This window comes from Rhamphochromis sp. 'chilingali' (assembly GCF_963969265.1).
Source record: "Rhamphochromis sp. 'chilingali' genome assembly, chromosome: 19".
NCBI lineage: Eukaryota > Metazoa > Chordata > Actinopteri > Cichliformes > Cichlidae > Rhamphochromis > Rhamphochromis sp. 'chilingali'.
The window spans coordinates 13,364,208-13,434,532 of NC_137946.1; the positions used below are offsets into that span (position 1 = coordinate 13,364,208).

The 70,325-nt window shown below is 42.4% G+C and overlaps 3 protein-coding genes and 1 long non-coding RNA gene across 5 annotated transcripts; 2 read left to right on the forward strand and 2 right to left on the reverse strand.

The window, feature by feature from the left end:
• Positions 1–281: 281 nt before the first annotated feature.
• On the reverse strand, positions 282–43,805 carry ltbp3 (latent transforming growth factor beta binding protein 3). 2 transcript variants are annotated; one of them, XM_080866350.1, is made up of 29 exons: positions 42,734–43,805; positions 25,183–25,455; positions 24,937–25,100; positions 24,741–24,846; positions 22,497–22,583; positions 20,376–20,492; positions 20,083–20,235; positions 18,284–18,382; positions 18,171–18,184; positions 18,019–18,085; positions 17,762–17,839; positions 16,731–16,859; positions 14,697–14,828; positions 14,487–14,615; positions 14,204–14,323; positions 12,769–12,891; positions 12,501–12,623; positions 12,199–12,318; positions 11,844–11,972; positions 11,439–11,609; positions 11,243–11,323; positions 10,864–10,992; positions 10,612–10,749; positions 10,383–10,523; positions 5,488–5,616; positions 1,901–2,059; positions 1,729–1,818; positions 1,471–1,599; positions 282–1,287 (listed from the first exon to the last, which is right to left on the reverse strand). In XM_080866350.1, exons 1-29 carry the CDS (start codon positions 42,969–42,971, stop codon positions 1,136–1,138), a joined length of 3,720 nt encoding a protein of 1,239 aa, XP_080722476.1. In that variant the 5' UTR covers positions 42,972–43,805; the 3' UTR covers positions 282–1,135. The 2 variants fall into 2 exon arrangements, with proteins under 2 accessions (XP_080722476.1, XP_080722477.1); XM_080866351.1 differs by lacking the exon at positions 5,488–5,616.
• On the forward strand, positions 34,374–39,726 carry LOC308386652. The gene is made up of 3 exons (XR_013969832.1): positions 34,374–37,416; positions 37,662–38,076; positions 39,221–39,726. It is a non-coding gene; the product is annotated as an uncharacterized lncRNA (long non-coding RNA).
• A 4,394-nt stretch (positions 43,806–48,199) lies between the features above and the next one.
• On the reverse strand, positions 48,200–53,216 carry LOC308387338 (uncharacterized protein). The gene is made up of 2 exons (XM_080867297.1): positions 52,089–53,216; positions 48,200–52,009 (listed from the first exon to the last, which is right to left on the reverse strand). The coding sequence occupies exons 1-2, from the start codon at positions 52,795–52,797 to the stop codon at positions 51,057–51,059; spliced, it is 1,662 nt and encodes a 553-aa protein (XP_080723423.1). The 5' UTR covers positions 52,798–53,216; the 3' UTR covers positions 48,200–51,056.
• Positions 53,217–57,261: 4,045 nt separating this feature from the next.
• On the forward strand, positions 57,262–60,085 carry LOC308386926 (LRRN4 C-terminal-like protein). The gene is made up of 2 exons (XM_080866759.1): positions 57,262–57,416; positions 58,158–60,085. Exon 2 carries the CDS (start codon positions 58,171–58,173, stop codon positions 58,885–58,887), a length of 717 nt encoding a protein of 238 aa, XP_080722885.1. The 5' UTR covers positions 57,262–57,416; positions 58,158–58,170; the 3' UTR covers positions 58,888–60,085.
• Positions 60,086–70,325: the final 10,240 nt, after the last annotated feature.

Here is a 70,325-nt window from a genome sequence, read left to right on the forward strand (position 1 = left end):
AAAAGCACATGAACATAAATCTAATGGAAGATCTTGGGAGACTCTGCCATCCACTGGGTTTATTTGCTTTCTAGGCGTGCTTGAAAGGCAACACTGAATCATCCACAGTCCGATCCGGCATATTTCTGAACATGACTGTGGGAGAACTTTGTGCCTCCCTGCCTGAATGTGTCTGTCTGAACTTAAAGCATTGCTGTTTTCCACATATCTTCATATGTGTGGAAAAAAACATATTTCCCTCAAACAGAAGAAAAACAAATGCATGAAAGGGTGTCATTTTTTTAATCAAATTCTTCTTATCACAACAGCATCTTTGGCTTTCTAAATACTTTAATGCAGTGTTTAATGGCAATAGGTGTTAAACTTGCTTGATTTCTTTTTCAGAATAAGCTATATTTCGCGAATATTTCCACTATATTTATTGCTAAGTGCGTGAAATGTTTTTATCAAGCTTAAGTCCACTTAGGTGCACATGTCAAATTATACAAAAACCTCAGGTTTCTCATATTTTACATAAACAAATAAAGAAGGGGAGGACAGGGACCAATCCACGAAACAAACTGTACAAAAAAAACAATGTCAACAACGTGTGGCAAAGAAATAAAATCCAGATGACTAAAACATGAAAGAATGTGGATGCAACTGGGAATGTAAATGGGAATACCACAAGGCACTGCTACAATATACAACTACTGAATAGGTTAAAGACAATTATAATACCATAGAAATGTCTGAAACTCATTTCCTCATTGTTTGAATCAAAAATTCAAAAGAAGATAAAAGCAACTGGGAGGTCACAAAATGCACAATTTAAACTACAAAAACAGTTCAAAATAAAAAAATAATTACAAAATACTTTTAGCGCACAAATAAACAAACATATTCCTTGTCTGTGTTGCAGATCTTTTAAAATGTGGACTGGCCAATGAAAAAGGGGCTGACAATGATATGTTTTGTACATTTTATATTGTTATGACGTGGCTCCCGATGACAACATGTTTGTATGTTTACTGCGTTCACACAGTCCCATGTATGTACCATGAGAGAGGAGTGTAAGAGCTGCACGTGCTGGTTTGTTTGTGCACGCCGCGTAGATGGGGAGAGACGTAGCGGCACGCAGAGCAACGCACAAAGGTTACCGAGTTCTGCGACGGATGCACACGTTTGGCCTACGCGTGTGCACAAAGCCTTGCTTGCACAAGCACTTGTACGAGCCAGAAGTGTTCACACAGCGAGCGTTCTTGCATGGACTAACACGGACATCTGGTTCTGCACACTCGTCAATGTCTGGAACAAAGAAAAACAAGTATTCATTAGTGACAATGAGCCATAAAACAGAAATCCAAACATTACTTGACAGAACAAAGTTATAATCTGCACATTGGCTGCTGTACATACACTAATAAGAGAATCTAGGACTCTAAAAGAATATGTGTATTTGCATTTTTGTAGTGTATATGTAGGACAGACCTATACAGCGAGCACGCGAGTAGTCTAGCCTAAAGCCTGGGTTACATTCACACATAGTGCCCAGGTAGGAACGGACACAGCGGCCATGTCCGCAGCTGCATTCGTCGGAATCTTCTTCTGAACTGTCACCTTTTCACAAAAAGAACCAGGGGAAAAGAGAAAATAGGGGCAGAAAGAGGTAAATAAATAAGCCTTGTCTGAGGGCAGGAATGTTTCAGCTATCACTGATTTTTAACAAAAACTGTCATTGAGTGTTACCCGGGTTGTAGTTGGGAAAAGCTGCCTGCAAATCCTGTTCCCCGTCTGACTCCGTCTCAAGATGCATCCCACACAGATGGCTGAACATTGCTGGGTAAAACAGATAAAATTCTTGTTAATTCAATAAATGGATTAAGTCCTAAAGAGGTCTGGTAAATTTTCAGTAGCTCACCTGAGTTTCTGGGAGGGCAGCTGTTACACTCGGGCCCCCAGCCACGACCGAAGTGACAGCAGCACTCTGAATACGTCACCACCCGGTTCTGGGGCTCGCTGCAGATCCAGCCCTCCTCAATTCGCGTGAAGCACACATCCTTGTGAGCTGCAGTCCGATCTAGAGATGGAAAAAAGGATAAAAAACAAGTCATGAAATTTTAACTGATCTCAGTGTTCAAGTGTATTTAATAAGAGAAGGTAAAGAATACTAATCTTAATATATAATATTTGAAAAAAGTCAGATTGGTTCACATTGCAAATTACACCTAAAAACAGTAAATGTACATTTTTATTTGTACTACAAAGTAAGCACACAAATACTATTTTTTTACAAGCTTGTAATATCTGGGAGTAACAAGCATCAGGCGCCCATTCAGACATGTATATCCATCTACACCATATGGACAAAAGTATCGGGCCACCCACACACTTAGGCTACGTTCACACTGCAGGTCTTAATGCTCGATTCCGATTTTTATGTCTGCTTGTTCACACTACAAATAAAATGTGACAGCAAACGCGCTCTAGTGTGAACCCTCAAAGCGGCCACATGCGCAAAAGAAGACGTCACACACAACGCGCTCTGTTTAGACTTGAACCAAACAGTATTGTTTGACTGACGGCCCTTAATATAAAGACTTGTTTCGGACTTTACGTTTCCCAATTTTGCTTTAAGTTATAAAGTTATTTTGTTATTTACATATGGCCTAATAATTATCCTTATTGCTGTTTTAGAGAGGAGCGGTGCTTCAAAGGATAGTTGCAGATTTCTGTCAGAATCTGCAGATTATATAGTACAAATGAAATGTTCATGTTTCTCCAACGTTGTCTTCCCAACAGTTTCACTGACATCTACATGGGATGGCCAGGAAGCGTTCGCGATGTCTTATCGGGCGCTTCTCCGGCGCTGATAATTGGCATCTGACGGATTTAATGCAACATGACCGTTCAAACAGCAGTCGCTTTCTAAAACATCAGATATGTATCGGATTCAGTACCACATACGAAAGTGACCCAGATCGGATTTGAAAATATCGGATTTGTGCCGTTCACACTGTCATACCATGATCGGATATGGGTCGCATAGGGTCAAAAAAGTCGGATTTGATGCGCTTTCGCCTGCAGTGTGAACGTAGCCTAAACCTACAGGAGCTGCTCAGCCATGAAAACCCGGGCCATGAAGCTCCCAGCACACAGTTTTTGTGCTGTTGTTAAGGCGGAGGAAGTTAGGAACTCTGCAGTTATTCAGTCAGCAGGGTGTTGGTGACATTTACACACAATGTGCCTCAGCACTCGGCCACACCGCTTTGACTTTACATGGTCTGCCACTTTGTGGCTGAGTTGCTTTTGGTTCCTAAACTCTTTCACTTCATAATAATACCGCTACTGTTGATCATGGGATCATGTAAAAGGGACTTTTTGTGTCATCACAGTGGCATCCTTGTAGTACAATGCTTAAATTCAGGGCGATATTTAGGGAAACCCATTGTTTTGTTTGTAAAGGCAGACTGCTTCTCTCTTAAGAGAAGTAAGAGGTGTGGCCAAATACAATTGCCCATACACAGTCAAATGAAAATAAGACTGCATGGAGTCCTGTGAAAAACTAAATACACCCCATGATTCAAACTTGTAAAACAACTTTCGGCCCACTCTTCTTTATGACATTGCTTTAATTAACTGAAATGTGTAAGCATTTGTTTATGCACAACTCTCTTAACGTACCGCTACAGCATTTAAATCAGGTTGAGGTCTGGACTGGGCCACTGCAACTCCTTATTTCTTTTCTCTTTATAAAAAAAAATTGCTTGTGTAGTTTTTATCATTTTCCCCTACATGACCCAGATTCAGCCAAGATTTAGAGATTGCCTCACATTTGACTCTAAAATACTCTGCAATGATTTCACGGCCAACTCAATGAGTGAAGGTGCAGGCCCTGTGTCCGCAAAACAAGCCCAAATCATCACCCCATCCACCACCTTGCTTGATGCTTGATTTGAAGTGTTTGTGCATATGCTGTGTTTCATTTTAATCAAACGTGGTGCTGTGCATTCTGGTCACAGTTCCTGTCGTCTTGTGGTTTGTTAAAATGCAAGTTTGCAAATCTAAACTAAATCTAAATCTTTTTAAAGAGAACAAGAAATGCTTGTTTATTCTTTCTCTGATTGTGCTTGTCATTGACTTTAACATTACCATGGTAACTGAGCATGTTGTCTGAGTTGAGGCTCTTGACTTCTTGTATTTTCTCTGGGCTGTCTGACATTGTGATGAATTTGCTAAGATGTCCACTCCTGGGAAGATTGTGGCATTATGTTAACAAAGACCTGAATCCTTCTGGCCAGCAAACATCCAAAACCTCTGCTTTAATAGAGGTGCTCACATTTGCTGATGATCAGTTAATCAAGTGGATTTATTTAGAAGCACCTGGCTGCTACTTACCCTCTTAATACATGTGGAAGGGTGTACTTAGTTTTTCATTGGACTGCAAAGAGTCTTTTTGTATGACTGTAGTGTACGTCTCAAACTACATTTGGAGGATGGAGACCTGATCACGCTATATACTTCAAACAGATTCAGTTATTCTGTTCAATTATTCATAACGTCTTATATCTAGGGATACGTGATAAGCATTGAGTTACCAAAACCATAAAAACACCAACAATTGTTGCTTTTACTAAGTTATTCATATGTGCAGGATACTGACAGGCTGACAAATAACAATTCCTGCAGTGTCTCTGTTTGTAGTGACAAATGATGGATGTACAAGTGTAAGACGCTAATACGATGAGATGAGAAGGCTAAAATATATTATAGTTCTGCAGAATTATTGAGAGTGGGTTGTCAGCCTTTCATGCACTGTGTTTAATAGGAAACAACACTCTTGTTGTTTGCCAGACAAAAAAGACAAACGGCTGAAGTTTAGCTTCATTAGGCAAAAACCGAATAGTTACAGATCGTTTGCTTTTGGATCTGTTTGTTCTCAGCCTCTACATTCTTGGAAATAAAGTATTATAATGTTTACTTTTAATGTTTGTCACACTTAAAAAGTGCAGCGGTGTTAATTGCAAATATTAAATGACTCCATTGGCATTGAAAACTAATGCTGTGAATCGTGTATCGTGCAGGCCTTTCTCCAGCAAATGAGAAGCTTTCAGATGCTGACTAATTCTGTAACCTAATAAATGCAATTTTCATCCACAATTTAAAAAACCCAAAACAAAAAGGATGCACATGTTTCTTTGTTGTTGTTGTTTTTTTTATTTAAAAATGCAGACGGAGTTGCGCAAATTATATGGTTACTGTCACACACTCTGGCATTGTTTGTGTGCCTAAATAAGTATATTCACCATATTTTTCATAACTACACAAAGAACAGGAAACTTTTTCTCTATAAATTGGGTAAAATGCCAGATAGAGCCAGTAAAGGCCAGATGGGACACAAATTGGAGGAATTACAGTCGGGAATTACATAAGCGGCAGATGACGAGGTAAGCCAAAGCTCATTTTGAGTGGTCAGGTTCAGGTGAGCTGACGCTGCTTTGTACCCACCGTCATAGACGCACTGTTTCAGCGCTGCACTGAAGGTGAGGGGAGGGTCACAAAAGCAGTGAAAGGAGCCGGGCGTGTTCTCACACCTCCCGTTCTTACAGTACGAGGGGTCCTGGCACTCATTCACATCTGCAAAGGGCACCACAGACACTGGTTACAGTAGGAACATCTGCTTGGGGCCGGCTATTAATTCCAAAAGAAAAAAAAAACACATTACGATATTCAGAATAATTCAGTCTGGCAACTAGTATTTTTTCCACTTATTTCCTAGAAGATGTGAAAAATACATTTCCTGCAGATGTTGCTTTTTGTTAAGGCTGATGTGAGCTCTTTTTGTAAGGGTAAGGTTTATGTCTTAGTTACCCTGTATGTCATATTTGCTACCTGTTTACATTTTTATCATAAATACTAAACATGAGGTTTTTTGTGATAAAATTTAGCCATGCACAGTACAACACCTAGAACTCCTCTGATGTATCAGAAAGTTTAAAATAGGAGGCTCGGTTCCAGCTACATTTCAGTCTGCCAATAAATTTAAAGACACTTTAAAAGTAAGAATGTACTGTTATGCACAGTGGCTGAACTAGTTCTTTGATCACCTGCTGTATTTGTAAGTTTGCTCACTTAATAAATGAACAGTGTCTAATTTTGATGGTAGTTTAATTTCAATAGAGAGAGAAGGAATATCAACCAAAAAGCCAGAAAAAACACATTACATAAAAGTTAAAAACGGATCATTGAGTGAAATAGGTATTTGTTCCTCAAGCAAAACATGACTTAGTTCTTGAAGGAGTAGCACTGTTGTCAAGTTTCTTGTAGTTGGTCACCAGGTCTGCACGCATCTCAGGAGGGATTTTGGCCTGCTTCACTTTACAGAAACTTTCTGAATCCTTCAGGTTTCTTGGCTGTCACTTAACTTCAAAGCTTCAACTCCCAGCAATGAGTTTCTATAAGATTGACATCTGGAGACTAGCTAGGCCACTCCATATGCTTCTTCTTTAGCCAATCCTTTGCTGTTTTGGTGGTATGCTTTGGGTCGCTGTTGTGCTGGAAGACCCATCCGTGACCCATCTTCAGTCTTCTGGCTGAGTGAAGGAGGTTCTTGTCCAAGATTTTAATTTATACGGCCTCTCAACGTAGTAAAATCGTCCTGGATCCTTAACAGAAAAACAGCCCAAGGCATAATGTTTCCAACTCCTTGCTTGAGTGTGGGAATGCATCTCCCAAGGCTTCTCTGAATCATTTAAGCTGTTCACTGGCAAACAGCTTGTTTATGTGGCTTCTTGAGCAGAGGGACCTTTTGGGCGCTGCTAGATTTCAGTCCATTAAAGCACGCTGGTGGTGTTTTTGGTAACTGTGTTCCCAACTGCCTTCAGATAAAGAACCAGCTCCTCCCGTGTAGTTTTGGGCTGATTCACCACCTTTCTCCTCATCATCCTCACTGTATGAAGCAAGATCTTTTACGGAGCTCCAGACCGAGGCTGACTGATGGTCATTTTAGATTTCTTCCATTTGAATAATGAATAATAACACTAAGAGCTGGCAGCTTCACACCAAGCTTCTTACTGATGGTCTTGTCGTCCGTTCCATCCCTGATGTCCTTTGACAGCTCTTTTGTCTTACCGATGGTAGTGGAGAGGTTTGATTGGAAGAAACTGATTTTGTGGACACGTGTGTTTTATACACATAACGAGTTGAGATCAGGAGTATCTGTAATTGATTGACTGATTGCAATCTGTGTGTACCATAAAAATTAGAGACTGTTCATTTCTTTCTAAGTAAGGAAACTTATAATAATTATTTTCCCCACTGTAGGCCATTTACCTGGATTGGAGTTCTGCTTATTATTACTTTAAATCTCTGTTCTTTTCCTTGAAGCTTGAATTTAACAAAATATGGTGGGACTACTGTAGACTAGAACCTACATAATAGGGTTTTACCAAATACTTAGATGTCATTCTTAAAATAGAGACCTAATCACAGTGGATTTTCACAGTTTTCAGTTTCATACGCTTGATTTCTATTTTCAGTACAGAAGTACCAAGGATTTTGTGAAAAGCATACAGTTACAAACTATTTTACACAGGCCTTATGCTTTCCAAAATTAACATTTTATGACAAGAGCATATGTAGAAGTAAGTTTATTTTAGACTCATCAGTATCCATCCACCTGTTCCTGAGTAATTTATTTATGTCGTGGTTGTAGTGGTAACAGGCAGACCCAAACCATTTATACTTCGTACTCTCATGAGTCCGGGTCCTGTTATCTAAGAAGCTTTCTCTATTTTTGCAACTCTAGCATGTCAGCCACAAAAAACTGAGGTGGACTTTCCAGGAGCTGCTAGAGCCTTGTTTTGATGACATGATGCAATGGATTGGTCTTGGTAGAGTTCTTTTAATTTTAGGGATTTTGACTGCTTGTATCCTGCTTGAGGTTTATGACCACTGGTGGGACTTAAATTGACAATTCATGTGCATGTAGCATTTTAGTTTTGTTGCTAACATGAGAGCTGGTCAGCTTTATAGGAGCCGATGTCCCGAACCACAGGTCAGTGCCAAGATTCTTAATATGATCCTGTGTTACCTGAACTCCTCCACTATGAGCTATTGCTTCCCATGTCACCTGTAAGGTGTAATCCTCCATTCTGTGGGACAGAACCGATCTGAAATTTGAGGCAACCATCTATGTCCCAACTGTACCTTATTCAGCAGCAAAGTGCCTCTGTGAACTTCATCTGCACATCTGCAATGGTGCGTCATTGCTGCAACATGAGACACACTCCAAACCCACAGTTTGGTTGTGTGCATAAATATAGTATAACAGATAAAACAAGGATACACATGGTGTTGAGAGCCCACTTTAAAAGACTGACCACATTTACACAGGAATTCTGGCAGTATGTTCATCGTACTGCCCCCCTAAAGTCATTCTTCACTGCTGAATTTCAATACGACTTTTTTACTTCATTTGCTTTGCAATTGTAATTCTAACTGCAAGTCCTCAGCCTTTGGTCATAATGGGAAAAAAAGCAATTTTCCTGTATAACACAGATTTTTCCACCATGATATTAGCAAAATTACACTCCATGGGACAGTTAGGCCTATCTGGTAGCTGATGCAGCTCAGCACTGAGTGATGACCAGATGAAAGCCCAGTTATTTTTTCCATCCACAACATTAACTTCAAGATTTATGAAACAGCTACATGATAAGTCATTCTTTTCCAGCGTTGTGTAACACCAGGAACTCAAAACCTTCTTTTTTCCAGTATAGAAAACAAAGCGACTACTTCAAAAATCTCATCAACATGCAGATTTCTCCTTAACAAATGTAATATTTGTTCAATGTTTGACACTGATGAGCCACAGATCCAAGCAGCAATCACACTGGACATCACAAAGACAACCGCTGACTGGAGTTATCTAGATTAGAGAACATGTAAGCATTATTAAAGCCAAACCTAATACTTGTAGAGGAAAAGGAGGCTATTTTTAACAACTCTGTCTGTTACAGCACTGGACTGAGACTGAGTCTACAGTCTAAATATAACATTTTTCCATCACAAGCACAACTTCACAGGTTGTTGTGAAATTCACAACTGATTTACGTGGACAGCACAAGCACAAGGTTTCAATCTTTATATGCTTTAGCTCTGTTGACTTGATAAAACATCGCTCTCATTATATCACCATTGCTACATGTAAAAAAACAAAACACAGTCAGACAACTTACAGTATTGTGCAAAAGTCTTGAGTCTCATAACATTATATATTTTTCTAGAAAAATGGGAAATGGTTGTAGCTAATTATTGAAGCGTGTGTTAACATAACTGTAGAGTTGGCCACCTTTATTCTTCAGCATAGCCTGAACCCTCTTAGAAGAGCTTTCTTGTAATTTCTTCTCCTTACCTCCAGCGAACACAGTGATGATGATTTGAATCATAAATTTTAAATTTGGATTTATTATTCAATCAGTCTGGCTTCTTGATAGAACTGAGACTGATTCTGATGAGGCTTCACTCAGATGAGCCATATGCATCACTGTGCCAAGTCTTTGCTGGATTTTTCCCCCCATATTTATTAAGGCCGTGAGGTTCAGATAACGTTCATCTGCTATAGACGAGACAGAAAAACTTGTCAAGTTTCTTCAAATATTTTAAGGACACAGTGCACACCATGCCAAAATACATCAAATCTTTGGCCAATAGCTCTTTAAGGATCATCTGGCTGGTGCAAAAATACAGGTTCCTGGTAATAAAGTAAATAAATATTTAAACCAATTTAAAATTGGTTCTGTAAACACAACAGTGGTAGATCCCTTGAGTTGGGTGCCTTTTTATGCTTGATCAGTGTTAAATGGCTTAACAAATAAAAGAAACACTTCTCTGAAAATGGACAGGTGCAAGGACTGGATTGAAAATAAGTGAAAAAGCAGCTGATTAGCCAAGAAAAACTTTGAAAGACCTCCTAAAAGGTCACTACGAGAAAGGTCTGACTCCTTGCAAACAAAGCATAAAGAAAGGAGGGGTGAGTCAAGACTTTTGCACAGTATTGTGTGTTTGAAATGACACATTTATTACAGCAGCAGAATATATTTGTTTTGCACCTAGGCTCCAAGACCATCACTCCCTACAAATATAATATACAAAACTTGGGGAGTGAAGCGTAAATATAACCCCCCCAAAGGCTTTCAAAGTGTATTATTGATATATGATGTGAGGAGAGAGTGGGGTTTGATATGTGCATGATGCAGTGCAGCTGCAGTAACCAGCTTAAAATGGCTCACAGACGTTATTCATTTTAACCAGGCACAGAAATATTTTGTCTTACATAAAACACTTACGTAACATATAACACTGATCACTGGTCTCTCCCACTGCAGGGAGTCTGCACTCACCAGCCTGCTCCTCAGGAGTCACACAGCTGTTGCGGTCAGTGGCCAGGGTCCAGGGTGGAGAGCAGATGCAGTAATAGGAGCCCGGGGTGTCCACGCAGCGGCCGTTTTTACAGTTTTCTGGGTTCTCACACTCATTCACATCTGCGCAAAAAACCCAAAACAAACAGTGTTCAGGATTATTCCTATAGTATCCTGATAAATGCAGTTTAAGCTGGGCGAAGATACTAACCTGCTACTGTTACCATTACGCACTTTTTCCTGTTGGAGTCTGGGACCCAGGGTTGATTGCAGTTGCAGTAGAAGGACCCTTCAGTGTTGATGCACCGGCCATTAGTACACATAGACTCATCGTGACATTCGTTCACATCTGGGGAAGAACAAGAAAAGAATCCATCAAACATCTTTTAGAAAGAACCTAAAAATCTCTGTTTTGATTTTTCAAAATGAACCTTTAATACATATTTTTATGGGAGGGATTTACCAATGCACTCAAGGAGGTTGCTATCGTAGTAGAAGCCCTGTTGACAGTAGCACTCGTAGCCTGGAAGCGTGTTCTCACAGCGACCCTTCTTACAGATTTCTTCAGCAAACAAGGAACACTCGTCAATATCTGTGGACAAGGAGAGAAAGATTGCTTCCTGAGCGGCAGATTCACAGCTGATTCTCAGAGGGATTAACTGACAACTGTGACTAACAGCAAACATTAGAAACTGTCAGCTTCTTTGGACATGGATGAAACAAAGGCTCTGCAGCTGATTAAAGTGGAGCTCAGATTGTTTTAACATCACAGAATGGATTAAGCACTGTGTAATTCTGGTGTGCAGTATGTGATCTTGGCTCTGACTTTACACAATACCTACCCTGGTAGGCCGGGAGGTTGTACTGGAGACTCTCTTCATAGTAGAGACCCTGCCCATTTGGACAAAGGTCGTGGAACTCGGCTGGGTTGGAGAAGTAAAAGTTGAATTCACAGTACATGATGTAATTTCCACGTGTTTACTGAACACAAATATAAGTTGACTTGCTTTTTGTGTACATGGTAAGGTTCACATTTACCTGAATGGGAGACAGGACAGGGATAGATCTCACAGTGATCTCCCCATCCCACTCCGATGGAGCAGCAGCACTCCTGCTTGGTGACATTGGTGGCCAGGACGCTATCGCAGAAAACGGTGTCATCAAGGTTCAGGTAGCACTCTTTCTTCTCATCCATCACCACTCGAACAGCTGCAGCATGAGGAGGGTTTAGTGTGGATTTCCAGCGACTTCACTGGGCTACAAACGGCCTTGGGTTTAACTCGGTTCAATTTTATTTATAAAGCACCGAATCACCACAAATCACCTCAAGTTAGACCCTACTATAATGCAAAGCCCAGATGCCCTTTCTTTTTGACCTTAACAGCTCATACATATACAGAATATGATGATTTATGTCTTCTGAGGAAATCAGAGCAGACTTACGCTCACAGTAGTGTCTATCCTCTGAGAGGATGTAACCGTGATTGCAGACACACTCGTACGAGCCCGGTTTGTTCCCACAAAAGCCGTGGGGCTGGCAGAGACTTCTGTCCAAGGCGCATTCATCAATGTCTGAAAGAGAAATCAGACGGGCTGCTCTAAATATGGGAATTCATACAACACCTGAGTTGTGAGTAAGGAAAAAGTGTGCTGTTTGTGCATTAAATGATTCACAAAAATGATGACCTTTCAAAATTTTAAATAAAGGGCCAAACGTGGTGTTCAATCCAATTCACAACATTATCATTTATTACACACAATCCTGTTTTCTGGTTAAAACATGACGTGACCGACTGACCTTGGCATTCCCTGCCTCCGACCAGTTTGTACCCCTGCTGGCACTCGCAGTGGTATGTACCCATCTTGTTGATACAGCGGCCCCCATGACAGCTTGATGGATTTTTACACTCGTTGATATCTGACGGGAAGGAAACAAAAACAGCGCCAGAATGTGAAGCATGTGATGGGAAGCTGGAGCTCTGTTCTTTCCTCGAACTGGTCAAGGCTTCACTGAACTTTTTTTTATGTGCTCTTAATAAAAGCAGGTGGTTAAAAGATTGCATTTCACTGTCAGCGCTATCTGAGTGTATGGTTTCATGCCTTCACAGTGGCTGCCCTCTTGTGTGCGCTGGTATCCTGGGTAGCATTGGCATTTGAAGGAGCCGTCAGTATTGATGCAGTGGCCGTTAGCGCACAGCCGAATGTCCGCACACTCATCGATGTCTGCGTGGGAGAAATCATTTCAGTGAACCCAGCTGGTGCAAACACACCTTCTTTTATTGACAACTCCTCATTAAAATGCGCTTGTGGGGATGAGGTTGCTCAGTTTTAAGACAGGCTTGCTCCAGGTGACAAAAGCATTACTTACCAGTGCAAGCTTTGCTGTCTACAGATGGGAGGAAGCCCTCGTTGCACAGGCAGCGGTAGGTACCAGCCAGGTTCTCACAGTGACCGTTAGGGCAGATGCCAGGCTTCTGACACTCATTAATATCTGGTGAAACGTGGGAGAGATCCAAACAACTTAGTGTGATGCAGTAGCCACAGATCGCTGCTGCTTCTTTGGATTCTTGCTGAGTTTACCTGCGTATTATCTTGATGTTTGGGTTTGACAAGACTTGATAACCGTTCCTGTCACTCTACTACAAATTCCTGCTACTGGAAGTATTTGCCACTTATTTTGGGGGATTTGACATGTGATTTATGTTCAAGTTCTATATTTAGTCCTTTGACTATGATATCATTTCCTAGTGCTTCAGAGCTTTGTTTCCTACGCTGCTAGTTACCTTTCCTGTCCATTCTCTCCTAGCCTCATCTCAGGGTGTTTTGGCTTTTAGCTCTCCTTTGGGAAGTCAGCCCTGTTTCCATGTCAAGTTTGGATGTTTGAGTCTGTGTCTCGGTGTTATTTATTTCCTGTTTTATTTTGACAATCTCTTGTCTCCTGTGTTTTGTGTTTAGTTCTACTTCCCTCAGCTCGTCCTCGGCCCTCACCCCTCATTATCTCGTGTGTATTTATTCTTTGTTTTGTATTCCCTCGTGGTAGTGTGTTCCTTTGCCCTGTATCTCCTGTGTTTTACTTTAAGAATCAAGTTCCTGCCCAGTAGCTGTTTTTGGATTTGTTTTCCTGTGGACTTCCAGCAGTAAAGCTGTGCTTTTGAGTTCATTCCTGGTTTCCAGAGCCCTGCATTTGGGTCCTAATCCTGTCTGCCTCACTGCTGAATCCTGTTGTATGACTTCTTGTCTTATTTTGTGAGTCTCTTGTGCCTTGTTCTTAGTTCTACTTCCTGTGTCTTTGATTAGTTTCCCAGGTGCTGTCACTTCCCCTAATTGCCTTCTGTGTGTTGTGTATTTACTGCCTCAGTCCACTTTTGCTCCCAGTCATGTCATACTGTTTCGATCCAATTATTTTGTTCTTGAGCATAACTCAGCTGTCATAAGACAGGTCACCAGAGAGAGAGACATTCATGCTTAAATTCACAGTTACAGCCAATTTCGATTTATCATTTAATCTAAGTGCATGTGCTTGGACTGTAGGAGCACCGACGCAGACACAGGGAGGAAAATAAAGCCAAATAAATGTCTTGCTTTTTGTTTTTAAACTCTTCTCTTGCATCCTGCATTTAGGTCCTTAGTGTGCACACTCCAAACCTTAACCTTGATTTATTCCATAAATTACAAGGCGGCAAATGAATGTCACGCTTTTTTTTGTGTCTCAATCTCAGCAGGTTTTGGTTTTCTTAAAGTTTTAGTGTAATGATAAAAGGCCACTAGTGATCAGTTTTGCTGTATGGCAGAGCTGCACTTACCATAGCAGATGCCAGCACGGGCTTCATGACCAGGCAAGCAGGGGACACACTCGTAGGAGCCTGGCGTGTTCTCACATTGCTCATTGGGGCAAGTGTCGGGATTCAAACACTCATTTATGTCTGAAAAAGATGTGGAGAAGCTTACACACCGTCTAGCTGTGCACATATTAACAAGTAGAGCACGGACGCATGCATATTGTAGCAACACACATAGTAGGTGCTGTGTCAGTGGGAGGCCTGTGCTCTAGTATGCACAGTGTCACAATGACCTGTGTTTTTTTACCTTCACAGGCTGGACTACGGTGTGACTTGCTCCTAAAACCGCTGTGACATTCACATTTATAAGAGCCTGGTAGGTTCACACAACGACCCCCGATACCACAGATGTCCTGGTTAAAGCACTCATCCACATCTGCAACACAGAGAGGTCAGAGTCAGTGCAGCGATATAGAAAAAAATCATTTTAATATTGGAAAGGCTCAGCTTAACTTACCTACACACTTAAGTCTACCATGCTGCACCATGTGTTTGTAGCCTGGGCGACAGATGCATTTGTATGCTCCCTCTGTGTTGACACAATAGCCTCTGCCATGGCCGCACGGCTCTGACTCACATTCGTTATCATCTAGACAACAGGAGTGAGAGAATGAGTCAAGTGAAAGCAGTATTTAATACAGACAGACAGCAAAGGCTCATAAAGCTTAAGGGACAGATGGCTGGAGTTTTTCACCACGAATGAATGTCAGTCGTTTGGCGAGATCAAGTGGCTTTTACTCAGGAAATTAAAAGCATAGTGGCTAAAAATATGAGTTTTTCATCATAGAAATTATAAACATACCCGTTTCCTTAAGAAAGCATAAATTATTTCTATTTGCACACAATAATAGAATTATTTCAGAAAATATAAATTACCAAGGTGAATAATATAGCTAAACCTTTTATTGCAATGATAAGCTTTATCTTTTTAATAAAGAAAGTTAAAATTGATGTTAACTGGAGAAAACGTTGTGCCAAAAACCAAAGAAATCAGACTGAAAGAAAAAGAATTGTTGATGCTCACAAAGCAGGAGATGTATATGTAAAGTTATCAAATGTCAAGAACTGGGTTGAGAAGCATCATCTGTAAATTCAAAGAGAGACACACAGTACCGAACAAGCGTGACAGAGATAGGAAGTGAAAGATTTCAAAGCCTCTAAAGAAAACTAGTGAGAGTTTCAAAGACCCAACTTCAAAGACACGTGAGTGACTCAGCCAAATCAGAAACCAGAACTGTGGGGAGGAACGGACTATGAGGCATCAGAGCAAGAAAAACTCCACTTCTGCAGAAGAGACACCTTTAAGCCAGACAGTATGCTAAGGACAACCTGGAGAAAGATTATCCATACTGGAAGCACCGTCCGTACAGTGTAACATAGTGGTGGGAGTATTATGATGTGGGGATGCTTTAGTGTGTCTGGAACTGGGAATCTTGTTGAGGTGGAAAGAATCACGAAATAAGAAACCTCGAGCTGTGTCTTCGCTTTGGTGGTCCAACAAAACAACAACATATGTGACCCCAGGCTGTTAGCCCTGACTTGAATCCCATTGAGAATCTGTGGGGTGAACTAAAGGAGACCATCAAATCTGGAGGATCAAATCTAGAGATTTGCTAAAGAAGAATGGGCTGAGAGCGCCAAGGAGACGCACGTGAGACTTGCTGAAAAGTACAGAAAATGGCTGCACCCAGCAAAAAGATACATGACAGACTATTAGCATCATGGGAGCTAATAGTTACAGGTGTAAACATAGCTGTTCAGTGTGAATAGGCCTGCACCATGAAATTTGAGTTCAAATCCAATTCAATACAGCTGCTATTTCTGCTATAACAGGAAATAACGTAAAATATTTCTGTTATGTGTCTATTTTTACACTTGAAACAGCTCAAGGCACTGCTCATCAGGAAAACACATGCAATCAGTGAAATACGCCTCAGATAGCAGAAATGCTTCCAGGGCACAAATAAGTTCTTACTGTGGTTTGGGATGTGTCATTTTGCCATTCAGTGTTTTATGCCTTTAAACACATTTGAAATTGAAGTTGGTTCCATTTTAGCTGAAATTCTAACACTGCTGATGACTTTAATAATGTCAAAAGTCACAAAACATTAATGACAAGCAGACTTTAACACATCTTTGTCTCACCGGGAAACCTTTGATTTCTGGTTTGGAGAGTATTTCTGTATTTAGTCGTATGTTGTCATAGTGATGAAGATGCTCAGTGTATTTTGTGTTTAATCTATTTGCAGGTATTTTGTAATTTGCAATGTGTTGAGCTCTTGCAGCCACTGTAATGTTTCTCAAAAAGAGATTTTTGTTGCCGTTGTTGTTTTTTTTACATAATATTTAACATAATAATTTTTATTCTCTAAAAGCTGTGCCTTTCCATTCCTATATGAGAAATATTGCTTGAAAAAAAAATCACACACTCATATGTGAGGTGAGAAACTACTCTCTGCTGGCTCCTCCTGTCTCTACCATTGTCTCTTACCCTCACAGATGTTCCTCTGCGGGTTGAAATGGTAGCCAGGATGGCAGTGACAGATGTGCCCGGTCAGGCTGTTCTCACATTCTCCATGACCACAAATGTTTCTGCTCAGCCTGCATTCATCTGTCGGTGCTTCAAGGAGGAAACAAAGAACGACATCATATATATATACATGCATATATATGGATACATAGATGCAGAAAGCTGAAAATGTCCATGCCGTGCCTACATTTTTCTGTCACTGGCTTTGTTTGCATTCTAGCAGACACTGAAATGCGTCAGACTTTTTCCAAATTAAAGCCAGTGACAAAGCTGAATAGAAAACCACCAACTGAAGCTGCCATGAAAGAGAAATTACACTCAAGGAAGACTCTAAAAAAAGTCACACATCTGCATAGAAGACAGACCAGATGAAAGCAGCAGAAGCACAAAAGCTGAGCCCTGTGAGTGCTTTGGATTCCTGCTATCATTCAGCACATTTTTTTTCTTTTTCATTTCATGGAAATGGAGTGTGACTCTTACCTGCTAACCTGCTCTTAAATACCAGCACACTTCACCTCCATAGAACCGAGAGACTGTAAACACGGCCTTGAGGCTGGTTCATGCTTCATGGTTGAATGCATGTGACATGCACGGTGCCCCAAAGCATCAGGTAATCACTAAAGCCAAGCATGCGTCAGATCAGATTGGCTTACTTGACTTATTCCCCCCCCCCCCCCCCCCCCTTTTTTTTGTTGGATTGTTTTAGCCTTTAAAGTGGAGTGCTAAAACAACGCACAATAAAAAAATAATTTAAAAAAATGGAGTGCATCACATGACAAATGCTGTTCACCACACGGAGAAAGTCAACATGTCATTTGTGAGAAACAAGCGCCCATCAGGGGATCTTCTCTTACTGGGGAATGTGGAGAGCTGGATTTTTCTACCTTTGTGGTGCATGAAACATGAGCCAGCATTTATATTCAGAACCCTTTAAGAGATTAATAGAAAGAGATTTTTTTAAGCTGGTTTGACGGCTTGTGTTTGAGACTCACGGAAGACTTTTGTTTGTGTTTCGAAGGGGTCATTGCCGGGGGTCATTCGGATGATTGTCGGCGGGGTGGGTTTAATAACTGTGGAGAAATGAAGTGGGCAGACTTCAGGAGGATGTATGACATGTTCAAGTCCTGATGTTTGATCATTCTTCACAGCATTCAGTCTACAATGTCTACAGATGTTCCCTGCAGTGTGCATTTAGTGAATGAATTTTCATATGTATGACTCATGCAGGCGACCCTCGAGGTGCGCTTACCAGGCACACGAGGACGGGTGGTACTGGTGGGGACCTGGTGCGCAGTTGTCGTTGTCTCTGCATGAATCTGATTGGAAGAGACGATCTGATTTTTAAACGGCAACAGCGATTGCTTTTTATTGCTGTATTAAAATGTAGAAACTATATCTTACCCTCTTGGTGTGCTCTGAAAGAAACGGCAATAAAGGGAAATTTAAGCTCTCAATTCACATGATTCATATAAAGATTTTTCTAAAAATTGCAAAGAGATTCTTTGTGCACTTACCTTGGTTTTCATGGTCGCTGGGGACGGTGATTTGCACCGTCTCTCTTATGTTTTGCAAAAAGTAGCCTTTCCCAGCAGGGCAGAGTTTTTTGAAGGCCACTGAATGCCGTCGGGAGGAAAAAAGAGGAGAGGACTTAAATGTTGCTTTAATTCTCACACCCTGTAAAATAGGTTCAGCCAACTAATAGTAAGTTTGGAGAATCACTCCGTTGATATGTTTAAGTACAACCAAAAAACTGCATTTTGGACTCCAACCCCGCAAAGAGAAATAGTTTAAAAAGCATATGGAAATCCCAAAATGCAGATTTTGTAACTTTAAGAGAAAAAGAAACTACACTGCTTAAAAATAATTGATCTGGTCAGTTGAGTAACAGAGGGGGTGAATGATGGTAATGAAATTAATACCAGGTGCACTCAAAGGGCAACAATGAGACAACCCCAAAAAAGCTGACATTTTCCCCATCAGCAGGACCGGTATCAAGTGCTTAGTGGAAGGAGGGACAGGATGAGTACTGCTAGGGTCACAAAATGACCTCCAGCAGGTCACTGGTGTGAATGTCTCTGACCAAACAATCAGAAACAGACTTCATGAGGGTGGCCTTAAGGCCTGATGTGCTTTATTGGGCCTTGTGCTCCCTGCCTGGCATGGTGAAGTCCTATTGACACAGAGGGACACACACAAATCTACAGGCCTGACTGCCATTAGGCATCAGGATGACATCCTTGGACCCATTTTCAGACCCAATACTCCTCATGCGGAGTACGCAGGCAGTTCCTGGAGGATGAATCATTAGATACTAATCACAAGGCCCCAACACTCGCCTCACCTAAATCCAATAAAACAACTCTATTTCAGTTTATCTGGCACCAACACTTTGTACTGTCCAAGAGCTCAGTGATGACCTGATCCAGATCTAGCAGAGATTCCACCGGGACACCGTCTGTCCTCCCATTAGGAGCGTGCCCAGATGTTGTCAGGCATGTCAACACATGGGGGCCATACAAACTACCATTCTGAGCTGCTGCAGTGAAATCTCAGCAGAGCCTTCTGGATCAGCCTACTGCATAATTTTTCACCTTTTTTCAGGGATCTTTGAATTCAGCCTTTTGCAGGTCAATCATTTTTATTTCATCATCAAATGCTGTGTCATCCTTTCATTCCTAACACGTCGCCTGGTCCATATCAGTATAGATATCCAGCATGAGTGTATTTCCCCACTGAGCTCTTGTATGTTTTCATAGTTTGACTTTAATTTGTTTGGAGCAATGTATGAATGTTTATCTTTTTAAATTAAATTATGAAAAGAAAATTAAGTATATTCTACTTAGTTCACTTAATGGCCAAACAGTTCAAAATATCCTGCTTTTTTTTTTCTTATTCTATTCATCCCATCAGACTGAGGAGAGCAGAAACTGTTTACATCTGAGAAGCTGTAACGATTTATTTTGTGCAACTATTTTAACTAATTATCAAACACGGCAGCAAACTGTATCTTCAAGCATGGGCAACAAAATGGAAAGCTCGAACGCTTTCTTTTGTTATTATTATTTCTATTTCAAACTTTCATGTCATCAAGAATGAAGAGCTGAGCTGCATAATGACCTGGAAAAATCTCTACAATATATCTAGCTAAATGAAAATAATGATTATTTATTTAAAGAGGAATTCTCTGTTGATCATAAATAAGTAACTTTGTTTCTAGACTATGCTGGTGTGCAGCGAGTGGACTGATGTCCCCGTGACAAAAACGAACACGACGCTCGACGTGGCAGGAAGTAAAACCCGTAAACTGACTCACCTGTGCCCTCCTCAGGACATCTTTCACAGTTTCGGCCCCAGGCTTTGCCCACTGTGCAGCAGCATACCACCTGGGTGTGGGGGGTCGGCAGCGGGTAATTGCAGCTCCTGTCGTTGGATGCTATCCGGAAGCACTGACCCAGAGGGGGATACTCTAACACAGGAGAAAAGTGTTGTGGCAATCTATCCCGACAGTACATTGCACGTTTGGAACGATTGTTTCATGTCTTGTGCTTTGTGGCTGTGCAATACAAAGCAGAGAAAAGAAGAAAGCCAGAGAGGGTTTATATTCACCAACACATCGATTTCTCTCCAAGACAAAACCAGATTTGCATGAACACTTGAAGCTGCCCAGTGTGTTCAAACAGTCTCCGTTCTGACAGACGCCCTGCATGGAGCACTCGTTGATATCTTCAGGGTCAAGAAAAGATAAGATTAAAATTAAAATGGCAGAAACAACTCCTAAACTTGGCTTTAAACTGTTCTTTTCCTTGTTATAAGCTACTCCTGGATTCTGTAAAAAAGTATTTGGCCCCTTCCTGAATTTTAAATTTGTTTTTGCACATTTACGTAAATGTTTCACCTCATTGAGCAAATTTTAATATTAAACAAGGACAACCTGAGTAAACCCAAAATGTAGTTTTTAAATTATGTTACCTACTTGGATCTGTGTGAAAAAGTAATTGACCCCAAAAGAACAGCAAGAACTGCAGTCAGGTGTTTGTGGTGACTGGCAAAGAGTCTTTCACGGGCCACACTGAAGGCCCGAACGGCCAGGTTGAAGTCATGCCAAAGCATCTCAATGGAACTTTGATTAGGCGGGTCCAAAACCTTTACGGTGGACTTGCTGGTCTTCGAGCAACTTAAAGAAGTCCAGATGCTTTATCTTTAATTGTTTTTGAAATATTCATGTTCAAATATTGGCTCAGATTTTAATGTGTGAAAAAATGGTTTGAGAGTGGGTCAATGGAACACTTTGCAAATTAAAAAAAGAGAGCAAAATTACCCTGAAAAACATTTAATATATAAAGGAAAAAATTCACTGACCTTATTACATGAAACTGTGTGTGATCAAACTGTGGGCCATAAAATGTTTACGCAAATTTGAGATGACGCTCAAGCAAGAAATGTTCTAAATAAATGGCTGGTTTGACATGGAGTGACCCAAATTTGAGATGGGCCTTTGTGCTCTTTGTGGTCAGCAGTGGTTTTCTCCTTGGACTCTCACACGGCTGCCTTTTTTGTCCAGTCTCTTTCTTATTGTTGAAACATGAACTCTGACCTTGACAGATGGAAAGTGATGCCTGAAGATCCTCTTGGATGAGTCGTCGCTGCGCTCTTGGAGTAATTTTTGTCAGCTGGCCACTGCTGGGAAGCTTCACTACTGTACCAAGATTTCTCCATTTACGGATAATGGCTCTCACCGTGGTTCATTAGAGTCCCAAAGTCCCTCATTACTGAGGGGAATTACTTTTTCACAAAGGGTTTGGATAACTTAACTAAGGTCATATTTTAAAAACTGCATTTTCTATTTACCCAGGTTATCTTTGTCAAATATTAACTAGAGATGGCACGATACCACTTTTTTATGTCCGATACCGATATCATAAATTTGGATATCTGCTGATACCGAAATGAATCCGATATAGTGTTTTTTAATCAATAAAACTGTTTTTTAATATCTTGCTGCATTTTGTATAAGTTCATACTCAAGTTTAAATAAACAACAACACTGAAGCTATTCTGTTATACCGGTATGTAAAATATACACTGCACCCAAAATATTTCATAATTCAGCAATACTGATCAGTCTAATAAACTTAAACCTACTCCATCCTTCCTATTCTGGTACTGTTATCAAGCTTAAACGTGCTGCTGGTTTCCTCTTTCTGGTACAAAGTGGGCCAAAAATAAAGAAGAGAGACAGACTCGCGACAGAAAAGCCGATCAGCTGATCATTAATCAGTTTCATGATTGAAGTAGCAGCAAGAAGAGGCACTTGCTCCATATATTGGTTGTTAAGCTTAACGTGGGAATGCTTTACAAACATTCAGAGATGAACTTAAACACTTGCTTTACTTCTCTCTGGGATCACTTCCTCGGAAATGAAATGCTGGTTTGGTAGCGAGGCTACAAATACACACAGCCGCTCTATCACATGATGCACACTGCTCCGAAGTGCTACGGTTATGAGCTGAGTTACACCGTGTCGCAAGTTTTGTGAGGTGCTTTTTTGATATTTAATGGATCGGATTACATTTTTTATTTCTCTCCGATATCCGATCCAGTAATTTACGTCAGTATCGGACCGATACCGATACGTAATATCGGATCGGTCCATCTCTAATATTAACACTTATTGTTTAAAGTAAGAATTCAGGGAGGAGGAAAATACTTTTCACGGCTCTAGTTTACCTTTACAGTGAGTGCTGTTGAATCTTTTATAGCCTTGGGGACAAGTAGAGCCATAGTCTTCCACAATGTTCTGTTTGACTGATGCATCTGAGGAAAGACACAGCAGAGCACACAGGTAAAGGTATATGAAAAGCAGATAGTTTGACATCAAATTATACAAAATGTTTAGGCACCCACCAGGTAAATGCACCGCAGTTGCAATTTTTTATACCTCAAATAATACAACAGCCCTTTACAACTAATCAAGCAGCTGTGAAACTCCCACATCACCTGTACCTCAGGTATTCTCGTCTAAATCTCATCAGTAAATCTTATATAAGGCTTTAGTGTCTCCCTACTGTTGCTACAGATCTGCAAACTGTTTTGCAACCCAGCTCCACCCCTGCCTCTCCTTTCATGCTGTGTCTGACAATCAATACTGTATCCTTTGTAATGCCTGTTCTGTTCTGCCCAGTGATCTGGCTGCTGTTCTACACACCTCCAGCTTTCCACACAAGCAGGTAGAACAGGAGGAAGTTCCTACACTACCTATAGCTTACTGCAGGTGGAAATGAGAGCTTTCTTTTGAATGTAGTGGCCCCGGTTATCTGTTCATGCAACACTTTTTCACGTCCCTCCCAAACTCTTTTCTGAACAAAACCGCTTCCATGACTTTTTGAACGACTGTCACACAATCAAAGCCTTCAAGCAAAGCGTGAGAAAAGTGAGAATAGTTTTGTAATTATTGTAGAGGTGTGGGAGTTGAATTCTTGATAGGAAAAAACACAGAAGTCCTAGTTTAAACATCAGTAATTGGGGAAAAGCACCTTTTTACTGCGAGCTAAGTGACAGGGCTGTCTCCCAGTGTCTGTGGAGGCTCTCTGCAGGTCTCCCACAGTCCAAAGACACGGCAGTCCAGAAACATGAGTTTGGACTGTGGAAGTGGTGTTTCTAAATCACCCATAGGCGTGAATGAGTGCATGAATGAGTGTCTGTCTTTTTGTGTTAACCCCTTTTGACAGACCACCTATCTGGAGGGTACCACACCTCTCACCCAATGACAGCTGAGATAGACTCCAGACTGAAGGGGATGGTTAAAAACTATTGCCTGCAATTCAGTTCAATTCAGTTTAATTTATATAGTGATAAATGTCAACAACAGTTGCATCAAGGAGTTTTATGTTGTAAGGTAGGGAGCCTACAATAATACAGACAAATACCCAAACTTGAGCAACTGTCATCAAGAGCAAAACTGTACGTTTATGTCTCAGTAATTGCTACTTCTCATTTTTTATGTATTTGTCTAATTGTGTGGTTATACAGATCAATGTTCCTTTAATACTTTTTAGTTTAAGTTCCATTTTTGGGTCTGGACAAACCTTCCCTTTCTTTTTGTTTTCTTTTCTAATCATAGTTGTTTGAAGTCTTGGGGTGGTAGCTTGCAAGAGAACTGCCTTAAATTTTCTTTCATGAGACCTGAAATAATAAACCACGGTATTCTCCTCCTCCTTCTTACTGTTCAACTTTCCATCAGGGAGTAAAAACATGCAAAGCTGTTTTATGACAGAGCCGTGGAAACACTGCACATTGTGAAATCACAATGGAAACAGAGGCAACACCGCAGCTTACCTTTACCTTTATCATCTCATTGAAAAAGAAAAAAAAAGATTAAAAATACAACCAGGTGTAACATAACAGATAGCACTTTTTGCAAAAACAGCTTTTAAAAGACTAACCAGGATCAGGTTTTGTCAAAGGCCACATTGTCTGAAGCCAGAACTGAGAGAGGGAATAATAGCGGAGTGGAAAAAGCACGAGTAGCCAAGATTTTCATGAAATTTGATCTTCTGCAGCGTGATGACAGCGCTGAACTGGGCAGGCCCATAGGAACATGCTTAACTAGAGGGTTATTTTCCACATTCTCTTTTTCTGTCTCACTGTCTGTGTGTAATTCTCATAATTTCTTCCGTTTCCCCCACCTTACCGCTAACTTTCATGTAGACGTTCAGACACTCGTTTTTTTAATAGAGGTACAAAGTGATTGTTTTAATCCAGGGCCATAATTTCAGAAGGTGGAAGGTATAAATTGGTGGGAATGCTTCACATTTTTGGCTCAATAAACAGTAATTTTATTCCCGGGAACACACAAGATGCTGATTTTTTTTAAAAAAAATCTTAATACTGTAGATAAAGATGAAAGCTAGAAACCCTAGATGTGTGACATTTACAAAGCTGGTAAAAAAGGACATTTCTTGAGGTACTCACTTGGTAATTTGGGGCACTGATAACATTTGTTTTGTCCCCATGAATTCCCCACACTCCCACAGCAATCCTCCTGATTGGTCAGAACAGGAAGCGGGGTGCTGTTGCACTAAAAGACCAATATTGAGAAATATTAACAATGGGAAAACAAGGAACGCATCTATATTTCAAGTTCAAAACTTCTTACAACTGAACTCACGGCTTGTTTGGGCGTGGTCTCTTGAAAGCAGCGCCCCTTTGGTTTGCGCCTCACCAGGACCTGGCGTGTCCCCGTTTTGTGAGGAGGTTTGATATCCGTTGAGTCGAGTGAGTGAATGATTACGGAGGTGTCTGGCGTGTGGTGAACACGTACATTAAACTGCACTGGAAGAGAAAAATCAGATATGAAAGGAAAGGGAAGAAGAGATATTACAATGTGAGAAGTGCTGAGGCAGACGATAGGTACCTTCTGAGGAGTGATGCCCCGGCTGTGATAAGGGGACGTTGAAGATTGACATTGACGACGTGTGTGTAAACTGGCTGCGGCTTATGCTTGACTCCACAAATTTCTGGCCGTCTGGCTTTAAAGCTACGGGGTACACAGGCTGCTCGTTGCCTCGCGCTGCCTGGGCTTGCTGGAGAGGAAACTGGCAGAGTCGACCGGTGAAGCCGGGAGGGCACAGGCAGTGCTTCCTCGAGCTGCATACTCCTCCATTCAAACACGTCAAGGGACACACAACTGCAGAGAGGAAAAGGCAACAGGCGCAGTCTTAGAAATATAAGTTAATAAAGCATGAATTCATTGATTCACTAAAATACAAGTATTTCATACTTTGAAATCCATCAATATGTATTCATGAGTTTTGTCAGACTGAAAGTGCTGATTTAGGATCCCCTGAGTCAGAGGCAGACTTTTATATGATCTTTCATAGAGTGATGTGAACAGCCTTATGATTCAGTAATGTACAGCATAAGTATGGAAGACAGACCAACGGGTTTGCAGCATAAGCAGGGCAGCGTAAAATCTTCACTTTGAACCGTGCCACTATAAAAAAAATGAATGAGTCCCTGAAGCCAGTCGGCCTGAGCAAGAAAGCAGGTAAAGTCATTGATCTGTATAACGGCTTCACTGTGGCATATGGGAAAGATCTTGAAGTTCGTGGGAAAGCGGCTGGCCTTAAAGGCATATACAGTACTCACTGCAGGTTTATTAGGTTCCCCGCTGTGTTTATTTAATTGCAAAGTTGTTGAAATTCCCACAATAAGAACAATCGCAGGAAAGAGATAAGAGAGAGAGAGAGAGAGAGAGAGAGCAGGACTGTAAGAAAACAGCAAGCAGTGATGAATCCACAGAGAAAGATAAAACCCAAACAAGCTAGTGAAGTGGGAGTGAAAGCTTAGTCATGAAGGCCATCTCGTTATTGTGCTTCGATCCATGTTAGGTCTTTGTAACATCCCAAATGTTTGTGATACCTGAGCGTCAGTAAGACTTCCAAACACATGCACTGCAATTATGAATTAACATCATAAGCTACACGTATACTTAAGAGCAAATCAAGACAGTTATTATTAAATGTGCTGCAATTACATCACACAGCAAAAAATACTCACTGGACACTTCATTAGGCACAGCAGTTCGACTGCTCATTAGTGCAACTTGTTTAATCTTATCAGCCAATCACATGGAGCCAAATCAATACATTTTGTTCAAACTGTGCATCAAATAGGAAAAGAAAGATCGTTTGAAACTGCCGCGGTTTTTGGTGCAGGACGGGCTGAGTGCTTTAGAAACTGCTGACCTGCTGAAATTTTACTCCACAGTCGTCTCTAGTGTTTACAGACAATGAGCCAAAAAAAGAAAATATTCAGTTTGTGGCAGAAAATGCCTTGTTGATGTAAGAGGTCAAGGCAGAATGACTGCTTCAAGTCGATAGGAAGGCAGCAGTAAGGTTAGCAGCCATTTGTTACAATCAAGGTATGCAGAGGAGCATCTCTGAACGCACAAGGTGTCACGAGACACTGCAGCAGATGTTGCCTGGTCTCAACATGAAAACATGGAACCATCCTGTCCTGTGTCAACAGCGTAGGCAGGATAACGCCCCATGCCACAAAGTTAAAAACATCTCAAACTGGTTTCTTGCAACATGATAATATGTTCACTGTAGTCAAACGTACGTCAGCAGTCATCAGCATCATCTCATGTGATGGAATAGGGGATTCACATCACAGGTGTGCAGCCACAGCTGCGTGATGATGTCATGGCAGTATGATTGACATGAAACAGATGCTTTGGGAAAATGACACATTATAACTAAACACATCCAGAAAAGGTGTATAGGGTGCATAACAATGTGACTGTTAGAGCGAAACATCTGAATGATGATGCTCACACAGTAATCTAACAATGAGTTAAAAAAAATAAAGGCGTGTTTCTTCAAGGCAGGGCTCAGCGGTTTGATAAAGTGCACCATTTTTTTTCACAGTGCCGCATAAAGATGTTCATCTTTAAGACAGTCTAAGCTTTCCATCTTGTATTACATAAGGATTTTTTTTTCAGTAAGAGAAATACTGTGTCTGAGCTTAAAAAAAGGAGTCAGTCGGTTAATAAATTCACACATTTTGATAGTAAATCAGGCAGCTGGCAGCAACCTGTGGAAACTCCAAGAGGTTTGTGGTTAAAAAGCAGCTGTGGACACTACTCGTCAGGTTAAGAGCTTTAATGATGCTGCGATTGTGTCTTTAATGTGTCTTTTATGTAAGAGAAAAATCTGAGTATTATTAGCTGTCATCAAAGTCTCTGCCAAAGGAATGTGTGTGCTTTCCAAAATGTTGACCAATTCATTAATTTTAAAAAAGCTAGAGGTCTGTTTGAACAACAGAATCCGACTGCATTTAAGGCCCTTTTTTAGGTTATAAACCAACCAATTAGTCAAGAAAACAAACAAAAAAAAATTGACTGGATGAAAGCAACTGTTATTTTCTAACAAGCAAGAAAGAAACTAGACTTCAAATGACAGGGTGCTCACTTGTGGTGTTCACACAATGTTTTTGTTTCATTTTTCAGCTCCATTGTTCTCACTTCCTCACACCCTCCCTTCGATTACCAAGATCCAAAACTTTTCTCCTATTAATGCAACGCCCTTTGTCAGAATGGTTTCCCCTCGGTTATTTTCCTGCCGTGTTTTCCTCCTTTGTCTCTTTTCGTGTCACTTGAAGTTGAATTACAGCCTCTTTGTTAAATGCACTCACTGTTGTCTTCCTCCTCCTCACCACCGCTTCAGACTTCTGCCTAAATATAGAGTCCACCATCTCTTCTACACGAGTTCTGCTTAATCACTCAAAACTTAAAATCCATTTTTCACCAAACAAACATTCACTATAGAGCTTACCCCTCCTGTATCGCTACAACATTAACTTTGAAGAGGAGAGGAGAGGAGGCCTCTCACTGTTGCTGAGCCAGGTTCGCACACGTGGAAGTAATTAGTTGCGGACTGCCGAGGAGTCTGGGCTGTGGGGTAATTAGGGGACTAGATCACTTTAAGCACAGCAGGGACATCCTCATATGGTGAAAGTCTGGCAGAAAAATGAAAGAACTTCAATGAAACACCCAACAAGTGGCATAAAATATTTTCACTCTGAAGCAACATGGACACTTCAGAGGAAGTCTGCCTATAACACTTTGTGACAGAGGACTTTAACCACTAGGACTGGGTGCAGGCAGCAACATGCAGAATCAGGTGGAAAGGCTCAGGCACAGACTGAAGACTACTTAACTCTGACATAAGAGCTCCAGTTTCCAAGGTTCATATTTCATCTCAGAACTGGATTTCGAATGAGAGGAAACTGGGAAAATGAGGGCCTTGAAAATTGAGATTGCAGACACAGAAAAAGAGCCAGAGGACTTTTTTCCCCGAATCTTACATTAGATTACACAATCTAAACGCACAGAGGCTGTGGAAACGACTAACTGTAGACAGTCTGGACTTGAGCTGGGAATGTGTCTGAATGAGACATGATCCAGCTCCTCAAAAAAGAGAAGAGAGAACATTTTTCATACCTGGAGTTGAATTTCTTGGACTCCTGTGAATAAAACCTCTTGATGTTTTTAGCCTGACGCTGCGCCGTGCTACATGCAACAATGCTGATTACACAAACAATACTCTGTGGATAACACACATCATCTGCTTGGTGCATGATTATATATATCACATCTGTTGTTTCTGTGACCGGTCTATTTTTACACTGAGTTGTGAAACACACTGGTTTATCTATTTTAAACAGAAAAACAGTCAAAAACGCCAAAAAAGGGTCATTCACAGCATAAAGAGATGACAATTCTACGTTGATTTGTTATGACAGATAGTCCAGTTTTTGGAGGGAAAACTCTGTTGTTTGTGTCTTCTGGCTGTTTAAAGGAACAAACTCCACCCTTGAAAGGTTGTAAAATATACTCCTGACGAAGAGCAAAGTGAGCCTGCAGCTCTAATTAAACTGTAGTTTAAAAAAAAGAAGAGAATTTCATTTTAAAATCAAATCCGGACACACCTAAACAGCAAGAGAGACTATAGATGTAGGAAATATCATCAGCTGTGATATTGCAGATGACCTTATTCCTTCCTTTTTGGGCTTCCTGACAACTGTTAAGATGTTCTTCTCTATGTGTTACATGCTGCTGTGAGCGTTTTGTTGTGTAATGTCATAGAAACCCCATATATTTATTTACAAAAAGCATTTCATGGCACTTTAAACAGAAATGTCTGAGTTAACAGAAAAAAACAACAACCTGCAACATCTGGAAATTTCAAATTAAGCCAGAGTGAAAGAGCAAAAATCTGAAGATCCTCAAAGAGGCCATTTCAGACAGGCTTTAAAACTTGGTCAGCCCCTGAGCTCCCATGTTATAGTGTTAAAATGCCTAACTTAACAGCAGAAATAAACATATAAATTTGTTTTTTAGGTGTTCGTAACTGGCTATAACTGCCCAGAGATACTGCCATGATGTCTGCTGGGTGGCAAGACGACACAAGCAGCCAAGATGCAACTGTTTCAGGACTTTATTGAAGTCTGGTAGATGATCGTGGGATCCTTTCCATGGTAAACAAAAATGCCTCCATAACAACCAGCCAAGTGTTAAAAAAAAAAAACCTCTGCAGGAGGAGGCTTTATCACTCAGTGGACCATTTAGGTATATGATGTCAAATCTATCGGAACATGAAGACTGTATACGGGAGCAAAGAGGGCTCAGCACAAAGTGCATTCTGCAACAGCATTCTCTGGATGACTGAGTCTGTGTTCAGGAAGGAGGAACTATGGAGGTTTTGAATAGCTCATGGCCTTAAGCATATAACATCATCTCTAAAACAGTGGAGTCAGTGTGATGCATGTGCATGCCTGGCTTCCATTGGCACTGGGTGACGTGTTTATTCGTGTTTATTCATGATATGACAGAAGTGAAAATATGAGCGCTACTTTCTGCTCGGATTCAGGGGTGAGGAAGGTTTCCAGGGTCACAAGAGTCACGTATCAAGTTAAAGCTCCGACGGCAGGTGGTATTACACCTGCACTTCGTGCCTTTATTATCCTGACGCACAAACCTCCGCTTCACATCTTCCTCCTTTAAGTTCGAGCCATGCACAGACTAATGTTTCCTGCAGATTGTTTGTAAGTGGGTGTGTTTGTTTGTGTGAGAGTGCTATTAAGTCAAGGGTGTATCACCTCCTCAGAATGCTGCTGCGGTGGAGCGACTGCACCACATTACAAGCTGAAATGGGCACAACGTTTAAAAGCTGAGATCATAACAAAGGGTTTTACTCTCCGGCGGACTTTCCCTTTAAATCATCACCTTGGCGTTCATTGGCAGAATTTATGACCCAAAATCGCTCAGCGACTCTGTCTGTCAGCTAGCTTAGCCTCTCGGAGACAGACGCCCTCTGTTTTCCACCACACCTTTGTCTTTACAGATCCAACACATTCCTGAACCGAGAGGTGGTGTGTTATTAAAAATCAAACGTGCTTAAGAGTTATTTGGTGGTCTAGATGAATGTGAGGCATGAACAGGGCTGGCTGTGTCAGTGGCGGGATGTGGAACATGTGCATCTGAAGCAACTACTCTATCATGAACAATATTTTCCACATGTTAAAAAAACAACTGAAGAAGTAGAGAACAGTCCATGATTTCAACATTACTCACTGCTAATCCATGCCAAATCGATCCACATAAAGTTTTTAATAGATAACTTTGTTCACTTCAGATCATGTAGACACACCGCACTGCCATTTCATATTTTTGATCTATCTTTCCAAAATGTGGTTGGAGTGGAGCTAAGAAAGCATTTGAAGTTGACCTTGTGCTTTGCTGTTATGCTTTCAAAACCTAATTTAATTTTGAATGCCAGCTTCCCCGTACGTTCCAAGAGTCAGGAAGCTTATAATTTTCCCACCCACTGCTGACTTCAGAAGAAAGACACGAACAGCACAAAGAGACAGGAGGGAGACTCCTTGTCTTCAAGCTCTTATCATCAGCACTTCAAGTGATGGACAAATGAGAGGGAACAAACAGTGTATTTATTATATATAATAAATATATCATATTAAAGTGAGGGAATAAAGCCACACGAGAGAGATGTAAAATCCACAGACTAAAAAATAAGTGGATTATTGCGATTCCCAGACACTTATTTCTTTAAGAAAAAAAAACAGATTGGTACATTCCTCAACTCCTACGTAAGCAAGCCCAGTGTAACGAGAAAGACATAAATAATGTCCAAAGAAAGCCCAGGAAGACTCGATCAGATTGAAAGATCTGAAAAGTTTAATGATGTTAAAGAAAGAAACAAAGAAAGAAACAAAGAAAGAGTTGCCCTTTGAGTACCCTGTGAAAAACCCACCCACTCACTTCTGTCTGTCTGGAGATGACGCATCATCAGCCCCCTCCCTCCACGGCGTCCTTTCAGCCGCAGCCGCACCCTCCCAGCACAAAAACAACAAATTACAGTCCTACAGACTGCAACTCACTGAACTGAAAGCTACCCCACATAATCTTGAGCCATACAGATGATACAATGGCCCGATCTGTCCCCGTCTCTCACTACTGTCCTCTGGCCAAACTTAGCAAGCTAACCCGTCTGAAAGTTGGTGATGACTCCCGCTGAGTCACTTTCACTGTGATTCAGTCCCTGGATGGGTTTTTGGTCCCAGATCTTATTGGCCCGTACAGCTGCAGGAATACAGAGTGTGACACCACCAGGAGTTGTTTTTAGACTGGTGGAGCTTTCAAATTATTACTGAGTAATTGTGAAGCATGACACAGTTGGTAGTTGGTGTTTATCTTCAGTGGAAGTAATGATTACATCAAACTGAGTGTAGAAATATCTAAAAATGTACTCCAACATGTTTTTTTTTTAATATTTCTTCCACGTAGTGAGTAATTCTCATCAATATTTTATGAAAATTCCACTTGGTGGTTTATTAAAGTGGACCTTTTCCTCATTTATCGCTCCATATTCATAGTCCTGGACTCTACTACAGTAGAGTGGGTCAGTAGCTTTATATGAGTCACAACTGCTTATTTTTCTTATACTGTACCTTAATGCAGCCTCTCGGTTCACCCATGGTCCAAAACAAGCCATTTAAACCTTAAAAGGTGCCTTAAGGCCACCCTTCTTTCAGGTCAGCTTTCTCTTAATTGGCTGTTGCTTGGCTTGGCTTCAGATGCAGTTGTTTAGTTTCCACAAACACAGCCGGGTGCTTGAGGGTACTGCCACTAAATCAGGTTCTAAGTAAACTAACTGCAAACCCACTAAAAAACATAATTTGTCAGACTTGATTGGGCAGTCTTTTAAATCCATCCATCCACAGTCAAGGCCGAACCTGATCCAGAATATAGGAGCCTACAAAGATTACAGCAGGAAGTCTGAATATTTGGTACAATAGGTCAGCTTTAGTGTTCACAGTGAAACATAAACACTGCTTCTTTGTTTTTCATGGCCTCTGTGGTCTCATTCTACTATGGAATATGAAAGTGGTGAAGCTCAACCTAGCTTAATGCCTGCGAGTGGAAAACTAGATTTAACCCCGTGACCCTGTTCTCGTCTTTTAAAAAGTGCTTCCAGGATTATTTCTGGTTATATTTTTTTCTTCTCGTTGACCTGAGAGAACTGTGACTAAACAACACCGGCTCCCATAAACAGTTGCCACAAGAGCCGGTGTTTAAAACGAGAAGAAGAGAATGGCTATCATCATATGACGTGCTTCCCTTTACCATCAAACCACGTCCCCAAATACACCCACCGTCAACTGGCACTGTGAGACCACATACCACGCCAAGCAAGGGACGACGCATGAAGTGGGTCAGACTCCCGCAGCTGAGCCAGACACTGGGAGTAAATGACATAATCACCGCCTTATGAAAACACAAACCTGCGTACACATTCCTTCTCCTCCTTCTCCTCCTACTCTCCCCCTGTAGAGCTCCCGCTCCTCCATCAACCCCCAGAAACTCTGGACGGCCTCACTTTCAGCTATCCAAACAACAGTGCTGCCCTTTGCCAGAGTCCAGCACTGTCACTGAAGGCTTTCATTACCTCTCTCTCTCTCTCTCACACACACACACACACACACACACACACACACACACACACACACATAAAGGCTAAAACAACAGTTTGTTAACATTACAGAGACGGGATGATGACAACGACGACTGCTCCCGAGAAACAGAAGCAGCCGTCATTAAGGGGGATCAGTCTGAGTATAGGGAGGGCCGCGATTTCCCAGATCTAAATCAAACCCTGCCTTGCGCAATGTGGTTTTCACATGTCATGGAAATATGCAACCACACTGCGCAGCTTTTTAGCGGGCACAAATCCAGCGTTACCCCATCACGCCCCTCTGGCACATACGTTTTGTGGAAAGAGAGCAAGAGAGTCAGATAGAATCTTGGCACCGGTGCAGATGATGTCATCTAATGACTATCTAAAAGCCCCGGCTATAAGGACTGCAGGGCAGGCAGGTAAGAGTGCTGACTGTGCTCTGCTGAGATTATGTCAGATACCTGTGCTGTGAGATACTCAGCACTGGAGTGCGTGGCAGGTAATGTCTGCAGGGTGCTCCGCTGGCGGAGGCCATGTTATTCTATTTACCCTTCCTAATCGCTACAGCTACAGGGTCTCTGCTCGGTGTGGGTACAGTCCCCAGCATTCCTCTCAGTAGCTTTAAATAACTGCTCCATTCCCCCCTCTCACTACACAAATGGGAGGAGAGTGTTAAAGATGGCAAAGAGGGTTGTTTGTTTGAGCTGGGTTCATTCAGCACACCACTCCTGGACACAGTCACATGCAAAAAATATACACGCCGTTGCCCTGAGACGATTTAAAAGAGAGCACCTCTAATTGCTGCTTTGTTTCCACAAAGTTCATTTAATGAGATGCTTTTTTTTTCTCTTTTTCTTCGCGCTGAAAAGTAGGATTAAAGCGTTCAGAGCGGCCTGTAAGACTAGAAAAGCGCTACATAAATGCAGGCTATTTAGAGTCTGATTGGATGGGGAACTCCGGCTTAAGATCATGTGGATGTTGGCTCTGAGTGAGTGTTGTGGTGCAAGCTTGACTAAAGTAAAATTTAAAAAAAAGGAAAAACCGACTGTGGAGTTAACCTTTTTAAAAGGCCACGCTTCACTGAGGGGAAGCTGCACTGAATCAAAACAAAGTGACTAAAATTGGGTGTGTTTATCTTTTAAAAGATAAAGCATTTTCACAGCTTTACCAGTTGGATCCACTTTTATGAGGGGAGCCCACAGTGGAAACAAAGGCAAAAAAAGAAAAGGTTAACGAGAACACAAAACCTCCCAAATAATTACAAGCATTATTTAAATGGACACACGGAGGTTACACTTATTTAGATTAAAACTCAGCCTTGGCAACAGGGTCAATGGCCAGCCTGTAAACAGCAGCCAAAGGTAAGAAGCTTTCGTGATTATTAAGCTGGGAATGAATGTGCCCGAGAGTCCATCGCTCATGTGTGTTTGTGTGTTTGTGAGTTTGTGAGCACGGGAGCCGTGCCCAGCTTTGCCTCTGAGCTCAGTCCAGCCTGTGGCAAAAAATCCGGAGTGCTGCAGGTTTCTTGGTTGCCTGTGTTAGACCGCTTTCTCCAAAGTTTGGCATGACAGAGAAAAGAGCGTGTGGGGAAGAGCAGAGGGCTTTGAAAGGTAAAATAAACTTGCCTCCCTAAAGAGAAAGAAGGAGAGAGAAAGCAGAACCAGCCTTGACTGCTGTATTTAACTGACTTGTGTTCATCTTCAGGCTCCCATGGACCTCTGACCCATGCCAAGGGAAAACCAAAACAAACCACAAGGCTACTACTGTCACTTTACCCTAAATACAAAACCACATGGGAAATCCTCAAATAGCCATTTCCACTTGTCATGATGCCCATTTTAGGGGACGCAAGCCCAGACTGAGCTATGATAAGAACCACTTCCTGTGCAAACGAGGCCCCGCCCCCCCTCACAACATTCCCTTAGATATTCCAGAAAAAGATGAGAATCTGGAGCTGCCTGGCAACAGCAGGCCTGATAAAGAGGAGATGCAGAGGAGAGAGGAGGCTCAGCGGGCTGTCTGGGAGCTGAGCAGCTGCTGTCAGGAAGGCAAGATATATTGGATGCCTCCGTGCTAGCAACAACGAGAAACATTTAGACTTGGACTAAAAAAGCACGCCTTAGTCAAAGCAACCACAGTATGTGCACTGCTTTTATGTAGCCATTGATTCTGAAAGAATATCTCCTAAAAGAAATACATAATTCTGACAAAGTACAAGACGTATAAACTTTGAGGCGCAATAACCAAGAACCAAGATTGAAAGTGTTGGGGATAAAGGAAGTTTTTAAAAGGGGTCATAGCATGTGATCAGCATAAGCTAAGGTCATTCACGGGTTTCTCTGTGAAGTGAGTCACATGTGCCGCCGGTGCGTCGAGCCGCCTGGGGGGCTCTTCAACTGGTGGGGGGGATGGTCACATCTTGCAGGAGCTTTCTTCTCTTCAGGAACTCTCTGCAGGAGGGGGAGATACAGGAGAGGTGGAGGAAGATCTCAGCCTGGGCGTTTACCGTCTTATGTAGTCTGGAAGATGTGTGGATGGTGGGGTGGGTGCAGTTTTCTCTGTGGTGGGGTTGGGTGGACTGTCCAGGGCTCTGTGGAGCCGGGGGGCGCTACTGCACTGGGCCCCGGTCTGATGGGCCTGGGCCCCCCTTCCCTGGCGGGTCGCGGAGGGTGGGAGTGCCTACTGGGGTCAGCGGGGGAGCTGGCCCCAGGGAGGGGTTACCTGCCCCTCCCTTCCTTCCCTCCCCATCTCCAGCTGCCTCCCTCTTCCCGCTCCTCCACAACCACCCACACATGCAGGGCCTTGGAGTGGGGGTATGTCACCAGGGTGCAGAGGAGGCTACCCCCCCTGTCCCCTTCTGGCTGCCTCTGCCTCAATTTTATCCCACAACTTAGACATTCACATTATTCACACTCTCATTACACATACATATAGGATCTTGGGGGTGGGCACAATCACGGAGTCCAAATCACCATCAGGGTGTATACCTCACCCCTGACGTCGTTGCCCACCTCTCAATTTTAAATACACTTAGTCATTGAGGGCTAGCAGGAGGGACTATGCGCTTACCTGCTGCTCCTTGGCAGGTAGCTCCATGCCCTCCTGGGTTTTAATTGCACCTTAGAACACATATGCATCAACACTACAATGAGCGGGTGGAGGGAGGTTTGGAGTCTTCTCCCACCCCCATTCTCTGCGGCCTGCTGGAGCGGGAGGGCTAGTAGGAGGAGTTGGCCGTCCGACTGCGGTCTGGGGTGTGGGGCCTCCCTGCTGCTGCGGAGTCGGGGTGGTCTGCCTCTCCCCACCGCAGGGAAAAGGGTAACACCACCTGGGTCTGGGTGCAATTCCCCCCTCCAGGGGCAAGGGTACCTAGACCCGGTTTGTAGAGTACGCTTGGGGAGTGTGATTGTGTGTACAGCGTCTCTTTATGTCTGTCTCCACGTTGGTTGAGTGTGGAGTAAGTGCATATGAGAGCATGAGGGTGGGAATGGATGTTTGTATCTGTGTGTGCCTGTATGTCTGTGTCTATATGTCAGGTTGGGTATCAGACGCCACCTCTCTGGGGACACCTCAGGCCCTCCAAGGTTTGGAGGCCTATCTCCACCCACCACCACTTCCCCTGCCGGTGGCGGACTCCCTCAGGTGTCGGTGTGTTGGTGGTTCTTTGTGTCTGGGGGTGGGCGTCCGGGTACACACCGGCTCACTCCTTGGCGGCCGCTTGTCGGGGCCTGGGGCCTGGGGCTCGCTCGGGCCCCTTTGGAGGTGGGGTGCCCCCGGCCTCTCGGCCTGGGGCTCGGTCACTCAGGCGCAGCTGGGGGCCGGCGGAGCTCACGGGCGCGTCACTGCAACTCCCCCTGACTTCTGCTCCGCGGCTGCTGGGCGAGCCCTCATCTGGGACTCTCCTCAGCTCTTACTGGAACAGTGGCGCGGCTGCCCCTCTGTTGGTCTTCCATGGTCTCTTGTGTTCTGGGGGCCTCTGGATGTCTGGAGTTTTGATCTCCTCCATACCCGCTTCACACCCTGGAGGACGGGGCTGTGGCCCCCCCACACTCCCTAGCAGATCATTACATGGAGAAACCTTTGGAATGCAAGCATGCTGATCCACACAGGTATGCACACATGGGTATTCACAGACGCGGACTAAAGCTTTCTTGGCTGCTACCTCAAAGCACACTGTGCGCTGTCTATCTTGCGTGCTGCACAATATCGTTTATTATTTAGTAAATATTGATATCTATGACTAGCTAGTTTATTGTGATGGTGCTTTGTTTTCTCTATTATTATGTTGCTCTTTGTTGTTTGCTGTCTCCTCTGTTTGTTTTTTTTGTTTGGTTTTTTTTTTTTCTCCATACAGGTGACCCAGGAGTTCTTTTTTTTTTCTCTCTCTTCCCCCCCCTTCTCACCGTCTCTTCTCCCCTTTGGTTTTCTTTCTTTCTCTCCCCCTCTTTCTCTCATTCATTCCCCCTGTCCTATTTATTAAAAAAAAAAAAAAAAAAAAAATGACAAAGGATGAACTGAAGCTCTGCCATCACGTAATGTCGCATACTGCTGTTTCTGATGTCATTTAAAAAAAAAAAAAAAAAAAAGAAAAAAGAACCACTTCCTGTGCAAACGAGGCCCCGCCCCCCCTCACAACATTCCCTTAGATATTCCAGAAAAAGATGAGAATCTGGAGCTGCCTGGCAACAGCAGGCCTGATAAAGAGGAGATGCAGAGGAGAGAGGAGGCTCAGCGGGCTGTCTGGGAGCTGAGCAGCTGCTGTCAGGAAGGCAAGATATATTGGATGCCTCCGTGCTAGCAACAACGAGAAACATTTAGACTTGGACTAAAAAAGCACGCCTTAGTCAAAGCAACCACAGTATGTGCACTGCTTTTATGTAGCCATTGATTCTGAAAGAATATCTCCTAAAAGAAATACATAATTCTGACAAAGTACAAGACGTATAAACTTTGAGGCGCAATAACCAAGAACCAAGATTGAAAGTGTTGGGGATAAAGGAAGTTTTTAAAAGGGGTCATAGCATGTGATCAGCATAAGCTAAGGTCATTCACGGGTTTCTCTGTGAAGTGAGTCACATGTAACTCTTTCATCCTTTTTAATATTTTCCAGTCTCTGAATGCTAAAATTCAACTTTAATAAATAAAACAATATGTATTCTGCAATAGTTTTATCGCTGTCATAACCACCTAACCCCCTGCAGAGCCCTGTGATTACTTACATAGGCACCATGTGGAGTCCATGAGGAGGGCAAATTGTATGTTGCTGCAAACAGTTCTTTTTTCTGCCTGCCATGCCTGGAAGGAATTCTTTGCTTTCATCGGTTTTATAAAGTGCAAAGTGAAATGCAGATTCATTTATGACACATGTAATCAGCGCAAGCGTATCGACAAAACAAATCGGATGTCGTAATCTGATGGCCGATCCTGAATGGGACATACTTAGCAATAAAACGATGTCCTGTAACGTCTGCCTGTGTGCAAACGTTCTCTTATAGAAAGTCCAAATGAGCAGCGTGCTGTGCAGGTGATTTATATTCATGTCCTCCAGGTTATTCACACTGAGACAATCTGCTCTGTCTGAACATCTGGGTGGTCGCCTCTCCGTCTGTCTGTCCCAGTCTGCAACAGCATAATGACATCCCGCGCAGATCAAACAGATTCATTATTTCTATTTATTACTTGATTTACATTTTGGATAATTGCTGTTTATGAACTAGTGTATTTTTAAACATAAAGAAGCTCGGGCCTTTACACAAACAAAGCTTCTGTGGTATATTGCTGGAAAAACAGAGTAATTGTTTAAAGCTGCTCTAATCTATGCCATACCTTTTTATTTTAGTTACAGTACTGCGCCAAAGTCTTAAATCACCCCTCATTTCTTTATGTTTTGGATCTTTCTGCCTTTTTTTTCAGTTCTCTCAAGATGATCCCACACTGCTTCATTCATGTTGAGGTCTGGGCTGTGGGGAAGCCAATCCATGACTACCAGAAATGTAGCTCCAAACCATGATAGATGGCTGTAGACACTCACTGTTGCTTCTCTCCTGACCTCCTCCATACATGCTGATGGAAATTTAAACCAAAAGTTCCAACTTTGGATTCATCTCTCCATTAGACTTGCTGTCACTAATTTTCAGTCCAGTTTTTGTGTGAGCAAATCTGAGCATTTTCTCTCTGTTCCCCTTGCTTAAAAATGGCTTCTTAACCGCCATCCTTCCACTGAGACTGTTTCTGATGAGGCTTCGACAAACAGCACATGGATCAACTGAGAGATCAAATGAGTCCTGTGTCAGGTGTTTGCTGGATTCCTTCTTACTTCTTAAGGACATGACTTTCAGATCAAATACACCTGCTGTAGATAGTTTTTAGGCCTTCTTCTGTCCTCTGCTTGTCCAGTTTCCTCAAATTTGTTTAATGACACGCTGCACACCATGGTGAGTTTTCAGCTAATAAATCTTTGGGAATCCCCTTGTTGGTGAAAATTTATTCTTTTGTATTTGTTAAACTGTGTTATCTTTGCCATTTTTCATAGATTCAACTAAAGAAATTAGTAAAAAAAAAAAAAAATAGGATATTTTAGGACATTTTGTTAGTAACAAAGTGCTTACAGATAGAAATTGGCTCTTTGCTAAGTTGTCTGTTATGTGTAGACACAACATTTGTTCATCCCTTGAGCTAGCTGCCTGTTTTATGCTTGAATGATACATAGGTCAGCGTGAAGTGACTTAACAAACAAACAAAAACAGTCAGGTACAAGCACTGTGCTGAATATGTTTGGGAAAAGCAGCCAATGTCCAAAGAAAACCTTAGAGAGATCTTCAGAAAGCCTGGTGAACTGTTGCTCGAGACCACTGGAAAAAATGGTCTGGTTTCTTAGAAGCAAAATATAAAGAAATGGGAGCCAGCTCAAAAGTTTTGTACAGTAACGTACAAAGAATACAAATTGTGCAGAGTGATTTCACATCCTTTAGCTCAGCCGCTTTAGTTTTAAGTGCCTGTCACTGGCTGAAAAGTCAGAGGATCAACAAACTGAGGAGGGTTTTATGATCACCATAAATACACGCACTGTACCTGTATTATTTAGCTTTTGATATATTTAACTTTGGATAACTTCTTTGGCCTACTAAAACAGAACAAACAGAAGTAACGAACAGGATTTCACTTCCCTCTTTCAGTTTAATATAAAATAAATGACCTATTTTGCCGTGGAAACACAAACTTTTGAGAACATGTCAAGTAAAGCAAAGCAAAAAGTCTCAGTGAACTACATTATGACTAAAAGTGTATCTTGGTTCTGAATGTGTTTGCTCTTTAAAGACTCTTCTTTACTTCTACAGACTGACAGGAATCATATTTTCTTTTGTGGAAAAGTTTTGTTCAGTCTGGGCGTCAGGCTCGCCGTTGCTTACATCATAACTGCTCAAATATGGAAAAGTCTTCATATTGTTGCTGCTATAGCCGTGGCCGTTTTAACACGGGAGAGAGAAATTTCCACTTGTCCAGACCACATTCCAGCGCTCGCGCTGAACAGCACACATCTCCTGTGCAAGCTGGAGTCGACTCCTCGGTCCCTCTCTGCAAAATACTCCGATAAACGGACGGATAAATCCGGGAGACGGGACTGTGTGACGACATGATCTCGTTATCCAGACACACTGCGAAACAGCATGAGGCATTCCAGGAATCCGACGCGTCTCTCTTGAATTACTTTACACAGAAGCTCCATAAAACGTGACGTACCACAAGGAAATCGGGGGGAGAAGAGGGAAGACTGATGCCGGAGCCAACTCTTTGCCTCTACACTGTGTCAGAGTGGAAGAATACTGTCACAGCAGTGCAAGTACCATTCACTTGGCCTCAATTGAATCCAGCCTGCTTCGACTCCAGCTACGACTCTACACGCAACTGCAACTCTGTGCAAACCTGTGTGTGATGAATGCAAAATGCACCACAACCACAACCTGCTGCTGCCACTCCTCCCTCCCCACAGGCATTGTTTATTTTTCATCCAGCAGCTCTGCATCTTAGTTTGGTTCTAAGAATTCAGCCAATAAAGGAGAGAGAGAGCACATAAGTGGAAGAGGAATCTATATTTAGAAATATGTGAGTTTTAAGAAAGAAAAAGAAGAAAGAAGCCGTATCATGTTAATAAATATATTTATTACTGAGCTGTGCCGTGCAGCGTAGTGTATTAGCTCACTTTCATTACTGTTATTGAGTTAATTCACTGTCAGACTGCGTTAAAAAGCTCAATCTCACTCTGTACACCGAGCCACTGAGGGTAAATCCATTTGTGGAGCGGCACACTGATGTAGACTGCAAGGCTCCAAGTCTCAACCACAGCTGATCTGATACAGCACAGAAACAGCTCCACTCATGCCAACCAGACACTGGAGTGAGGGAGGTGGGGAAAGTATAGATCTTAAGAGTACATTTATGTGCCATGTAATGAGCCGTGCCTTACTAATTAAAGTGTAACCCAGGAACGTTTTCCAGATGCAGCGGAGGGTAAACCTCAGCTCACCTCATCTTAGCCACCTATTTATTTGCACAGTTTCCTCACATGAACCCACGGAGCCTATCAGCAGCAGGTATGGAACCAAAAGGCCTCGAGATGATCAGATATGCTGGCTTTGAACCAGTTATTTTGTGGATTATGGGCCATTTTTTGTGACATGGTGTTGGTTTTGATTTTTAGGTGGACTTTATTGCTTCAACTCGCGCTCGTGCTATCAACTAACCTTGAAATGAGCTAAAAGTGTTTCAGATTTTCAGGCATAACCTTTTCTTATAGAGACGCACAGTTGGGCCAGTTTTAGGTGTTTTATGGAGCTCCACATTGGTATAATAAGCTATTAAGAAAGTCAGCTTTTAAGCAAACAAACAGGCCTCCCTCACCTCTCTACAGGGGCGATGTGCCAAAAAGTGATTTCCATGGTTTCTCCTTGTTTCTTATGTCTAATATCTTTACTTATTTTGGTAAAAAGATGGAGGGCAACATGATGCTGGGGAAACTTAAAGTATGCCTATAAAATTGTAATGTTATATTTGTTACAGTTTCTGCTGTCCTGTTGGCCAGATCCCTTATGAAGATTGTTTTTTATCTGCATAAATAAAGAATATATAAAAGTCACTTTGCCAAAAACCCTCCAGCTTCGCCTTGTGACAGAAATGTTCCTTCTGGCTTTAAATGGCAGGACATCAGTCATGATATTAGATGTGTTTGGCATATTTTTGACAGATTGAAGGCCAAGGAGGCATTTATAATCGTTTAAATAATCGCGATCATTTCTTTTTGCAATTACCGGAAATCCTTTTTTGGCACAACAGGGATAACCACAACGTAAAAGCCTGGGGTCAGGACAGGGCTCTCACTAGACATTTAATCGCCCCCAGCCCTCATAAGAAACTGCCTCTGTCACTTACCGACCCTGAAGCCCGGTCCGGTGAGCGTGTCGGCCCCCTGCCCGTTCTCCGCGATCAGCGTGGTGTTGTTGCCCTGCTCGCAGGTATCCTGGCACTGCCCCTTCAGGCAGACCCGCTTGCAGATGAGAGGAGCGATGACCACCTTGAAGCGCTCGCGTGTGGAGGAGCGCTCCGTGCACCACACCAGCCTGTGGACGCTCAGCCAGATGACAAGCAGATGGGAGATCAGAGAGGGCATCCTGGCATCCTTTCACTGTCCTCCACAGAGACCCCGGGACATTTAATCACAAGCCGAGGGTTTCAGCTCCAGCTCAAAGGCGCCTGCTTTGTTAACACAGAGGGAAACTTTTGACGTCTCATACGGTGGAGGAAAAAAAACAAAAACGTGTGTCCTCCCTCCTGTTTTCTTCTTTGGGAAAAATAAAATCAGTTCCCTCGCGTACCCATGTGATCCATCTGCAAAACCGACGCGTTTGGCATCCTCGGTAGCTTCTCCTAGTTGCGCTCGTTCCAAAAAGCTGCAGGAGTTGCTCTTTTGCTTTTGTCGCTCTTCCTTCTTCTCGCCTGTTGCTTTGGAGGGCTGGAGAGGAGTGCGTATGTGGGTTTGGAAGAGAAAGAAGAGAGGGAGGAGAGGAGGAGAAGGGGTGAGCCAGCCCTCTCTGGAGAACTTGGCCGGAGGCCAGCCAGGCGGTGCAGGAGCAAAGCTGAAAGTGGTTTCCTTGTTGGTTATTTCTCCTCTAACAGCCCTCCTCTGCTCTATTGCCCCCGCACAGACAAATCACAGCTGCACAGCTGTGCGTGTCACTCTCAAATAGAAAAAATAAAACAAAACATGGACACAGGCTAATAATTCACTCCGTGTTCGTGAGATTCTAGTGCGTGAAAATGCACTGGCCTCTCCGAGGTTCCTCTCTATGTCTGTAAAAATATCAGCCAGTGTGCATACACTGATCATAACATGTCATTACGCCGCAGTGTGTCACTGCACTACATCAGTCATTGTATTTGAATATTTTGCTTTTCACTTGAAGCTAAAAAATATCAGTCATGTGGATTTCTTCAAGATTTTACAGGCAGTCTAATATTTCTTGTATTGTGTGATGAGCTTCTTTATATTTCACAGCTCAGATATTTAAATAGCCGTAAGGATGTCCAGAAGCACGGTACAGCTGAAAAGCCAGTATCCCAAGGACCACTGGTGCTGAATGACATATAAATGCTATATACATGCTTACAGCCATTGTGTGTGTATTCCAACAGCATTGTCTTTTAAGAAGAGTTCACCAGGGGTTTGAAACATAAGGCCCGGGGACCAGAATTAGCCAGCGTTTTCTGTCCAGTGGGCTGGAGTGTAAAATGACAGTCTTTGGCAGGCTGATATGAGGCCTTAGGTTTGACACCTGGTCTAAATGCTGGCCTACCTACAGTCCTGGCCTATCTATGATGGTAAAACCTTCCACTTTCAAAATGACAGCAATGGGTCTCCTCTGTTTCCAAATGCTTACAGAGTGCTGTTAATAGAAGAGGTGATGCGACCTGGCATCAAATCAAAACTGAGCATACACTTTTCAGAAAACACCTTTCTTACTTTCAGCATTTAAATTTGTTGGCTCCGCAGCTAATAGATGCTTTTACAGTCTGGGGTTATAAAAGCATCTATTAGCTGCTGAGGTTTTTGCAACAACTGCAACAAATTCCAGTTTTCCATTCTTGCCCTCGGTGTGCAGATAAATAGCGCTCAATCTCGCAGCCGCCCACGCCGACTGAAACAGATTAAAGTCAGACGGCCAACGTGACACCACACAGTCTGCAGCGCTGAGACCTGCCTAAACACTTAATGCATGATAAGTTCAGCTGCGACTCTCGCCTGGGACGAACGAGCGTGCTGATTAATCACACTTCAAAAAGTAAAAAAAAAAATATATGAAGGTGCAGCACGGGGGCTAGTCAGTGTCTGGGGGTCATGTGAGCAATGGGTGAAAGTGAGAAACAGACAAAGGGAGGGGAAGAAAGCAAGCTGAGTCACTTCCTCTCCAAAAAAAGTGAATGTGTTTACTTTTAGTCGCTGAGGAAATGACTGCATGGGCCTACAGAGAGTTCACGAGCCGTTCTCACATGTCTCTGAGCCTCTGCTGCTCACCATCATAAGGTCACCGACTGCCAAGACACACACACGTGCACACATGCACGCACACACAGAATGAAAATACACTGCAGGTCAGACAAGAACCCATCCTTATTGTTAGTACAATATAATTACTTCCCATCTGAAAACTGAAACCCTGGTGATATTCTCTGACAAGCAGACAATAATAACAGACAGCACGGACAAATAAGCAACCTTATTACACAATCTGTGTGTAAAAAGAGCTGAAGATGGAAATTCAATCCTTTACTTGGATAAAAGCAGCAACGCAACATCCAAAAGATGAAGAATGTGAGCGACTAAAGCAAAGACTACTTAGAGCAGAGTGCCCCGAACAATAATAAACCCTTCTGCTCAATGTGTCCCGGGCCTCTAAGTTAATCAACACACAAAGTGCAGTGAGATAGTTAACATATTAGACTGCGTCTTTATTTCTACAGCAGCTCGTGTTTCTCTATGGAAACAATCAGAGCCATTTCCACAGACAATGCCAAATTTTTAAAGCGATCACGAGGAACTACACTCAGCGGCGTTGGAAGTTTTATCAGGTTTGGCCACGAGAGAATCTCAGTGAACACTCAGGAGCAATGACAACAGCTTAATGGATCTATGGCAGCCTCTGCTGGATCACTTGCCCAGTGGTTTAAACAAAGACGTCCAAAGGGCACGTTGGCTCCAGGTGGAGTTTTCTCTACAGAACAGTAAGAAGAAATTAGTTTCGGTGCCGTGCACAAAGAGTCTTATTTTTTTTGGATCAAGCCTGTGAAGCATATTGGCATGATTTACACTACATGAACTATATACGGTTTTTCTTAGGAGCAGATTAGACTGTGTATCAACACAATTTGTACTCTGGATTTTGTGCTTTTATCCCCAGAACGGTCAGTGATTATGACTGTTTATCCTTTACAAGGTTAAAATGTGTAGTTTCTTTTCCAAACTGGTCTAAAACAAACCCACAGCTGCACAACTTGAACTCAATGGTGCATTTTGAGGGAATAATCACTGCAAAAACTTGTCCTGGGAGATTAGCTTTTAGACCACTTGCCATAAAACTCATCACACTGGCTATTGTTCCACCAGACAATAGATTGCAGTAAGTTTAGTGATCCTGTAACTTTTTTATCTACTGCACGTTGAAATTTCTCTTTGTCCATTTTATTTATTTGTGACCAAACAGATACAACAAGGTGCTGGAAGCATTTCTCAGAGAATTTCGTCCATATTGACGTGATAGCATAACACAGTTGGTGCAGATTTTTGGGCTGCACATCCGGCATGTGGATCTCCTGGTCCAAAGGTGCTCCGTTAGGTGTAGATCTGGTGGCTGTGGAGGCTTTGTGAGTATAGCAAACTCACTGTCATGTTCAAGTAACCAGTTTGAGATTATCTGAGCTTTGTGACATGATGTGTTATCCTGCTGGTAACAGCCATCAGAAGATGGGTACACTGTGGCTGTTTAAATGATGCTCATTGGTCATAAGAGGCCCAGATTGTGCCAGGAAAATATCCCGCACACCATTACACTTCCAGCAGCAGCCCGAACTACTGATGCACAGCAGGGTGGATCGATGCTGAACCGCTACCATCAACACTCATCAGCAGGTAACCTTTTTTCCAATCTTGTATTATTCAATTTTGGGGAGCCCACATTCTTTGACCCAGTGTGGTCTTCTGCTACTGCTGCTGTAACAAATCTCCTTTAAGGTTTTATGTGTTGTGTATTCAGATGCTCTTCTGCACACTGATTGTGACCAGTGATTATTTAAGTAACTGTTACCTTCCTATCTGTGGTCGACTCCTTTGTCACGTGGTGTGAGCAGAATCATCTGCAGCTCAACGTGGCAAAGACCAAGGAATTGATCGTGGACTTCAGGAAGACCAGGAAACACTTGACCCCTGTTTCAATCCAGGGGGTCAATGCTGACATTGTGGAGGACTATGAATACCTCGGTATACACATTGACAATAAACTGGACTGGGCTAAAGACACCACAGCACTTTACAGGAAGGGCCAGAGTAGTCTCTATTTTTTGAGGCGACTGAGGTGCTTCAACATCTGCCGGACAATGCTCAGGATTTTCTACGAGTCTGTTGTGGCCAGTGCGATCCTCTACGGCCTTGCATACTGGGTTGGGGGGGGGGGGAGAAGCAGGCTGAGGGTCGAAGATGCCAACAGACTCAATAAACTGATCCGTAAGGCCAGTAATGTTGTGGGGATGGAGCTGGACTCCCTTAAGGTGGTGTTGGAGAGGCGGATGTTGTCCAAGATAAAGACAATGTTGGATAACACCTCCCACCCACTCCACAACATACTGGTCAGTCACAGGAGCATGTTCAGTGGAAGACTGAGGTTACCAAAGTCTACATGTCTAATTTAACTGAATTGCTGCCATGTGATTGGCAGATTAGACATTTGCATTAACAAGCAGCTGAACAGGTGCACTTACAATAGCTGGTGAGTGTATACCAGAAAGTACAGTTCTTTGATTGGAACTGTATCACAGCATTAACTATCCTTTCTCTGTGTTAAAGGCTCATCCAGCTTTGAATGGATAATGTTTGCGTGAGACGTCCCAAATATTTTTGACAATCCCAAACATGTCTTTAGCAGTATTTTATGCAAATGCGTTCTGGGAGCTATGACTGCTAATTATATCAAGACATATCCAATTTACGCTTACGAATCAACACATTTATGTGCTATGAACCTTGATGAGCGTGACCTCCTCTGGAGGGGATATAACCAGGAGGGACCTTGATCTGTTTTATGGCAAATATTACAAAAAGAAAAGAGTTTTAAGTCTTATAGTGTAGCCAACAATGTTATGGAGGAAAGCATTCATTTTTTTCAGGTCCATCTAACCTGTTAAGTTTCTGTAATCGTACCAAAGGCTAACTTATACCTTAAACAGCAGTTTGGTGTTTTTGAACACAGATGTCATTACTCAGCACTGCAAGGAGAGCAAAGTGTTATTTGGGATCTGTGTCTGGGTGTGACCACACCACCTACACAATCTATTCTGGCAGCGTTTCAGGCAGTGTGGAAACTCTCCCCCCAGGCTTAATGCGGTTTTTCCTGCCATAATACGACAAAACAATAAAATGAAACAAGATGAAATGGCAGCTTTACATGGCTCAGTGAGCAGTTAGGCGGCTGATCGAGCTCACAGATTATTTACTACCTACACACGATATAAATTATCTGGGTGTGTTTTGGCTTTAAAGCAACTTTTTCCCCTAAAAAAACCCCCAAAAACAAAACAAAAGAGAGAAAAAACAATTATAAACAAGGCCCTTTAATATAGTAACATGTACAGTATGAATGTGAAGTGGGTGAACAAATAAGCATAAAAAAGTAATTCATTTCACATTTAAACACTGATTTCTTAGGGAATAATGCCATTTCTGTTCAAGCCTACATGCAAAGGTCCCCCCCACCCCTCAAACCCACCCATGTGTAATACAAAAAACAATAAATATGCTTATCTGGGGCAAAGACTACCTTCTTGGTATACACAGTGACAAATATTTAACACTTTTAGTGTCACTTTAAAATGACTTGTACATAGAATAGTTACATGGAGGTCGTTATAGTAGTACACATGTTAAATAACACCACACAGTTTAGCTCAAAGGGCTGAGAAGATTAATGCTCTGCTGTTAACGCCTGGTGCGCTGTAGCATCAGGAACAAGTGTAACTGGGTTACATACATTTACATGGTATGTTAGTATACTGCTGCTTTCAGCACAATGTGTGTTTCCTTTAAAAAACAAAACTGTTGCACGACAACTTAAGCACAACCCTTACTAAACCGAATAAAAATGCTCTAACTACATTCTTATATACACAAACAGCTGAGAGGCATTGTTGCCAGCGGAGGAACAGATATGCACATGCAAGCACCAACGTCTGTCTGCTAGCGACTGCCTAGTAACAATGATACAAGTCCAGAAAAAGAAAATCTTTCCAGACATACAGTAGCAGCGTGAAAAAAAACAAAACAAAAAGAATAAAATAAAAATGGAATGCTAAACTGAGGTCCACGGGGAGACGTTATTTAGCGAGAAGAGAGAATAGGAGAGTGTTTGAGCTCCTGATGTGGTGCACAAAGATGCCAGCTAATTGCCTTCAACTAGTCCTGTATGATTTGATAAACAAATAAATGCACTGAGTGATTTCTTCAAAACAGGATGTCTTCGACACAGATAATTTCCGTTTGATAACATAACAATTGTGGACCGATGAGGGCTCTGCACAGTGACGGGAAGAGATAAGAGAGGAGAACTGGCTGAGAGAGAGAGAGGGGTGATGGCTGACTGAAATTTGGCTCACGACACACACACACACACACACACACACACACACACACACACACACACACACACACACACACACACACAGCTGAAATTACACTTTAGCTTTTGGTCTGTTAGTGTTTTATATGGCATTGCTACAGCCTTTCATTATAAAAAGGAAACAGCAGGGACAGCAGTGGTGTAATAAAAACAAGCATACTGTTGTCGTTTTTTAAAGCAGCATATTTTAGATTAAAATGTTACCGTTTCCACCTATAGAGGGCAATAAAGTATCTACCCGGGGTTTTACTGAAGTTGTCAGTGAAAGAAATCAGATGCTTCATTCACTCACATTCAAACTCTGATGAGCTTTTTTGCCCAGGGATGCTTTGGCGTGCACACTGGAGCAGCCGGACATTAAACCATCAACTTTCTGATTAGTGGATGGCCCGCTCAACCTCCTGGTGACTGTATCTCAGAAGGCATATTACTAACAATGTTACCAAGAACATGAGCCCTAGCACCTTCATAAAAGAAATCAGGATAAAAGTAGGTCGACTGGGCCGATTGTGATCCGTGACCACTGAAACAGCTTGTGCATATAAATCTGGCTTTAAATAAAGCATGAGCATCAAAGATGAAAGGAGCAGAGGTGGGAAGATATTAATATACCATGAAAGGAGACCATCTTGGACTACCTTGGCTATAAAGCCATCATAGTTTACGCAATTTGAAAGTTGAGTGTTAAGGCCTTTATACATTAAACATGTAAAATTCACACAAATATTTTGTGCAGCCTCGCTTGTTCTTAATGCAGCCGTTCATACCAACCAGGTATGATTTTTTTCTAATTTTTCGCATGTGCATAAACAGAGCTGACCAATCAGATTACTGCGTTTTCCAACAAGTGTGCTCAAAGCGCACACCGGTGCTGAACATACAATTATATGGAAACAAGAAAATAATATTATTTTACCTCAGACACACAACTAGACGCTGCTCCGGGTCAATCTGCTCACTGAAATGATTTCTCTGCCTCCTCAGGTGTTAAATGTTCTTAAATGTACGAAAGCTGCCGTGATACAGCTTCAACTCCTGGATTAAACCAGCTTGTGAGAACTGGAGAAAATCAGAATCATTGTTTCTTCTTCTTGATGTCGATTTGACGTTACATGACAAATTCGCATCCAAAATAAATTCGGATTTTTGTGACACTTTTCCACAATGTGCTTGGTGTGTAAAGGCCTTTATCTGGTACTTCAGCTGAGGGAAATTCGCCCACATTAGACATTGGTCAGTTTCATAGATGTGATTATAAATGCCCAAACCTGATCAATTTATTATGATTTAAAAAAAACAAAATAAAAACCTACAAACTAAATATGCTGTTACCAAATCCTTTTTCTGTAACAGTAAGGATGCCTTCATTATTGTGAGTGTTTTATAAATTCATGCCCAGCTCCGAAGTTTTTTTTAAATATTCTTCCTTTTTTTTTTTTTTTCTTTTTTTTCTTTTACATTTTTTGGCTTGTGCCCACATCTGCAATAAATTTCCCAAATTATTGCCAGAAAGTTTGCAATCCAGCAACTTCCCGGAATCTGTACACTACCTGCACTGCTCCATAAACATCTGTATGAAAGAACAGCTGCTGCTGAAGAATGTACCGTGGTAATTTAAAACTAAGCTTCACATCTAAAAGTGTAACACTTTAATATCTTGGACAAACTAAGCTCCAAGGCTCTGGTTATATGTAGCCTGGTTCATCACCCTAACACTGCGGAGTGAAGGTGACCTCGTGGTCCATCAAACTACACAAACACATCAGTCTGTGCTTTTTTTAAAAACACCAACAGCGAGGCACCTCTTTAACCTCCACCTAGACACAGTCTACAACTGAGCTGTCATCCTCCTCAGCTCCCCACTCCCCAAACCTCATCTGCGGAGACGGAGCTGCTGGATGGAGGTTATTAATGTCGTCCATGGCGTCTGGGTCGGCGTCTTCATTGGTGCCGATTCCCATGTGACCGCCTTCCTCGCGGTGCGTGCGGATGTGTTTCCGCAGAGCCGCAGGCTCTTTGAAAGTGCGGTTGCAGAAAGGGCAGCAGCACGGCCTCTCTCCGGTGTGGATCAGCTGGTGGTGTTTCAGGTGCTGCAGGCGACTGAGCCGCTTCCCGCAGATGGCACACACGTAGGGCTTCTCCCCCGTGTGGGTGCGCCGATGTTTACGCAGACCATCCAGGTGGCGGAAGCAATTTCCGCACTCTGAGCAAGAGTACGGCTTCTCCCCCGTGTGTATGCGCAGGTGGGTTTTAAGCGCCCCTGACTCGCGGAACCGACGGCCGCAGACTCCACACGGGTATGGCTTCTCGCCTGTGTGGATGCGGATGTGCTTCTTCAAGCTGGAGATCAGACGGAAGGTCTTTCCGCACTCCAAGCAGTGGTGAGGCCGATCTCCAGGGGGCTCGACCACTGCCGTGTCAGGAGCTGATGGTCCTGCAGAGTCATCAGCTCCGCCCGATGAAGCGCTGTCACCTCTTCCTGCTCCAGGAGTCCTAGCTAACTGTTTCTGTCCATTAAGTCCGCCCAAGGCACTACTGCATTCACGCATGGGTCTTTGGTGACGCAGTGGGTGAGGGAAAGATCGCTGGGAACCTGCCTCTCCTCCAACTTGACCGTAGCCAAGATCTCCCACGTTATGTGACGACCGTTCTCCGTCCCCCGTCGCTATGCTGTCCTTCCTGTTGGGTTGAGTGGAGCCTGAAGCTGGTCCCTGCTCCTCTTTAATCTCAAATCTGGACGCTCCACCAGGTCCCTGAGACTGCCTCTCGTCTATAGACAAAAATAAAACATGTACATCATTACCATGTTTGAACACAGTCATCAATCTTTGCAAAAGCTCCACACTCACCTGGTCGGCCAGAATCGGAGCACATATGAGATGCATTGGATGTGAAGGAGTCCAGAGCGTGGTTGGTCACAGAGCCATCTGGCTGGATTGAAAGCTGGCACATTTTGTACTCATCTCTTGGTTCAAACCCATGAAGTGACTCATCCACAGAGCCACCAAGACCCAAGTCGACACCCGCTCCATTCACGTTTCTGGGGTTCTGGTGGTCCCTGTCCAAAGTCATGGAAGCCATGGAAGACAGCGACGGGGCAAACACTGACTGACTGATTGACTGAGGGCCCGTGTAGGACACCTGAAGCTGATCTATGAGCTTCTGAGCACTGCACAGGCACTCCTGCAGGGTCTTCAGCTCCCTCTCAGACACTTCCAGGCGCACTTTGAGCCTTTCGTTCTCCTGCTCCTTATGCAGCAACTCCTGCTGAGTCTCATTGAGCACTAGCACCACTTCCCCGAGCAGAGTGTCCACTGCTGCGGACATGGCGGTTTGGATGGTCGGGGCGAGACGCGATTTGAGCGACGTTACAGTCACACTGCCCTGCGAGCCTCCGTATCCACCCTTGTCGGCTTTGCGATCGTAACAGGATTCAATCCTGTCGGGGATGCTAACAGCGCTTTGTTTGCGGTTCCCACTGTGGAGCGAGCTGCTGCCGCTGTTTGACGGAGAGGAGGAATCCATGCTTCCAGCATAGCCCGTCCTCCTGGAAGTCATTATTATTATAATGCAGTTAGCTAGCTGGTATTCAGTCAGCTAACGTTTACACGCCGTGCTCCTGAAAACAGCTCACAAATATGAGCACCAAGAGAGGGGAAACTCTGCGGGTTTTGTCGCTTTACTGTGTGAGAGCAATGACTGTCAATGACTACATGCGCCTCATTAGCTGTTTAACTGGCGCTGCCGACAAAAACAATGTAGGTAACTCTCCGCTGGGCCTGGCTCTGGCCCGCTCTCTGCAGGAGTAACAAGGCCAGACGGCAGAGGACCACTGCTAACGCTGCGGCCCCGATGGAGAGGTGTGCTGCCGCTCTTTAGCTGTCCTAATAAAGTCTACGAGTTATTGTTCAAAACACGTCCACTCTGCACAGCGACTCACCCATCTCCTGCCTCCGTCTGCAGCGACTGTAAGCGCAGGCCCGTCGCGTGTTTGTGACGTCAGAATATAGGGGCTCGTTTTACCCAGGGTAGGGACTCGCAGGAGGTTCTGCGCACCTAGTGACTTATCTTGCTTTAATCTCACAAAACATTCGAGTTTAGACACGTCCCAGTTCGTACATTTTTTTCTTTCGTTTTCTACTTCTACCCTGAACTACAGCTACAAAAATGAATATCAGATTCATGTTTTGGGGAGTACTTTTTAAAATATGTTCTTCAGTGAAATAGAAAAAATCCCTGTAAGTTCTTCTAATTTTTTAAACACCCAACTGGCCACAGTTTTGTCAGCACTTTTGGCAAAGTTTTATGGGCAGAACTTTGTTCTACCAGAAACTGGATTTGAAGAATTCAAGTTACAATTTAGATTCAATCCGAGGAATTCAAATTCGAATTTAACTTATTCAAATTCAGTTTCTGATGGCACAATGTTCTGCCCATACTTTTAACCGTTCTTTTTCCAGGTTGGTTAAGAATGTACAGCATCTGTAATGACTGTAAAAAAACACGTATTGGTGGCACAAGTTTCATTTTATTTTGGATTCTAAGTCACACAGCCTCAAAAGTATACATACAGAATATACACACACACACACACTCACTAATATTTGGTTAAATATCTCTTAGCAAGTTGCACCTCAACCATTTCAGTAACCATGAAGAAGCTTCTGGGATAATTCTGGCTGTATGTTTGAAGAATCTTATTGTTAAAATAGGTAGAGTTCACTTAAATTGGTTTGGTTTCCTAGTATGGTCCAGACTATTAAGCCTAGCTTTTAATCCTGACTTTGGGAAGGCCATCCAAGAAGTTCAATGTTAGCTTCTTTATCCATTCAAAACCTCTCTTAATGTGTGTTTGGGGTCATTGTCCTGCTGATTTAAAGTGAAGTTAAATAATGTGGAGGTAGTAGTAGTCCTACACATTGTGCTCACATTTAGGCATCCAATACCTAACCTGTCATTGTGGCCAAATGTCTTTGTGCCTTCTGTCCATAAAAGTTTTCACCAGAAGGCATTTGGATTGTCCAGTTAGGTAGCTGCCTGGGACTTTCCGGAACATCTGAACATATTTCCTTTCAACTGAGGGTGACAGTTTGAGTCTTCTTGTTTGGGGCGATCGTGGCTCAAGAGTTGGGATTTCGCCTTGTATTCCGAAGGTTGCCAGTTTGAGCCCCGGCTTGGACAGTCTCGGTCGTTGTGTCCTTGGGCAAGACACTTCACCCGTTGCCTACTAGTGGTGGTCACGAGGGCCCAGTGGCGCCAGTGTCCGGCAGCCTCTGTCAGTGCGCCCCAGGGCAGCTGTGGCTACAGTGTAGCTTGCCATCACCTGTGTGTGGATGACTGGATGTGTAAAGCGCTTTGGGGTCCTTAGGGACCAGTAAAGCGCTATACAAATACAGCCCATTTACCATTTAATGAAACTTTTAGTCTGCCTGGTGGTTTCTGGAGCAACTAGAGCGAAAAGTGTTTGTTAAAGTGTAATGGACAAGTGTATCCTGATTTACAGCCTTAATCCCATGTTTCAGGGTGAAATTGGCTCCACAATTCCTGGCAGTACAGCAGCCATTTGATGAGGAGAAAAAAATAATAGATACAAGTAGCGCTCACAGTCTGAAGTACGCCCAGGTCACCGACCTCTTGGTCAGGCTGATCCTGTGGAGAAAACATCTGCAGTCTGCTCCAGGCGAAGCTTCACAGAACCACTAAAGGTCCACTAAATCTGAGGAAACTGGCCAAAAGCACCATGAACTTTATGTTTTGCAGATGTCAGTGCAATCCATCATGCACACTAATTAATGTCAAATCCACCCATTGCAGTTACGGCCCACACAGAACAAATCTGCTGTAATCAAGATTTTTTGTGTGTTCCCTCTAAAAATTTTTTTTAGAGACACAGGCTGATGAATGAGCCAGATAAGAACCTGGACGTTGCTTTACAATCGGACCGGCTCCTCTCAGACACGAACACCCTCAGGACTTCAGCATATGTTCCTTTTTATATTAATACTGGTTGTTCACAAAGATTGTGTGAACTATCGGGACAATTTCCACTTACTGTTTTCTTTTCCTGTAGGCCGTGGAAAAAACTGTAAATGGTTTATGTGACCACATGTGGAAAGAAGGCAAGCACCATTATTAACCATACCAAGATCTCCTGTGGAGATCTGTTCCAGATATAACAGGACCTTGGAGTATTTGTTTGTGCTGCTTTAGTTTCATATATAAGAATAATCAATTCCTTATAGAGTCATTTCTGATGAGGAAAGCAGACCTATCCCCAGCCGCGGGCAGTGTTTTTTAAAAGGAAAAACTGATGTGATCTGTGGCAAATAAAAAAGGGTAGACCATTTCAGGATTATGCAACAACCCATTTAACAGTTACCATCTGCTGGGATTTGTGTCACTTCGGGGAAATGTTTCTTACTCAGGGACTTTACATTTGTCATATTGCCTGTCACACCCTCTCTGCTTTCATTAAATTCTAAAGACAGTTAAATGTTTTATTGACTTATTGTGAATAAAATCCCCCTTACTTTGTTATAGAGGATATAACTTAACAGTATAATACTATCAGCTCTTTAGCTGCCATCACACTGAGTCACATGATGTGATGCCGTCACATGATTCAGTATTTGTATTACACAGAAATAAAAAGTCAGCGTCAAGACTGTGCAACCACCCTGAAGATGAATGTTGTCTGGGTGTGATGAACCCCGTCCAAGCCAGAGAGGTCAGTTTTTTGTTTAACACTGATTTGACCCACTCAAACACCGGAAGCCAGACTGCACAGTCACAGCAATGAAAATGCAAACCATGACTTAGACTATACCCATTTATTAATTACTTGAACGTAAACATTTACACACTAACGAGCTTCTGGGCCCAACAAAGTAAAACAAAAAACAAACCCCAAAACATAAAGTTAACGTACTTTATTATACAATAAGTGAACAGTTTCCTGTATTTTCATAGAAATTTGTTACAGTGTGTGAAATGAAGTATGGAGGAAAACTGACGCAGGCTTCGCAGTATTGAACTCGGATATAATAACAACACACGCTGCACAATATAAACAGAGCATTACTCAGAAGCATCCTGGATGCAGATATATATATACACGTGCCCCCTTCACACCCACACGCTCTCCTATATATCCAAAAACATGTTCACACATCCACAGATAGAAGCGAGAAGCGACAAACACTTATACCGCACCTGATAAAATATATAGGAAATAAAACTTTTAATTCATCCATCTGGTGTCTGCTGAATAACGGCAGGAACGATGTATTTGGGTATTTGAGCGGGATTGTGACTCATTCAGCGCATCAGTTTTCAACAGACTTTATCTGAGCTGTAGGTATCCCTCAGGTACAGGACGGTGTGCTTTGTGTTTTTCTGTGACTTTAGCTCAAAAGCAGGGCAGAGATATGAGAGAACAGTTGGGTTTAAAGCCACGTGAAGTTTTTAACAGGTAACAAAAAATAATCTCATACAACTGGCTTTTGACATCCACCACGTTTTCTACTCAATTTATTTTATGCTTTCATTTTTTTCTTCAAGGAGAAATAAGTACATACGTTACAAATGATTCCCAGCACAGGTCCGGTCTGTTTCCTTATTAGTAATTCAGTGAACAGCTGCTAAACAGTTTCCTCTATTTGACTCTGGAGCTGTTTCAATGGAAGTCACAGTCTACGTGTAGCCACTACGTGTATGCCAATGATGAAAAACATTTAGATGAATCAAAGCTAGAGCTTTCCAGTCCTCTGTAAATCCCTTCTCCCCTAAAAGGGAAACGAGCCTTCATTAACAAATGAGACATGCTCTGAATAATGTGCTTGTTGTGAAAGAATGAGACAAAAATAAAAATGTGGTCACCAAATTAACCAGTGGTGATGTAACTAATAGCAGACTATAGTATTTCTCCACTAAATGCCGTGCACAGCTGCTCACTCACAGACACATCACTAAACAATTTGGCAAAGAGGGAGGTGGAGCTGGTGCAGAAGCCAAAGCATAAGGAATAAGGGAGGACAGAAAGAAGGAGGTGATTGTTGGGCAGAAGGAAAACATATAAAGAGGGGGAGACCACACCGGAGAGAGCAACTGGAAGAGAGGCGAGGAGAAAGAAGCTCATCGGTGTTCTGATAGTGTTTTCAAACTTCTCCGAGAAACAGGTAAATGGATATCTTTTTATTACACAGTTTCAGTGAGTAGCGTTAAGCTGCAAGTTGCCAAAACAGCTTGCATAAAGTAGATTAGTATTCAATGGGGGCTCCTACTCCGTTCACCGCACTGAGATTTTTGAATGGCCCCATTGTTAGGTTGCTATGCAAGTTCACCACACAGCATATTTCAGGTACGCTCGTGTGGATTCTCAAGAAGCAGCAGCTTTCCTGTAACTAGATACAGCTGACAAGCCTGCGCTGATTCCTGGCGTGCAGGCATTTGAACCCTCTTGTGCAATAGGCCAGTGGAATGCTAAAGTGGAGTGTGGAACCTCCAAGTCTTAACAAATGAGGACTATTACTTGCAGTTTGATATACAACACTAGACATCATTTATTAACACTTTGTAGAGCACTCAATTTCAGCTACTTAGGTGTCGGCATTTTGTCATTTTGCCTATTTGAAAGCTATGTGGGCTGGGAAAAAGTTTTGATTTTGACCGATTTATTTTCCCACTGAAAATAGCGCTTTATTCAAGTCAGTCGATTCATTCGAAACGGTCCTTTGCCTCTGCAGGTAGATCATCTCCAAAAGACACAGAATCAGGGGGAAATATGTTCTCATTCTGGCTCTTTCATACAAGAGACAAAGCAACTGACTTACTAAATGTACACACAGTTAGAAGCCCGAGGGGCTTAAAAACAGATTCTAAAATATTCTGATGGAATTCTACTTTTTTATGTTTTCCAGTACAACGGCTGCCATGAGGGACCTTACTTTCCCACTCGGGATCATATGCCTGCTTTTCATCAGAGGTTACTGCCCCCTGCCTATGAGCTCAGAAGGGATGCATCCCATGGGAATTCACGGCCCATACGCACACTCAGACAAGGATTCTCTTGTTGACGATGAGGATTACAGTCGATATGAAGATACAACCACTAGATCATCCAAGACGTTGATTCCAAGTAGAGGGACCCTTAAGCAGTGTGACTATGATCCCTGTCTTGAAGGCCAGATCTCCTGTTTTGAGCTTGCAGCCTCCTCTAACTGCTTGTGTCCGGGGTTCACTTTAAATAATGTGCCCCCAGAAGCGCCCAAACTAAGCTCAGTATCCTGGAACGGGTCCGAAGTTGTACTTCAGTGGTGCACACCTTATTCATTCGTCACAGCCTATGTTGTGACTGTCGGAGGGCAGGAGAGGCAGAAGTTTGAGGAGGACCGGAGAAGCGGAGGAGTGGGCGAAGTTGGCAACATAGCAGAAGTTTGCGTGGTGGCCGTGAATGATGCCGGAGCCAGCGAAGGATCTTGTATGATGTACCATCCCAGAGATAACAGCCTGCCTTTGACAGCAGGGCTCATCGGGGGAGCCCTGGGCTTCCTGCTGCTCCTCTTGCTGGCCGTCCTGCTGTGGAGGCACAAGAGGCAAAGGAAACAGGAGGCCACCATCTCCATGCACAACACAGCTGAGACGAGGTGAACAGGAAGCACCGCAAGACTGGACACTCGTCGAGAGAAGTCTGTGCTCTGAGACTCTTCTGCATTATTGCAGTTAGCTATGAAAACACGATAACATCTGAGGTTTCCTGCACCACGAGGCTTTCTCAAAACAAGAGGAAGCAGCGATGTATTCATTTCACATGAATACACCCAACTGCGTATGCTCATCGCCTGATGCCTCCATCCTGAAAACCCCTCGGTGCGAGAAAGTCCCACATCCACAACAAATGCATAAAATTACTCACAGAATTCATTACTTGCAAATTATATTTTTTTTTCCCAGAAATGAAACCCTGAAGACAAACATCAAGGAAAACATCCCAGCATGTGGTCCCTGCTTTCAACTTGCTTAGCTGAGCAGCACAGTGTGTAACTGCTAATAGTGGGGTAAAAATACTTGAAGCTTACATGATAAAAGTTTTAAAAGCGCCACTATGGTGCTCCACGACTTTATTACTTGACAGAAGTGTATCTTTCCTAATCTTCTGTGCAAATTAGAGGTTTCTTGGAGTAGTGTTTACAAAATAGTGACGTGTATTAAAGTGTTAATAGCATAAAGCACAAGTAAAATGACAACAAGCACAAATTCTGTTTGAAAAAGTACAGCAGAAGGCATAAGAGATGGTAGCAAAGGTTCAAATGGCACTATAATTTTTATATAATATAATTAGGGTTTGTTTGCTGTTGAGCTCTGTGATGGGATGGCGATCTCTCTGGGCTGTACCGCCTCCTCTGCTCTATGAGGGCTGAGGAAGGCTCCCCCAGGAAAGGAAAAAGATGCTGTCACTTACTGTTGTAGACATCAGCCTACCTTTCTGACATGTCTCCCCAATGTGATGTTGTGTAAAGTTGGTCAGAAGGTTCCTTTGTGAGTGCGCATGCGCCATTAGCGTGCTGCCTGCTGTAACCCCTAATTTCCCTCGGGATGAATAAAGTATTCTGATTCTGATTCTGATTCTGATCAAAGCAAGCTGTAATGAAATCTTTTCATTGAAACTCTCTGTGAGAGCTCCTCGTGTAATGGAAGTAATTAAAGCGTGAATGGATCGATTGTTGGAAACTGACTTAAACTGTATTTATTACAATTGTGTTCTTTTTTCGCCTCTGGACGTTAAATGTGTTTGATTGACCACTTTTGCTCGAGCCTGACTATTAAAATTAAGTAAAACGTCGCCTTAGTCACCACCGCTGTGTCGAAACGTGTCATTTTGTATCATCTTTTACTTGGTAGGATGGGTGTGCTTTTCCATCTGTCTTATTGACGGAAGTTATGTCAGCGCCCTGGACGAGCACCAGTGTTCGATGATGTTTTTTCCAGCTGTCACACAATCGCTTTTTCAGAGGGATATGGATTTTGCGAGGGCTGTCTCATCCCATCTGAGACTTCCCGTCACGCCGCATCGGGCTGATGAGAAGCTTGAGGCTTTTTTTTCCCTCTCTGCCATGATGAGAAGAAAGTCCAAAATTTTAATCCCCCCCCTCAGTTTATCTCATGTTCAGGCCTCCATCTGCGTTTCTAGCAGCAATGTTATAATTCCCTTTTGCTCCGGCTGCTACCATGGAGTTGTTCCACAGCCCTTGGCATGGCGTCTTTCTTATTCCAACTTGACTGCACAACTTACACCACAGAGCGCAGCATCGAAGTCATCTAACATCTGTAATTTGGAAACACAACAGACTGCTCGTTTGAGTGGCTCAAATGGCCTCAAGATGTTTGCTTTTATGACACACATTGCTGTCACTGTCAGACTGGGAGGGAAATATCTGCATGAATGGGCCGCTTTGAGATGAAACCCAAAAAAACACGAGCTGGCAGCAGCCTGTTTAAAATAGAAAGAGACGTTCTGTGCTCAAAGCAAATGCAGAACACAAGAAACTTTGAAACCAGTAACAGACAGTTCACACCGTTTCTGCGATGGCTGCAGAACAGAAGAAGAACATGAAAAATACATTAGTATCTTATTTCAACATGCACACGGCTCGATTTATTTCAAAGTACACTACTTTTTCAAACCCTGAAAATGTTTTTGAATTTTTGATGAAATCAAAATTTAGCCCGTGAACGAGTGCCGAATCCAGTAAAGTTCTAAGAAGAAGAAAATGAAATAAGGTTGTGTACAGCCCCCCGTGGTCAAGTATAAACGCTTCTGAGTCCTTTGATGTTTAAAATGAAAAGGCTACAGATCTATAATGCCAATAAAAGACATAAAGTCACACTTTATGTCTTTTCCTCTTCAAGAGACTTCCAAGATCTTGTATGGAAGTATAAAACATCCGTATTAAAGGTGAGTAAAGTTTCAACAACTAATAAAAAATGATATTTGAATTAGATTTGCAAAATTCTAAATCTAAACAATCAGAATGAATTTACATGGTTTGAAGTCTTCACTTTGAAAATTCGAGGGTTTTTTCCAAGCAAATTCATTTTTATACTTAATTTTAATTTATTTTAATACTGAGCATCTGATCTGCTGAATCTGTGAACTATTAGAAGAAGAAAAAACCCAAAACACAATAAAATAAAGTCAAGATTTTGCTTTTATACCTGCGTTTACACCTGCAGCTGATCCAAAACAAGTCAGAGCTATTTTCTGTAAGAAGTATTCTTTAGCTGTGGTGTTACAATCAGGCATTTACATGAAATTTGTTTTTTCAATAAACGTTTATGATCTCCAGCTCTGAGGAAATGACTTAATAACTAACTACATAAAGGCTCAATTGGGACCTAGATGATGCACAGACTGTTCTGTTCTCTGCTAATCATTTGCTAATGTGAATATTTTGAGGCTCCTGATATATGACTCTCCCGCGTTTTGCAGAGCGCATTTTGAAGCTCTGTACAGCACGTCCCAGGGAGACGCAGCGCCTCTCCAAACAGATTTTGGATTTTACTTGAATAAAGTGGAAGATTATCTGGAAGAAAAACAGATGTGAGGTGCATTTTCCGTGCTGCAGAGCTGCTTCTCAATCTTCAATTTTTAGATGCAATGGTGTCTTGGTATTTTGTTTTGTTTTTTGTTGGCAACAGGAGGGAAATGTTGGAGTGAGGTTAGGAGCACTGGAATGTGCTGACAGATGCTACTCACTTTAGAAGAGTCATGCTGAATCATAGAAATCTCATTCAGTGATCCGGTGAGTCATTTTCTGGTAAAGAGGTAAGATATAAAGAAGTGAATCAGCTTCACTGACTGTGTCAACAAGAAGCTTCGTCTCTACCTGACACCTCTGTTACTGTAACCACATTAGTAACCACATTAGTAACCAGCAGACAGAACGAGTGTTTGTTTGGTCTGTGAACTGATGCTTAACACGTTTACGTCGGGGTTTATGAAGTTTGGGATTTTACCCAAAAGTCTGATGTTATGTTATGTTGCTAATGATATTGCAATGTTTAGAAGCGCAGAGTTGCGAAATAGCTCACAAATCAAGCCGTTGCTTCTCACAGTGGAGCAGACACAATGTCGTAATCCAGGACTGCCATTAGTGTCATTCAGTATCCACGACCATTTCTGCATCAGGGACAGATTTGATTTAGTCATTTGATTTGTGCTGATATGACACAAAATTTACACTCACCGGCCACTTCACTGTTTGTTAACACAAATATCTAATCAGACAAAAATGTGACAGCAGCTTAATGCGTTTAAGAATGAAGTCATGGTCAAGACATCCTGCTGAAGTTCAAACTGAGCTTCAGAATGGGGAAGAAAGGTGATTTAACTTTGAATGTCTCATGATTAACCCTCTCAAGGCAGGCGTTGCCGATTTGCAACAGTTAAAAACTAACAACCTGATTACCCCACATACATATTTTATGATTTTTCTTTACTCAGAAGTACCACTGCAGGACTTGGTTGTGCATTAGCAACAAAAAGTTTAATTTGAGCCTGAGAGGGTAATGGCCAAACAGACTGGTCTGAATATTTCTACTCCTCATCTATTGGATTTTCCCATAAAACCATCTCTGGGGTTTACAGAGAATGATCCCAAAGAGAGACAACATTCCTTGACTGGCAGTTCTTTGGGGGGGAAACATGTTGTCGATGCCAGAGGTCAGAGAAGAATGGCCAGACTGCTCTGAGCTGATAGGAAGGGAACAGTGAGTCATTACAACCGAGACATGCAGGAGAGCATCTCTGAAGACATGACACAACATTAAAGCTGATACGGTTTACAGTAAGCAGAAGACCACACCAGGTGACACGCCTGTAAAAAACAGGGGCTCATCAAGACTGGAAAAAGCTTGTCTGCTCTGATGAGTCTATATTTCTTCTGCGTCATTCAGATGGTAGTCAGAATTTGTCATAAATAACGTGGAAGCATGGATCCATCATTCATTTAACTTTTAACCGACGTTAGGCTTGGAGAAGTAAATGTATCGCCTAGAAATGGTCAGAAAGAAGAGGCCTGTCTGCTTGAATGGGCAAAGACTCAAAGTTGCATACCTGTAATTAGAAACATGCCTACCAAGTGGCATTGCATTAGGCCCAGTGCTGATTGGAAACAACATGAGATAAAACAGATTCCTCGAGGTCGAGTCACCTCCACTCAAACACTGTGAGCACACAAGTCAAAACAACACCTGCAAAACTAGAGGAGGAAGGATCCTTAAAGGTCAAATGAAAGCTGAATAATCACTTGTGCTGTTTTCTCAAGTTTCACTCTCATCTATGTCGTTTCCCGATCCATCAAGCAGCTGTTTTCATCACCGTACGGGACACGCACCACTGCGCAAAAACTGTCAGGGTGAATATCACGTCAAATAAACCGACGACGTGAAAACGACAGATACAGGAGCTGCTGCAGTTGAGCTTAACCTTCAGTAATGTAGCAGAAAACAGGACAAAGGGGGCCGAACATGATAACTGCCAGTCGGATTTGACCTTTTATTTGGCAGCTGCTTTGGCAAAAAACAGATTCTTCTTTCAGTAATTTCTCTGCTTCTCGCATTGCGACGGCACCACAGAGAATAAGGACTGATCAATTCATGATTTGATCTTTCTGCTGATTGTGCTGCAGCACGTAGGTGAGGCTTTAAGAGGCTTTTCTGCAATGAAAATAATTGGAAGCTGTAATACTATATTCATCCCATAACATTATACAGGTTCCCATTCAAAACTGTCATTCACTTCCAGGCAGTTAACATTTGTGAAAAATTAATTTGCATTTGGCACTGGGGGAAAAAAAAAGAAAAAAAAAAGCACTACGTATGTATAAATGTTATTATTAATATCAGTAGTTGTAATCCACCAGCAGGGGCACTAATGGTTGCTTTCTCTGTCCGCTGGGGTCAGGTTTTACAGGGCATAAAATGTTCAAAGTAGGTCAGACATCCATCAGTGCCCATTATTGGAAATGGTGCCAGAACACATACTGGTTTGATTTAAATGCAGAACTGGTCCTCCTCCCCTTTTAGTCTTTTAGGCACTTTGACGAGAGTACAATGAAGAAAATGAAAAGGGAAAATGAAAGGGTGTCAATCAAAAACCTCTTCCAAATGAGCTGGTTTAGTTTAGTCGAGTGTATAAGCAGCTTTTTAAATGGGGGGGGGGGCTTCATCAGAGGAATCAGCGGGTCTAAGTGGGTGGTTGTAACAACTGATCTCCCCCTGCAGGCGTCCCATCCTGTTTACTTCCGTGTCTGTCTGTCTTGGCTACAACTGCAACCCTGTAAATAAAAAGATTACCTTTTGTCTCCAAGTGTAAGCCTGATGTCACTGGCAGGATGATGACGGGGGGGGGGGGGGGGGGGGGGGGGGTAAATGCATAGATGATGATATTTCCCTTTTTTGCAAATGGAAAAACAAAGAGCAAGAGCACGAGTGGGACTTCCTTTGCATCATCCAGACATCTCTCCAAACAGGTTCAGCCCGAGTCTCGTTTGCCTTCACTGGAAACCACTAGAGGTCATTATTGCAAAGAGCACTGCAGACATTAAAGCCACCTCTGGCATGCACTCAGTGATAATGTGCTGGAAATGGAAATTAGTTGTTCTTACAGGGATGAAAATGAGTTTGCAGTGGTAATCAGCTCAGACACATTTGTGCATCGCAGGGGGAGTTCGAGGAGAAGAGTTTGTGTTTGAAGAGGAAGCTTTCCATCACTGCTGCTTTCCTACCATTTTTATTTTTTTATTTATTTTTTTCTCGTATATTCAGTGTTTGACAGGCAGGTCAGCACTCCCCACTCTCAACCCCCCAGGAAAGCTCCGCCACAGCATGTCAAAAGATGTGGAGGAGGAGGAGAAAATGCCCCCCCCCCCCAACACATCCCCGCCCCACTCCCCTTATTTTCTTGTATGAAGAGCTAGGGTAACCATGGCAACCTGGCATTATACAGGAGGAGCTGACGAGGTTGAGTCTGAGCTCAGCTTCGCGAGGAGGGTTATCAATCACTTTGGCATCGGCACTGTCACACATGCTCCCCTGCTCTGCTCCTCCACCCTTCATGTGACCTCGCAGGCTTTTCATCATAACCATTTCTTCATAACCATGTCCGGTTTGCCAAATGAAGTATATTTAGTCAAGTAATGTACAAGGGCACAGTTTTGACATACATCACATTTCAAAAGGTATTGCTGTGCTTTTCACAGAACACCATTTAATTGGACCAAACTTCGATAAAAAGCATACAACTGTATACACTCACGTCTGAAGATCAAACCGAGCATGGGAATGAGGAGAAGAGAGATTTAAGTGACTTTGAATGTGGCATGATTGTTGGTGCCAGACATGCAGGCCTGAGTATTTCAGAAAGTCCTCGTCTGCTCTGCTGGAGTTTTCCCACGCAAACATCTCCAGGGTTTACAGAGAGTCGTCCAAAAACCGTGATGAGCCTCGATTTGCTGTTGCTGAATGCTGCTACAGCCACATGGTAGGGTCAGAATTTGGTGTAAAAAACATGAAAGCATGGATGCATCCTGCTTGTATCAACAGTTTACACTGCTGGGAGTGTAATAGTGTGGAGGACCATTTAAGCACCACAGCCTACCCGAGTAGTGTTGCAGACCATGTCCGTCCCTTTATGACCACCCATCTCCTGATGGCTGCTTCCAGCAGGATAAAACCCCACGCCACAAAGCTCAAAGCACCACAAACTGCTTTCTTGAACATTTCAGCGAGCTGTCTCTACTCAAATACCTCCAGTCACCTGGTGGAAGCATTTTACTACAGAATACACTTTGACTGTAATACTTGCTAGTGTTTCTCATTTTTCATCAGGCTTATATTTTGCATTTCCCTCTTTGCTCTAGACAAATTTGCACTTTCTATTCTGTGAATTCTTGTGCAGGCACTGCTTCAACAAAGTACATATTGTCCAACCCTTGTTTTTAAATGTGCTCTATAAAAAGGTGACTTGACTCGACATTTCCCTTTACGCGTTCTTAAGATCTGAGTGCTTCTTCCTCCACTAGTGAACTTTCATCCTGTTTATAAAAAAAAAAAAAAAAAAAAAAAAATCTTCATGCATTGGACCTTTATTATGAAAAATATGTTGCAAAAACCCCTAACCCTAACTGCAGGTCCCCAATATGACAATGCATACATGATAAATGACAATTATAGAATTCAAATATTTTACAAGCTTCAAATCTGCCGTGTCTATGTTTCAAAATGCCACAGCATGTGTTTTACAAATGTCAAAATAAATTACTAGAATGAGTCAAGCTGATTTTTTTTCCAAGGCTTGCTTTCCTAAATAATCTTATCTTGTCGCAGTTTCTGGCTACAGTCAGGATACATTGCTTTGTATTGCCGGGTATGCTTTGAATGTTTGACCAGTAATTTGTTTTAATTGAGTTTGTAAAAAGCTTCATTTGGAGCTCAGGTGCAGAAAACCTGTAGGGAAGCTAACCGGGAGCTGTATTTAACCCATGCGAGGTCAAGTAGTTTTCCCAGAGCGGTTGAACTGTTCTAGATCCACGCTCTCTTCAGCTGGTCAAAGGGAAGAGACTTTTAAAGCAGTTTACCTGAGGCAAATGTGTGATAAATGCCAAAGAGGGTTAATTACAGTTTTTTTGTAGCCAAATTTTACACTTTAAAGCTCTAAGTGTGCAAACTCCACTGTTCTCTACAAAATCCCCAGTTTCATATTCTCTACTTTCTCCTGCCCGTTGTCAGGGGGGCACTGGAGCATATCCCCAGCATGCATGGATTGAAAGCAGGGAGGCACCTCGGAGAGGCTTCCTGTCAATCAAGTCTCCAGTCGACTTTTTGCATGTTCTCCCACAGCTCAGTCTTCACAGACGAGTCTGAAACCCGAGCACTAGTGCACCTTCACAAATGTCAGCACAGAAATATGACTTTTAAATACAAATGCAGTGAGGTGGTTCAGAGAGGCACATCATGCCCTGTCCTTTAGACGAAGGACAGAAGATCAAACTGAGGGAGAAACGATGTGCTTTTTTAAAGATGCAAGTCAGATCCCTACATACAATGTTTTACATGTGAGATACAACTGAGGCGAAATCTAGGACTGATACATGGCCAGATGTTGAACAAAACAAATCCCAATTAGGCCTACCCCTCCCATCTCTGCTATATTAAAAATACAGCCAGGGCAGGAACAAGCTCTGGAACAAGAGATGAATCAGGGACATGTTATTCAGGACACAGTCAGGGGGGATAGAGAGCTCAGGAGGAGCACAAGGACTTGACCTTTTGTGAATATTCATGATGAGGGAGAGAAGAGAGATGTAAATCTCTTTTTTTTGGAGAGAAAAAACCTTTGTGGAGTCTAATAACAGAAGGCAGCTTGCAGTTCACTGCAAAAATAAATATATCTAGCAGGCGTAACATCCAGATATCTTGGCTGTCTGCCAGTCAGAAGGATCAATAGCCATTAACACCATCATGCATGCAGTCAGAGGACAGCAGGGATCTGTGGCTCTGCACACTATTTCATCATGACGGGAGGTGGATAGGCGCTTTGGTTACAGTAAAAAGCGCCCCACTCCTCGCAGCTGAGAGCGATGCTTTCTGACTGACAATGTCATCAGCGCTCAGTGTATGTAAACACATCCAGCAGCCTGGAGAATCTAGGTCATTTTCTAACTGGGATGAGATGAGGAGGAGGAGTCGTCGTCTGGAGACACACGGAGCCACAAATGTGTGCCGCGTTCATGTGTCAAGAGTCAGGTCGTAATCCACTCGCTCTTCTTTTATCTGCTTCATGAATCAAGAGAACATGCCTCCAGTGGCGAAGAAATCCACCGAGAAACACAGGTAGTGAAGCGGAGGGGAGGAGGAGGAGGAGGATGGGTGAACGCTTGTAATTTTTTGCTCCAGTTCTCTTTGGTTTAGCACCGAGGACACATTGTCCAATAATACCTAAATGTTCAGTCTTCAGAATACACAAAGCTCTGCATCATGCAATATTGACTGCGGCTTGCAAAAACACAATAGCGCGACCCATTCGAGAGGAATTACACGTTTAATGTGGATCATCGCTCATTGCATCACTGCACAGGCCATGGAGCGGTGATATTGGCTGGAGAAAATCCTGCCTTCTCCTGAATACAGTGGAACTAAATGGTGCTTGCATTGTTGTGCTCTAAGAGCTAATAATACATCAGGACCTGGTTTTCAACACAAACCTTACTAAGAGCACTTTCAGGAAGGAACTACTTTCTCCTTCACTAAACTACACCTGGTCATAATAGCAGAATGAAGCATACGTCTTTCCACAGTGAGAGCAGGATGTAAACATTATTGGTGGCTAATTGGGTTCACACACCGGCCAACACTATCCTGGCTGCTTTTAGGTAGGCGAATGTTTGGCAGATCCTGGAGCCCACCAGCTAGTCCTCATGTTCTCCAGACTTCATTATGTAGTAATACATGAGACACTGCTAAATTGCACCAAAAAGCTGTCCAGGATATCCTCCAGGATGCCATCCATAACCTCATCCCAGACATTGTCAGAGTGCATACAGGCATTATGATTGGTTCAGGCTGTGATTTCAATAACAATAACAAATCAATGATCTTGATTTTTGGTGTAATTTTGAATCCAACCATGAAAGCGTTGATGATTTTGGTTTTCCATTATGACCATTAAGTCATTTTGTTCTCAATAAATTACACAAATTTAAAGGCTGTAAAGATTTTCAACTTGAATGTTTTGTTCATAGAGATCCTATGTGTAATTTAAGTGGTGCCTTATTTTTTGCAGTAATATATTTTCAGTGTGTAGCTGCTATGTGAAAGAAATTTTTTTGGGATAAAACGGTCATCATAATAAGGTTAAACATCTATACTATAAAAATCTTTGAGGTTTTCTTGAGCCCTGAGGGATTATGAGCTAAATAGCTTGCTAACATTAGCTTGCTAACATTAGCTTGCTAACATTAGCTTGCTAACATTAGCTTGCTAACGTGCTTAAAAACTAGAAACTAAAACTAAACCATTTCAAACAATACAAACAAAACTGAAATAGGAAGATCCACTCAAGAAACTACAATTAATTAAAAACCAAAACTAATTAGGAAATAAAAAAATAAAACTATAATAATTCTGATCCAGAAGAAATTATTTTACCATTTACATCGAGTGAATTACCAGTTGCTAGAATATACAGATAATAAAGTCCAGCATCAGCATGGCTTGAAAATTCTTTGCCTTTATACTTTCAGTTATTTGCTCCGACTGGCTAAGACTGCAAGCATAATAAAAAGAAAAGTACCACAGCATAACAACTAAAAGAAAGATTCTTTAGCTGACAAACTTACATAAACTCGTTATATCAGGGACATATTCAATTAGCAGAAAATGTTTCTTAGCAATCAAACTTTACACGATAGGAGGTGGATTAGGTTATTAGCCTTAAAGAGTCTCTCAGTCTAAATAATCACCCTTTTTCCCAGCATGCTAACTGAAGCGGTTATCATCTTATCTTACTACTTTCTACCTGCAGCATCACTCCATCCTCTTCTCTTTGCTCTCATTACTTCTCTCATATTCAGCGGATCCACAGGGTAAATGGTAACCAGTGTAAGGGTTATTCTCAGTTAAATGTCCAGGCAACAACGGCACTGAAGTCCTACTCCTGCAACCTCATCTAGCAGCTGTGCGCATCACATGTTTTGCTCCTCTGTGTATTCAGTGGCTTTCCATTAAAATGATTACAAAGTGCCTATTTTTAAAACTAGATGAATGATGCAGACTGTTACATTTAAAAAGGACTTCATAATAAGACTCTTTAGAAAAAAAAAAAAAAAAAAAAGCTTTTTGACGTGTGACATTAACATAACCCTCAAAAAAACATGACCAAGCTAAAATGTAGCTAATGAAACAAGACTGACCCGTTTAGCACATAAGAGCCTCAAAATGAAACATTAAAAAAAGGCACAAACGCATATCAATTCATAACATGTTAAAACAATCTAATTAAAAGACAGACCTATAGTAGATTATTGCTC

Excerpts from the sequence above, each read along its gene's own strand:
- LOC308386926 (XM_080866759.1), top strand. The coding sequence starts at position 58,171 with ATGAGGGACCTTACTTTCCCACTCGGGATCATATGCCTGCTTTTCATC.
- LOC308387338 (XM_080867297.1), bottom strand. The coding sequence starts at position 52,797 with ATGACTTCCAGGAGGACGGGCTATGCTGGAAGCATGGATTCCTCCTCT. Across the intron at positions 52,010-52,088 it reads CTCCGATTCTGGCCGACCAG|ACGAGAGGCAGTCTCAGGGA; the intron begins GTGAGTGTGGAG and ends TTTTGTCTATAG.
- ltbp3 (XM_080866350.1), bottom strand. The coding sequence starts at position 42,971 with ATGCCCTCTCTGATCTCCCATCTGCTTGTCATCTGGCTGAGCGTCCAC. Across the intron at positions 20,236-20,375 it reads GGAGAGAAATCGATGTGTTG|AGTATCCCCCTCTGGGTCAG; the intron begins GTGAATATAAAC and ends CTCCTGTGTTAG. Across the intron at positions 16,860-17,761 it reads AACACAAACAAAAGTCTTCC|CACCGACAGATGAATGCAGG; the intron begins GTGAGTCTCAAA and ends TCCTCCTTGAAG.